Source organism: Pseudophryne corroboree, chromosome 4 (genome assembly GCF_028390025.1).
Source record: "Pseudophryne corroboree isolate aPseCor3 chromosome 4, aPseCor3.hap2, whole genome shotgun sequence".
NCBI classification, from domain to species: domain Eukaryota; kingdom Metazoa; phylum Chordata; class Amphibia; order Anura; family Myobatrachidae; genus Pseudophryne; species Pseudophryne corroboree.
In genome coordinates, this window is record NC_086447.1 from 39,836,462 (window position 1) to 39,908,550 (window position 72,089).

General features: G+C 45.3%; 1 protein-coding gene and 2 pseudogenes across 1 annotated transcript; 2 read left to right on the forward strand and 1 right to left on the reverse strand.

The window, feature by feature from the left end:
• Nucleotides 1-4,192: 4,192 nt before the first annotated feature.
• LOC134910802 (olfactory receptor 5AP2-like) lies at nucleotides 4,193-5,125 on the forward strand. The gene has a single exon (XM_063919185.1). The coding sequence runs from the start codon at nucleotides 4,193-4,195 to the stop codon at nucleotides 5,123-5,125; it is 933 nt and encodes a 310-aa protein (XP_063775255.1).
• Nucleotides 5,126-30,580: 25,455 nt separating this feature from the next.
• On the reverse strand, nucleotides 30,581-30,698 carry LOC134912579 (5S ribosomal RNA; annotated as a pseudogene).
• Nucleotides 30,699-40,703: 10,005 nt separating this feature from the next.
• Nucleotides 40,704-40,821, forward strand: LOC134912712 (5S ribosomal RNA; annotated as a pseudogene).
• The last annotated feature ends 31,268 nt before the right edge of the window (nucleotides 40,822-72,089 follow it).

Sequence of the window (72,089 nt, forward strand, 5' to 3'; positions counted from 1 at the left end):
CGGAAACGGGCGATATCTATCATGTATTCTGGACTTGGTCCCCGTCTTAAGCCACTTTGGAGAAAAGTGTTTCACATGATAAATATGATTTTGGAAATGAACATACCGGCTAACCCGGCTGTGGCTCTATTTCATATATATCTAGATCAGCTTTCTGCAGGTGATAGATATATACTGGGGCATGTTTTGATCATCACTAAAGCCGCTATTGCTCAGTTACAAAATTACCTCTTTGCTCACTATCCAGAATAAGGTTCAGAAATATTTTATGTCTGAGATAGCCGAGGTCAAGTATTCTTCCTCTGCAACTTCCATATTTATGAAGTGGTTTAAATTGTCCCTATATAGGGAAAAAGTGGGTCACTCCACTATTTATTGTACTCCCGTTGACCTCTCTGTACTCCACTCTCCAACTCTTGCTCTGTGATTATTTGTGAATTTCATTTATTCCATGTATTAGAAATGTCTTGTATACTCATGTTGTTTATTGGGGTCATTCCGACCCGATCACTAGCTGCAGTTGTTCGCAGCGCAGCGATCGGGTCTTAATTGCGCATGCGCCGGTGCTGCAGTGTGCCCGCACATGCCGGCCAAAGGCCGTCATTTCCTAGCGATCACCTCTGCCTGATTGACAGGCAGAGGCGGCCAATGGGCAGGAGGGGGCAGTTAGGACGCCATTTTGGGGGTGCAGTCCAGCCAACGCAGGCGTGGCCGGACCGTGAGGGGGGGCGGGCTGCAGCTGCTGCGTGACGCCACATGCAGCCGCTGCAACCATGGGCAGCGACGAGCAACTCTCGGCCAGCCGCAGGAGCTGCGCTGGCCGGGAGTTACTCACCACGTACAAAAGCATCGCCGATGTGCGATGCTTTTGTACTTGTGCAGGGGGAGCCGGACAGACATGTGGGGCGGACTAGCCCTGTGCTGGGCATCCCCCCGCATGTCTGGGAACATGATCGTAGCTGTGCTAAATTTATCACAGCTACGATCAACTCGTAATGACCCCCTGTATACAGTAGTAACCGGTTAACTGAGTTCTACAGTATTTTTAATGTGGATATAGTTTCTGGCGTCCTTAATATTTTTCTTTCCCCTTTCTCTTTATTCTGTACCCCTATTTACATGACAACTATGTTTTACTTCAATAAAAAAAAAATCATGTTTAAAAAATAAAAAAAAATCACATTAATATTTCCTTTAAAATTCTTACTCGAATGTTATTTTTACAGTTCTCTACCTTTTTGTTTTGTCATATTACAAATAATAAATGTCCATCAGATAAATTGTTTATTTCTTGGAAGAAGAAAGCGCTCTACGTTTGGCGTTCCTTAGGGAGGTTGTTTGCAGAATATACATATTTATTCAAAACGAAGTCTCTGATGTCACAGCCGGATTGTTCTACTATGTTGGGAATTAGAGTAACACTCATGCTTCTGCATGTGCAGAACTGGGCAGGGAATTATATACAATGCTACTGTATATAAAATAACATCACTGTAACAATTCACAATCTCTGCCCTGAGGTTTTCCTCATGTTTGTAATCTTTAATGTATATTGGCATCTGATTATTTCTCATCTGACATACAGTTCATGGCAGCTTTTATAGCAAGTGTCCATTGTTTTACCAGACTATCCAGGGTCAGTGCGCATTTCACTATTGTAGGGTAATGAGCAAAAGCCCTCTCTGTAATAAAGCTGACTGCATTATGATCGATTTTATTGGAAATCTGGTGCCTATTTATTACTTTCTACATACAGTAGTGTCCGGACAACACAAAGGTATTGCTTTCCGCAGAATTTATTTTTTCTGCTAAGACAGGTCACAGCTAAGTGCATGGGGGTATATTTACTAAGCCTTGGATGAAGATCAAGTACCCACTAATAAGCTTCTAACTGCCATGTGAAAGGCTGTGTTTGAAAAATGACAGGAGCTAGTTGGTTGGTTGGTGGGCACTTTATCTCTCTCCACTTTATCTATCTCCAAGACTTAGTAAATAGACCCCAAGAGTGGAGTTCTGACTTACTGTAGCACTAGATTTACTAAGTGTTTTTTGTTTTGTTTGTTTTTTTGCAAGTTGACAATTCTTGGTGATTTTGACCCCTAAATTTAAAACAGTAACAATATCAATATTGTTCCTTCTATAACAATATTAAAGGATAATAATAAAACTATTAAATGCAAAAACAGGTGGATTTATAATTGCTGTCTTCAATTTTGGGATGAGAATCAAGCAGCTTAAAAAAGCCGGCACTCAGTAATTCTTTCCTCTTTCCAATTCAAAGTTAAAGGATAGATTCAACAAACCTTGGAAAGAGATAATGTAGTAACCAATCAGCTCCTGACTGCCATGTTACAGGCTGTTTTTGAAAAATGACAGCAGCTGATTGGCTGGAGAACCATTTATCATTTGTAACTAGTGATAACAAGAATATCACTGGTTGTTAAATCTGCCCCATAGTATATTAATCACATCATCCATGTTTCTCAACATAATTCTCTTCTTCGCATACCTTTGCTATAGATACAGTGTAACAGGATGTGCATCTAGTCTGGTAAGAAAGACTTGTCGCTACACATGGAGCTGAGTACTCAGTGAGTTTGGTTAATCAACAATAATAGGTGTTTAGTTTAAAATGATTCTATCCATGCAGTCGTTATTACACGTAGTTCTGGTGTAGCTACACACAATACAGTAGCTTATTAAAATTATATATTTGAAATTCAGAATTTAATTAAATATGGATTTTTACAAATGTGTTATCAAAATATTTTCTTCAGTTTTATTGTAAGAGAAAATAAATTCTACTAAAGCAAAAGCCAGTGAAAATGTACCGTTCTGGATTACAAAATGATGCCTTTCACTAAAAACTACAGTACTGTACATTAAATATTTTAAACAATTTTTCTTGATAAAAATTAGAAAAATGTAAAATGTTTTCTTAATACAAAATGACTATTACATAAACTACAAGAATGAAATATTACATTATTATTAATGAAAATGAGAACTATTAAATGTTGCTAAAATCAGTTATTTATGTGGTTGTATCTGCAACTCACCTAGCACCGTTGTCACTCATAATGTGCCTCAATTATGCATAAATAAAACAACTGAAGGTGACAAAATTATATTGCTGGCGTACACTGATCAATTTCATGTGCAACAGTTGTCATCTAAGTGAGACTGTTCAAAATGCTACGATGTAGCGGACGCTGCATTTTCTCACCCCAATTTCCAATGTACGTCATCTGCGACTTTGTACCCGTGAACATGTGTAAAACTAATTCCTGTGCTGCTAAAGTCGTAGCCTGGCGTCTCTAGTCCACTGTGAGTGATGTGTCGCTATATCTGTGATACAAATAAGAAGCAACATTTAAAGAAAAAGTACGATACAGCTCTCTGCGAGGCTCAATCACGCTGGGCGTCTTACACCGCATGGCATATTGATGCATGAGGACACACCTACTGTATATGTCACAATTTTACAAGAGTATCTACAAATATTTACCATAATAAGATACACACCACCTGCAGGTATATTATATTGATCAGTGGGAAGAGAAACACATACCTGTTTCAGGAATCTATTTTAAAGGCCTAGAATACTTCATGTCATCTAGTTTTATGATAAGGGTCCTTACATGCACAGTTTCCATGTCCTTCATATTAATTAATACATTAATGCATTAATATGCTTATTTTGTTATTTTGAGAAATCAAGAAAATGCAATAAAATCTAATGTACTGTGCTTCACTGTTTAGTGCACAAACCATATTATTTTGTATTTCAGGAAAATAAAAACCACCTGGCCTATCATGGCGTTTCACACCTTCTTCATGGCTCATTCCAAGAGAATGCTCTCTATGATAAAATGTATATACTTATATACAGAATTGTTCCAAACTTGTCTATTATTGCTATTTTCTAAGCTGAGCATATTATATTCCAGGAGTGTAATTTCATGGCAAGTGTTCTTATTAAACATAGTTATGGACTTATATTAGATTGTATTTAATTATTAATACCTCAAATTAAGTGAGCTTTCAAGAAGTGGATTCAATTATATATTTCGCATCTACCTAAGATCTATGCTACACAATCTAGAACTCTCTCCTTATACCACTAATCCCTTTGTATATTCACCCCATATACTCCCGTAGGGTGGGATCATATAACCAGTGGATTGCAAACATGTCAAATTTGAACCAGAGCTCAGTCAAAGAGTTCATTCTTCTTGGACTCTCGGACAATCCAGATATGCAAGTTCCATTGTTCCAGTTGTTTTTGATGATTTATATGTCCACTCTGGCCGGGAATATTCTGCTCATCATGGCTGTGAGAGTGGATAATCATCTACACACCCCTATGTATTTCTTTCTCAGCAATCTGTCCTTCCTGGACATCTGCTACACATCAATCATTGTCCCCAAGATGTTGGTGAACATCGCTATATCTTCCAAAAGTATTACATCTGCTGGCTGTTATCTCCAGGTTTATTTTTACCTGTTCTTGGGTGAAACAGAGTGCATCCTTCTGGCTTCCATGGCCTATGACCGGTATGTTGCCATCTGTAACCCTCTGCGTTACAATGTGATTATGGACACAGCGTCCTGTATCAGGATGATCAGTGTGTGCTGGATGACTGGCTCTGTTGTCTCCTCAGTTGATATAGTCTATACATGTAAGTTAAGTTTCTGTGGACATATCACCATCGACCACTTCTTCTGTGAAGCTCCATCACTGCTGCAACTGTCCTGCAGTGATATCACAGTGAACAACATTTTAACTTTGGTCGGAGCTACCAGGTTCCTTCTTGCTCCCATAGCTCTGATTCTTTTCTCCTACATACAAATTTTCCTAGTGGTAGTGAGACTCCCCTCCGGGAGATACAAAGCCTTCTCCACTTGTGTTTCCCATCTCATTGTCGTTGTCATTTTCTATGGGACAGCTATGTTCATGTACCTGAGACCAAGGTATTCATCTATAGAATTTACTGATAAAATGGTGTCAGTTTTCTATACAATTGTTACCCCAATGTTAAACCCTTTAATCTACAGCTTGAGAAATAAAGATGTACAAAGAGCTCTTAGTTTACTGGGAAGGTCTATACCCAGCCTTAAATAAAATGTATATTTGAGATTGATTTATATATCAACCTTTATTCCATCAATTTATGTGAATAGATTATTTGGGGGCCGAAATACCTGTTATATGCTATTGTACAGTACTATAATTTATAATCTAACAGTATAATGGTAACAAAATAATGAAACGTACAATATACACAGAGGGTAGATTTCCTGCAGAAATGGCGGAAGCCCAAATTTTAACAATACTAAAACCAAAGAAAGACTCAACGGATGGTAAGAATGGTAGGCCTATTACCTTGCTAAGCATTGGCATTAATATATTTACTAAGTTTATAACCAACCACAATAACCCACTTCCTTCCTCAATTGATCCATCCGAACCAGGTTGGTTTCAGTCTTGGCCACACAGACCCTCATAAAAAAAACCACACAGGGTTCTTCACCTGGTGGACATAATATTGATTTAAAGGCTAATAAAAGTGATTGCAGTAAAAACCACTAACTAGCTGATGTATCTGGTTTCGACCGGGCAAAGATTAGCTGGGCAGAACATTTTATCCATTTACACACTCTTAGGAATAGATATCCCATAGTATCCCTGCTTAGAGGGTGACTGCACATAACTGTCATAGTTGACAGACCACCCGCAGGTCACATGTTCCAGGTCACCTGGCAGGTGCACAGGCAGAGTTAACCAACAGTGACATTTTCAAAGAGTTTAATGGTGATGCATTGTAATTGGCTGGCGAACGCTTTGCGTCATGACTCGAAAACAAAGTAAGCAATTACACCAGTATAATTCTGCTCCTCTATGGACCAAGAGTTTTAATTTGGTATATGATGTGCCCTGACAACCAGACAACGCAGACAACTGCGTCATAGAAATAAGTCACTATTAAAAATCGTCTTTGCTAGTTAATTAATAATGGGTGCCATAAAACCATTGTACTTGTGGTAATAAGATATAATCTGGTTAATATACATAGTTCTGCCACTAAAAACGCAGTCAAATAGATTTTAGTAGGAGAACTAATTATTATAGGTGGCTAATTAATTAAAAAAAATGCAATACCCCACTGTTACATACATAGTATTAACAGTCTAAAGAATAAGAGAACAGATACAAAAAGACATACTGTACAGAATCCATAATGAAATTTAATAACATTAATCGTCACATGAATCTAAACCATGTAATGTGATATTGGCTGATATTACAGGTCCTACAACGTGAATTAATACTTTATTATATACTAAGGATAAACTAAGTATAACTAAGGATAAACTAAGTATAACTTATATATTAAGGATAAAATAACATATGAATTATAGGACATCTAGGACCCCAGAGCAAGTTTCTATCCAAGTAGATACTGAGCATAATAAATATAATCTGATACAGAACAGATGCAATGTTTTATTGATTATTATTTTCAAGTAACGAGAATCACAGAATAATAAAAGATAACTAAGACTGTCCACTTATCCTTTTACTGAAATGACTGGCATCTCTTTGTAAGGCAGAAGTAATAGACATAACTAAGTTCGTGAAACAATATAACATTGTGGTCAGGTAAAGTGCCATTATCATTTCACAAAGCATTATTTTTGTCTTTTGGGATCTTGATCTCCATGTCTGCTCTATATGAATGCCTCTCAAAATTTCAGTGTTGGTTTCCTCTTATCTTCCTTTCACACCTCAAATGGCACCAGCCAGGGCTTCCGCATCTCCCCTTCAATGTTTGTTTGGCTACAAAACCCATGGCCCATAAAATATTCCTCAATGTTGCAGTCCATGGTACTCCCCATAAGTTATGTCTTTTCACAGAATGTATCCTGTTGGTTGGATTTGCTCCATACTACTCTGGACCAGTTCAGTATTTCGTTACAAGCTAAATGCCACCAAAGTTGAGGCTTTGCTCACAAATGTGCTGGAAGAATAATATATAAAAATCACCACATAAACTCCTAATGCTCTAAAATATAGAAGTGATATATACTAGTTCTACTTGCAGCAAGTGAAACAGAGGTAAAGTATATGCTAAAACCTCCAAACAATACAACAACAAAAAACAGGAAATCGCTGCGCTAAGTAAACTAAAAATCAAGTTTTAAAAGTCTGCTTCATGTCTGCTTCATGTCATGTCACCTTTGATAAACCAGCAGAAGCTGTGAAACGCGTCAGGCGTGAGCCTTCTCATCATCCCACCACAACCTACCACCTCAGCTTGGACCACCGTGGACCCCCCAAACTGCTCAATTTGAACCACATCCGCAACTAAGGACTGGACTTTTGTTCACCAAAACGCACAACTGGTGAGGACTTTCATTAATTCATGCTTCATTATTGGAATTGCTAATCCTCCAGCGTTGGGACATTTTTTTCCAGCCCAGGGACTATGCTATAGCCCCAGGATTTATTCGGTTCTAAGCATACAGGGTCCTATGGTCAATTTGGAACAAGCTCATGTGTTGTCTAAATGGTGATTAGAGGCTATTTATCACAGTGTATACTCATTTTTAATTGTCTAACTGACAGATTTTAAGTATAATAAATTTTATTTGATATTCAGACAATTCATCTCTCTAAGCGCAGCCTTATTGTTGTTGTATTTTAGTTCGCATTTCTATATAGGTGTAACTAACCTATCCAGGCAGCTGCTGTACACTTTAAATTGGAATCACACCCACAGCGCCCTTTCCAACCTAGGTTGGCTTGTCCCATTTTTTCATGTCAGGTGAAACACTAAGGCTCTGGTGTGATGGCGAAATGTAATTTTACGGATAATAATTACACATCTTAATCAATGCCTAATGTATGATAAACACTAAAAATAATGCTAAGAATAAAATGATTTATAACAGCATTCCTGCCTATAATTCAGTCAAAAAATTATATCACTTAACAAGATGAATCTCTAGATATAAATTAAATCTCTGGATATAGTTAATATGCTGATTATTTTTACATGTTTCTGTGAGAAAATAGATAAAATGTTAAGTATTTTCAAATACAGTATGCTTGAAACACAATCACTCAATCTACCAGCTGAAAAATAGAGGAAATAATTACATGTGATGTTATAATGTAAATTACAAGCTTGTCTTTAAGAAACCGCTAGACTGTCTAGGTAAAAGGACACATGGAGATGCTAATTACAGGGAAGATATAGAACATTTTTCCTATACATTCCATTCAATGAAGTTGATGATTAACCATGATGCTATGCGAATGATGGATATAGCTAAGAGACCTCAGGGATATAGAGACAATCAACAAACTGTGATTAACATAAATTCTAATTTATAAACTCCCTTCTTTGGGTTTGTTAAAAACTGTTTAGATCGGAAAAAAAGAGCAGAGCAATTAAATGTGAACCACTTCAATACAGTGTCCTGTACAGCACATGCTAAGATATATATATATATATATATATATATATATATATATATACTGCTCAAAAAAATAAAGGGAACACTAAAATAACACATCCTAGATCTGAATGAATTAAATATTCTTATTTAATACTTTGTTCTTTACATAGTTGAATGTGCTGACAACAAAATCACACAAAAATTATCAATGGAAATCAAATTTATTAACCCATGGAGGTCTGGATTTGGAGTCACACTCAAAATGAAAGTGGAAAAACACACTACAGGCTGATCCAAGTTTGATGTAATGTCCTTAAAACAAGTCAAAATGAGGCTCAGTAGTGTGTGTGGCCTCCACGTGCCTGTATGATCTCCTTACAATGCCTGGGTATGCTCCTGATAAGGTGGTGGATGGTCCCCTGAGGGATCTCCTCCCAGACCTGGACTAAAGCATCTGCCAACTCCTGGACAGTCTGTGGTGCAATGTGGCGTTGGTGGATGAAGCGAGACATGATGTCCGAGATGTGCTCAATTGGATTGAGGTCTGGGCATCAGGCGGGCAAGTCCATAGCATCAATGCCTTCATCTTGCAGGAACTGCTGACACACTCCAGCCACATGAGGTCTAGCATTGTCTTGCATTAGGAGGAACCCAGGGCCAACCGCACCAGCATATGGTCTCACAAAGGGTCTGAGAATCTCATCTCGGTACCTAATGGCAGTCAGGCTACCTCTGGCGAGCACATGGAGGGCTGTGCGGCCCCCCAAAGAAATGCCACCCCACACCATTACTGACCCACTGCCAAACCGGTCATGCTGGAGGATGTTGCAGGCAGCAGAACGTTCTCCTTCATGTCTCCAGACTCTGTCACGTCTGTCACATGTGCTCAGTGAGAACCTGCTTTCATCTGTGAAGAGCATAGGGTGCCAGTGGCGAATTTGCCAATCTTGGTGTTCTCTGGCAAATGCCAAACATCCTGCACGGTGTTGGACTGTAAGCACATCCCCCACCTGTGGACGTTGGGCCCTCATACCACCCTCATGGAGTCTGTTTCTGATCGTTTGAGTAGACACATGCACATTTGTGGCTTGCTGGGGGTCATTTTGCAGGGCTCTGGCAGTGCTCCTCCTGTTCCTCCTTGCACAAAGGCAGAGGTAGCGGTCCTGCTGCTGGGATGTTACCCTCCTATGGCCTCCTCCATGACTCCTGATGTACTGGCCTGTCTCCTGGTAGCGCCTCGATGCTCTAGACACTACGCTGACAGACACAGCAAACCTTCTTGCCACAGCCCGCATTGATGTGCCATCCTGGATGAGCTGCACTACTTGAGCCACTTGTGTGGGTTGTAGACTCCGTCTCATGCTACCACTAGAGTAAAAGCACCGCCAGCTTTCAAAAGTGACCAAAACATCAGCCAGAAAGCAGAGGAGCTGAGAAGTGGTCTGTGGTCACCACCTGCAGAATAACTCCTTTATTGGGGGTGTCTTGCTAATTGCCTATAATTTCTACCTGTTGTCTATTCCATTTGCACAACAGCATGTGAAATTGATTGTCAATCAGTGTTGCTTCCTAAGTGGACAGTTTGATTTCACAGAAGTGTGATTGACTTGGAGTTACATTGTGTTGTTTAAGTGTTCCCTTTATTTTTTTGAGCAGTGTATATATATATATATATATATATATTTGTGTGTGTGTGTGTGTGTGTGTGTGTGTGTGTGTGTGTGTGTGTGTGTGTGTGTGTGTGTGTAAATATATATAAATATATATAATCTTCTATTTCTATTTTCTATTTTCATACCAAAACTATTTTGAATAAATAATCAATGATAAAGATTTATTTGAAATTTTGAAGGCCCTGCTGAGATATTCCCATCATACTTCATGTTCATGTCTAAGGTAGAGGAGTTCTGGAGACTCATTTGATGATGTGGGCACGTAATTGATAAGGTCAGCAAGATTTGGTTTGCTTTATTAAATTTCATTGCATGCTATGTTTTGTTATTACTGTTTCCTGACTTTAAAGTATTTTTGATGCAGAAAATTGAATACCAGTTCTTGAGATAATAGCAATACAGATGTAGGCAGCCTCATTCAGCCCATAACATGGCTGCTCAGGCACATGCATTATGGGTATGACTAGGTGCTTCAGGGTGCAACTTCACACACCCCGCACCTAGCTAATGCACTATTTATGGCCATAGGCATGCATACGCATGCGTGCGGTCATTTGTGGGCACACTCAGAGCAACTATTTTGTTGTGATGCACAAAGATGAAGCTGGTTCCATCTGTATATACATGAAGTAAAGAATCATGATCTGTGGGGCATTGTAATAGCATAAATAGATGTAAGGAGATAATAAAAATATGAGATTGTGCACTTTTAAAATAAAACTGTATAAAGAGATTCATAGTATGTGGGACACGGATCAGATCTAGAAACATGTGAAGTATAGCATTCCAGATATTTAAATAGAGATAATATGACAAAGAAGTAGTATGTTTTTTTCATGACTGGAGGAATATGGTTAACAAATAAGGAAAAAAATTTCCAAGTAAAGGTTCCTTTATTTCTAAAGTGTTTGAAAATGTACAAATGGAGATTGATAAATTGCAAAAAACAAAGATAATTATGACATACTATACTGTATTGTTTGGCATTATGGAAGATGGAGGTGGATATGACAGGCTCCATCAGACAGTAATATACAGCCAGTTGGTTCTGAAATTACAGAAAAGGGTAGCTGGTCACCTCTTAATTGTTTTTCATCCCATCCACAAGCATACCAGATGGGGCAGACAGTTGGGAGCACTTCAAAGGTTACACTGGGGGAGGTGAGCCATACAAGGGCCCAGTGCATATATGGGAAAACTGACACTACGCAGTAGTATGATGTACCCTGTATGTAGGGTGCAATGGCAGGGTGTGCAATCAGTGGAATTAAACATTACAGGAAAAGCACACAATGGGGTTGGAGAAAAAATAAAAAAGGTGTAAAAAAACAATAGCAGGTAACCAGTGGCAGAAGGAAAATTACAGTAGGATAACATTATTTTGATAAAATCATAGTATGGATGGGTATGAGAATGTGAGGGGCACACTCAGGACCAATGGAGAACTCCCTGCTGAGCCTGGTCCTAGTGCTTTCCCCCCACAGTTCCCTGCTCATTTTGAGGGTTATGCCCAGGGACAGACTTGATGTTCTCAGCCGGAGAGGTGATAAGCCTGGTCTTGGAGTTCTCATGGTAGAGGTGAGGAGAGGCCACATAATGATCCTGACTTTTGGGGTTGTAGCGCACTCTTCTGTTATCTTGTTGGTTTGTTTGCCTTCTGTTTTACTTCAGTTTAACACAGGTATAACACAGCTATTGATTTTAGATGCCACTTTATAACTAGCCACTTCATATACTAGGCACTGCAGCGACCTAAAGGACTGGTGTCCTGACCTATACTGAATAAATAATTCTACAAACACATGTTCATCCTGATTATACCCCCTCCCCCACACAGCAACCCTCCACCTTCAGCAAAAGGTGTTAATCAAATATAACAAATGTAAGTTATGCAAACCCCACTCAATCACTATAAGTTTTTTGCATAGTACAGATAAAAATTCACTTAGAACAGCTTTCTATACTTTTAAACATGCAATGTAATCTGAAATAGTCTGCAATATTGTTTACTAAATAAAAGTTTAGTAAGGCAGTTGAAATAGTCTGCAATATTGTTTACAGAATAAAAGTTTAGTAAGGCAGTTGAAATACAGATGGGTCCACGGTTATCTTGGCTAGTTAACTGCGCCTAGACACAATATGGTTTATTAACATAAACCCTTCATCTATTGTTCTCAGCTGTAATACAATACAGAGAACAATACAGCAGGGGATTAAGTCATTACAGCAGCGGATTAAATACAACTACCTAGTCTCAGTTAATCCTATTAAAGGTCAGGATAAACATGGACCCATCTGTAGTCTGCAATATTGTTTACCAAATAAAAGTTTAGTAAGGCAGTTGAAACAGTCTGCAATATTGTTTACCGAATAAAAGTTTAGTAAGGCAGTTGAAATAGTCTGCAATATTGTTTACTGAAAAAAGTTTAATAAGGCAGTAGAAATAGTCTGCAATATTGTTTACCGAATAAAAGTTTAGTAAGGCAGTTGAAATAGTCGGCAATATTGTTTACCGAATAAAAGTTTAGTAAGGCAGTTGACATAGTCTGCAATATTGTTTACCGAATAAAAGTTTTGTAAGGCAGTTGACATAGTCTGCAATATTGTTTACCTGTTGATGAGAAGGAGAGAGGAGGAGTCAATTTTGCAATCGATATCAGTTGAAGTTGTAACTAATTACATTCATGTATAACACTGCTATTTATTTTAGCTGCCACTTTATAACTAGCCACTTCATATACTAGGCACTGCAGCATCCTAATGGACTGGCGTCCTGACCTATACTGAATTATCAGAAATGACAAATCCTGAGGAGAGTTGTAGATGGTTAAGACATTATGCAAATCTATTCTTAATTTACCCAACAGATTGACATCTGCAACCAATGCAAAAATGGTGACCATGGCTTTGGTGAACTGCTGTGCAACAGGATGATGGCTGCCGTGCTTGCTCCTTCTTTGAAATGATTGCTTTGCAGTCACTTAGTTTAGTAATCTTCCCCTTCTGTGATGACATTAGACCCTTAACTAAAAACTTTCCTCTTAAATCATGGAGATTACTAGGGAAAATTGTTTGCCTTTTTAAAGTGACTGCAGCTTGACTACATTTAATTTTGAATAATGAGGAGAAGACTGATGATGAAAGTGTTGGCATTTACGACTGCATCAGGCATCTATCCATGCTGCTGGTAGATAATGCTGGACTGCTTGTTACTAAACATGATTTGGTGCTTCTGTAGAATTGCTTGGATGAACTTGCTGCAAATGTTATAACAGGGATGAGGTGACTAGATGGTTACAAACCCTACCAAGACTTACTTTGGCATCACAAAGGCTACAGATGCCTTGGCACTCATGGCATCCACATGTAGAGGTAGCCTTTTTGCATATTGTCCAGACATGGCAATATACTTATAATGGACATTAGGTGGAGACCATTATTTTTCTTACACAAGAAACATTATCTCATCAACTTCCTCAAAGGCAACATTCACTATCATCATTATTCTCATTATTGTCAGATAATTAAAGATCCTACAGTAGCATAATCAATTGCCGTGTCTGATTGTAAACCATCAGTATTCCTATTCATAGACAATTGCAGTGGGGGTTTCCAGTTGCCTAGAAACCCACCTTTCCCTCAGCCTGTGCAGTGACCACTACATGCAGTATAAAGAGTGGAATGGAGCTATTGCACGTGTCCAGTGGCAGCAGATTTTTCCTACCAAGTCTGCTGTCTGTATGTGTCTGTGGGTCTGAGTACTCCCTCATTGCACCAGAGAGAGAATCTGGTAAGTGGCTTACTTTGATCATTGGGCATCATATGTCTGACATACTGTACCACATAAATTTGGGAATGGACGGAGATGGGATATTAGTTATTTAATGTTTTTTTGTTTTTTGTTTTTTTACACAGGTTCCATCCGTGGAAGCCATAGATTACATTTCCAAGGACTTTTTGGGTTATTTTCATCAACTGTGCTCCTATGAGTTGCACAATTCAATTGTAAAATTCTATTCACAAAAAAGTGGAGAAATCACACTGATCCACAGAAAAGTGCCAAAAAGACTATAGAACACTATAAAAGGCTATCAGTGGCCATAAACAAAGTATTTGAGGTTCTTAAAAAGTTGTCAAACTTGTGGTTTTTTAAAACTATTTTATGAACAGAGGAAAAGTGAAAGCAAACACATGTGATTTGTAATTGTTGTTAGGCAAGTTTGAAAAATATTGGGAAAACAAAAATTAATTTCCCATTAATACAACACCCCAAAATACATGCCCCACATAATTAAACCCATTTTTTTTACAGAAAATCCCCTAGAAATGGCATTATTGCCAAAATTATGTTATTTAAATGTTTCCAAGTGAAGATTATTCATTAGGAAGGGCGTACTAGAGTTTCTGATATTTATACCTTAAAATAAACTTTTGTACCTACTTTTCATTTACTCATTTACTGCAAACTAAAATCAGAGTTAACTTCCTTTGAGACACACTTTATCTTAATGCAGGTTTTCTAATTGAATAGCAAGTTTTTGACCAACCCACATTATTGGTACCAGTGGCTAATTGTATTGTACTCTATGATTGTTGTAAAGTACTTAAAGAAAAACTTCTACCTCTCACATTGCATGGTATCTTTCTTCAGAGATTCCATCAAACATGTGGACAACTTTATAAAAGATAGGGAAAAGAAGAACTTTTACAATTGCAGGAAACCAGTGAGATGAGATCGTGATCAAAGGAGGTGGCCATTAATTGTTAGTTGGAGCGAATCAATTTCTGTATTTAGATACCATGGAGGTATTATTTGGGTAACTGATTGAAGGCCTTCTACTGAAGCTCTACATCGTTGTGTGAAAAAGCGATATGAGTTTAAGACCATTGTTACAGCAAATTTATGCATTAATATATTTAATGTGATTGGTCCAGTTTAAACATTTCTGCAAATTAGCATAACTGACTTCATGGTGGAATGGAAAATGGTTGAGAGTGTCATTGACCAGCTTATGAAAACTGAGTTTAATTCCATTAAAGACAGTGCTACATATTTAACATTAACAATGAATGATCTGATAAGTAATAATAAAAAACCAGTCCATTCCTACCGTTCAAGAAGAGGCCCGTGCTGCCCGACTGAAAGGAGGTACACACGCCACACCAGTGACGTTATGCACCTCAAAGGAAGAGGGGAAGGCGTGTCCAGCAGCTTGCTCTCCACACTCCTCCAGTAACCGTCAGCTGCAGCCCATACTTGCCGGTACTTCCGCTACCCCAGAAAGCCCACTCAAGCCCCCAGAATTCCCAGGCACGCATCAAATTCTGACTGCGCATGCGCGAGCTGGCTCCTCTCCCTGTCCCCTTGCTGGCAATTGGGAGGGGGAGTGATGGGAGACCTGGACTGGTGTAAAAAGCCACTCTGGCAGGAGTTTGAAGGCAGCTGGGAGAAGATGAGGCAGGGAAGCAGTAGGAGTGGATGGTCCCAAGGTGAGTGTGGTCCTACCTGCAGCTTGTGTATGCGTGTTGACCCGTGTGAGTGTGTGTGTGTGTGTGTGTGTGTGTTTAGAAAGTTATGTATTGTAGCTTAAATATGATTTATAAATTTCTTAACACTGTAAGAAATAAATATATAATTGAATTGCTGGTCATTTACAATGGGATAGGTGCAAAATGCCAGTATTGTACTGTATACTTGGTTTGTGTACACAAAATTACAAATGTGTGTGTGTATGTGTGTAATGATCGAAGTGGGTCGGTATACAACGGTATGGCATACCGGCACTTCTTTGAGCACTGACCGCTGAAGTCCCCCGCCGCCACATTGAGTTCTCGCTCCTATGACCGTGGCGCTACTATTTCAAATCTGCCACAGACCAGCTTGGATGCCGGTCAGCGGCAGATTTGAAATAGTAGCGCCGTGGTTATAGGAGCCACAGTGCCGCCGACCACAGCCTCCTCCTCCTTGCACCGCCGCCATCCTCTGCCTCCTCCTCCGATACACCGTTGCCGTCACCCTCAGCTGCACCGCCACCGTCAGCCGCCCCGCTGCCGCCCTCAGTCTTTTCTGCGCACCTCTGCCTCCACAGCACCACAGAATCCTCATCCACCGCACCACAAACCACAGCATCCTCAGCACCACCGCTACTAAACAGGTAATCTCACCCTGCTGCCTTTCTCTCTCCCTAGTCCCTACTTTATGCCCTGCTGTCCCTCTCTCTCTCACACTCTATCACTTTTCCCTGTCTCTATGTCCCTGCTGTCACTTTCCCTGTCCTTATGTCCCTGTTGTTGCTTTTCCTGTCCCTGCTGTCACTCTCGCTGTCCCTATGTCCCTACTGTCACTTTCCCTGTCCCTATGTCCTTGCTGTCACTTTCTCTGTCCCTCTGCCACTTTCCCTGTCCCTATGTCCCTGCTGTCATTTTCCCTGTCCCTATGTCCCTGCTGTCACTTTCCCTGTCCCTCTGCCACTTTCCCTGTCCCTATGTCCCTGCTGTCAATTTCCCTGTCCCTATGTCCCTGCTGTCACTTTCCCTGTCCCTGCTGTCACTTTCCCTGTCCCTATGTCCCTGCTGTCACTTTCCCTGTCCCTCTGCCACTTTCCCTGTCCCTATGTCCCTGCTGTCACTTTCTCTGTCCCTCTGTCACTTTCCCTGTCCCTATGTCCCTGCTGTCACTTTCCCTGTCCCTCTGCCACTTTCCCTGTCCCTATGTCCCTGCTGTCACTTTCCCTGTCCCTCTGTCATTCTCCCTGTCCCTATGTCCCTGCTGTCACTTCCCCTGTCCTTATGTCCCTGCTGTCATTTTCCCTGTCCCTGCTGTCACTTTCCCTGTCCCTATGTCCCTGCTGTCACTTTCCCTGTCCCTCTGTCACTCTCCCTGTCCCTATATCCCTACTGTCACTTTCCCTGTCCCTCTGTCACTTTCCCTGTCCCTGCTGTCACTTTCCCTGTCACTATATCCCTGCTGTCACTTTCCCTGTCCCTCTGTCACTCTCCCTGTCCCTATGTCCCTGCTGTCACTTTCCCTGTCCCTCTGTCACTCTCCCTGTCCCTATGTCCCTGCTGTCACTTTCCCTGTCCCTCTGTCACTCTCCCTGTCCCTATGTCCCTGCTGTCACTTTCCCTGTCCCTCTGTCACTTTCCCTGTCCCTGCTGTCACTTTCCCTGTCCCCATATCCCTGCTGTCACTTTCCCTGTCCCTCTGTCACTCTCCCTGTCCCTATGTCCCTACTGTCACTTTCTCTGTCCCTCTGTCACTTTCCCTGTCCCTATGTCCCTGCTGTCACTTTCTCTGTCCCTGCTGTCACTTTCCCTGTCCCTCTGTCACTTTCCCTGTCCTTATGTCCCTGCTGTCAGTTTCCCTGTCCCTCTGCCACTTTCCCTGTCCCTATGTCCCTGCTGTCACTTTCCCTGTCCTTCTGTCATTCTCCCTGTCCCTATGTCCCTGCTGTCAATTTCCCTGTCCCTGCTGTCACTTTCCCTGTCCCTCTGTCACTCTCCCTGTCCCTATGTTCCTGCTGTCACTTTCCCTGTCCCTCTGTCACTTTACCTGTCCCTGCTGTCACTTTCCCTGTCCCTATATCCCTGCTGTCACTTTCCCTGTCCCTCTGTCACTCTCCCTGTCCCTATATCCCTGCTGTCACTTTCCCTGTCCCTCTGTCATTCTCCCTGTCCCTCTGTCACTTTCCCTGTCCCTGCTGTCACTTTCCCTGTCCCTGCTGTCACTAATTCCCTGTCCCTATGTCCCTGCTGTCACTTTCCCTGTCCCTCTGTCACTCTCACTGTCCCTATGTCCCTGTTGTCACTTTCCCTGTCCCTCTATCACTTTCCCTGTCCCTGCTGTCACTTTCCCTGTCCCTATATCCCTGCTGTCACTTTCCCTGTCCCTCTGTCACTCTCCCTGTCCCTATGTCCCTGCTGTCACTTTCTCTGTCCCTCTATCATTCTCCCTGTGCCTATGTCCCTGCTATCACTTTCCCTGTCCCTCTGTCACTTTCCCTGTCCCTATGTCCCTGCTGTCACTTTCTCTGTCCCTGCTGTCACTTTCCCTGTCCCTCTGCCACTTTCACTGTCCCTATGTACCTGCTGTCACTTTCCCTGTCCCTCTGTCACTCTCCCTGTCCCTATGTCCCTGCTATCACTTTCCCTGTCCCTCTGTCACTCTCCCTGTCCCTAGGTATCTGCTGTCACTTTCCCTGTCCCTCTGCCACTTTCCCTGTCCCTATGTCCCTGCTGTCACTTTCTCTGTCCCTCTGTCACTTTCCCTGTCCCTCTGCCACTTTCACTGTCCCTATGTACCTGCTGTCACTTTCCCTGTCCCTGCTGTCACTCTCCCTGTCCCTATGTCCCTGCTATCACTTTCCCTGTCCCTCTGTCACTCTCCCTGTCCCTAGGTATCTGCTGTCACTTTCCCTGTCCCTCTGCCACTTTCCCTGTCCCTATGTCCCTGCTGTCACTTTCCCTGTCCCTCTGTCATTCTCCCTGTCCCTATGTCCCTGCTGTCACTTCCCCTGTCCTTATGTCCCTGCTGTCACTTTCCCTGTCCCTGCTGTCACTTTCCCTGTCCCTATGTCCCTGCTGTCACTTTCCCTTGCCCTCTGTCACTCTCCCTGTCCCTATGTCCCTGCTGTCCCTTTCCCTGTCCCTCTGTCACTTTACCTGTCCCTGCTGTCACTTTCCCTTTCCCTATATCCCTGCTGTCACTTTCCCTGTCCCTCTGTCACTCTCACTGTCCCTATGTCCCTGTTGTCACTTTCCCTGTCCCTCTATCACTTTCCCTGTCCCTGCTGTCACTTTCCCTGTCCCTATATCCCTGCTGTACTTTCCCTGTCCCTCTGTCACTCTCCCTGTCCCTATGTCCCTGCTGTCACTTTCTCTGTCCCTCTGTCATTCTCCCTGTGCCTATGTCCCTGCTATCACTTTCCCTGTCCCTCTGTCACTTTCCCTGTCCCTATGTCCCTGCTGTCACTTTCTCTGTCCCTGCTGTCACTTTCCCTGTCCCTCTGCTACTTTCACTGTCCCTACGTACCTGCTGTCACTTTCCCTGTCCCTGCTGTCACTCTCCCTGTCCCTATGTCCCTGCTGTCACTATCTCTGTCCCTCTGTCATTCTCCCTGTGCCTATGTCCCTGCTATCACTTTCCCTGTCCCTCTGTCACTCTCCCTGTCCCTAGGTATCTGCTGTCACTTTCCCTGTCCCTCTGCCACTTTCCCTGTCCCTATGTCCCTGCTGTCACTTTCCCTGTCCCTCTGTCATTCTCCCTTTCCCTATGTCCCTGCTGTCACTTCCCCTGTCCCTGCTGTCACTTTCCCTGTCCCTATGTCCCTGCTGTCACTTTCCCTTGCCCTCTGTCACTCTCCCTGTCCCTATGTCCCTGCTGTCCCTTTCCCTGTCCCTCTGTCACTTTACCTGTCCCTGCTGTCACTTTCCCTTTCCCTATATCCCTGCTGTCACTTTCCCTGTCTCTCTGTCACTCTCCCTGTCCCTATGTCCCTGCTGTCACTTTCTCTGTCCCTCTGTCATTCTCCCTGTCCCTAAGTCTCTGCTGTCACTTTCCCTGTCCTTCTGTCACTCTCCCTGTCCCTAGGTCTCTGCTGTCACTTTCCCTGTCCCTCTGTCACTCTCCCTGTCCCTAGGTCTCTGCTGTCACTTCCCCTGTCCCTCTGTCATTCTCCCTGTCCCTCTGTCACTTTCCCTGTCCCTCTGCCACTTTCCCTGTCCCTATGTCCCTGCTGTCACGTTCCCTGTCCCTGCTGTCACTTTCCCTGTCCCTATGTCCCTGCTGTCAATTTTCCTGTCCCTCTGTCACTTTCCCTGTCCCTATGTCCCTGCTGTCACTAACCCTGTCCCTGCTGTCACTTTCCCTGTCCCTATGTCCCTGCTGTCACTTTCCCTGTCCCTCTGTCACTTTCCCTGTCCCTATGTCCCTGCTGTCACTTTCCCTGTCTCTATGTCCCTGCTGTCACTTTTCCTGTCCCTCTGTCATTCTCCCTGTACCTCTGTCACTTTCCCTGTCCCTGCTGTCACTTTCCCTGTCCCTATGTCCCTGCTGTCACTTTCCCTGTCCCTCTGTCACTCCCCCTGTCCCTATGTCCCTGCTGTCACTTTCCCTGTCCTTCTACCACTTTCCCTGTCCCTATGTCCCTGCTGTCACTTTCCCTGTACCTGCTTTCACTTTCCCTGTCTCTATGTCCCTGCTGTCACTTTTCCTGTCCCTGCTGTCACTCCCCCTGTCCCTATGTCCCTGCTGTCACTTTCCCTGTCCCTGCTGTCACTCTCCCTGTCCCTATGTCCCTGCTGTTACTCACCCTGTCCCTATGTCCCTGCTGTCACTTTCCCTGTCCCTCTGCCACTTTCCCTGTCCCTATGTCCCTGCTGTCACTTTCCCTGTCCCACTGTTACTCTCCCTGTCCCTATGTCCCTGCTGTCACTTTCCCTGTCCTTATGTCCCTGCTGTCACTTTCCCTGTCCCTCTGCCACTTTCCCTGTCCCTATGTCCCTGCTGTCACTTTCCCTGTCCCACTGTTACTCTCCCTCTCCCTATGTCCCTGCTGTCACTTTCCCTGTCCCTGCTGTCACTTTCCCTGTCCCTGCTGTCACTTTCCCTGTCCCTGCTGTCACTCTCCCTGTCCCTATGTCCCTGCTGTCACTTTCCCTGTCCCTCTGTCACTCTTCCTGTCACTATTTCCCTGTTGTCACTTTCCCTGTCCTTATGTCCCTGCTGTCTTTTCCCCAGTCCCTCTGTCACTTTCCCTGTCCCTGCTGTCACTTTCCCTGTCCCTGCTGTCACTCTCCCTGTCCCTATGTCTCTGTTGTCACTTTCCCAGTCCCTATGTCACTCTCCCTGTCCCTATGTCCCTGCTGTCACTTTCCCTGTCCCTATGTCCCTCTGTCACTTTCCCTGTCCCTATGTCCCTGCTGTCACTTTCCCTGTCCCTACGTCCCTGCTGTCACTTTCCCTGTCCCTCTGTCACTTTCCCTGTCTCTATGTCCCTGCTGTCACTCTCCCTGTCCCTCTGTCATTCTCCCTGTCCCTCTGTCACTTTCCCTGTCCCTGCTGTCACTTTCCCTGTCCTTATGTCCCTGCTGTCACTTTCCCTGTCCCTCTGTCACTTTCCCTGTCCCTGCTGTCACCTTCCCTGTCCCTCTGTCACTCTCCCTGTCCCTATGTCCCTACTGTCACTTTCACTGTCCCTATGTCACTCTCCCTGTCCCTATGTCCCTGCTGTCACTTTCCCTGTCCCTATGTCCCTGCTGTCACTTTCCCTGTCCCTCTATCACTTTCCCTGTCACTATGTCCCTGCTGTCACTTTACCTGTCCCTCTGTCATTCTCCCTGTCCCTCTGTCACTTTCCCTGTCCCTGCTGTCACTTTCCCTGTCCTTATGTCCCTGCTGTCACTTTCCTGTCCCTATGTCCCTGCTGTCACTTTCCCTGTCCCTATGTCTCTGCTGTCACTTTCCCTGTCCCTCTGTCACTTTCCCTGTCTCTATGTCCCTGCTGTCACTTTCCCTGTCCCTCTGTCATTCTCCCTGTCCCTCTGTCACTTTCCCTGTCCCTGCTGTCACTTTCCCTGTCCTTATGTCCCTGCTGTCACTTTCCCTGTCCCTCTGTCACTTTCCCTGTCCCTGCTGTCACCTTCCCTGTCCCTCTGTCACTCTCCCTGTCCCTATGTCCCTACTGTCACTGTCCCTATGTCACTCTCCCTGTCCCTATGTCCCTGCTGTCACTTTCCCTGTCCCTGCTGTCACTTTCCCTGTCCCTATGTCCCTGCTGTCACTTTCCCTGTCCCTCTGTCACTTTCCCTGTCCCTATGTCCCTGCTGTCACTTTCCCTGTCCCTCTGTCATTCTCCCTGTCCCTCTGTCACTTTCCCTGTCCCTGCTGTCACTTTCCCTGTCCTTATTTCCCTGCTGTCACTTTTCCTGTCCCTCTGTCACTTTCCCTGTCCCTGCTGTCACCTTCCCTGTCCCTCTGTCACTTTCCCTGTCCCTGCTGTCACTTTCCCTGTCCCTATGTCCCTGCTGTCACTTTCCCTGTCCCTGCTGTCACTCACCCTGTCCCTTTGTCCCTGCTGTCACTTTCCCTGTCCCTCTGTCACTCTCCCTGTCCCTATGTCCCTGCTGTCACTTTCCCTGTCCCACTGTTACACTCCCTGTCCCTATGGCCCAGCTGTCACTTTCCCTGTCCCTGCTGTCACTTTCCCTGTCCTTATGTCCCTGCTGTCACTTTCCCTGTCCCTCTGTCACTTTCCCTGTCCCTGTGTCCCTGCTGTCACTTTCCCTGTCCCTATGTCCCTGCTGTCACTTTCCCTGTCCCTCTGTCACTTTCCCTGTCCCTATGTCCCTGCTGTCAATTTCCCTGTCCCTATGTCCCTGCTGTCACTTTCCCTGTCCCTGCTGTCACTTTCCCTGTCCCTATGTCCCTGCTGTCACTTTCCCTGTCCCTCTGTCATTCTCCCTGTCCCTCTGTCACTTTCCCTGTCCTTATGTCCCTGCTGTCACTTTCCCTGTCCCTCTGTCATTTTCCCTGTCCCTCGGTCACTTTCCCTGTCCTTATGTCCCTGCTGTCACTTTCCCTGTCCTTATGTCCCTGTTGTCACTTTCCCTGTCCCTCTGTCATTCTCCCTGTCCCTCTGTCACTCTTCCTGTCCCTATGTCCCTGCTGTCACTTTCCCTGTCCCTCTGTCACTTTCCCTGTCCCTATGTCCCTGCTGTCAATTTCCCTGTCCCTATGTCCCTGCTGTCACTTTCCCTGTCCCTGCTGTCACTTTCCCTGTCCCTATGTCCCTGCTGTCACTTTCCCTGTCCCTCTGTCACTCTTCCTGTCCCTATGTCCCTGCTGTCACTTTCCCTGTCCCTCTGTCACTCTCCCTGTCCCTATGTCCCTGCTGTCACTTTCCCTGTCCCTCTGTCATTCTCCCTGTCCCTCTGTCACTTTCCCTGTCCCTGCTGTCACTTTCCCTATCCCTATGTCCCTGCTGTCTCTTTCCATGTCCCTCTGTCACTCTCCCTGTCCCTATGTCCCTGCTGTCACTTTCCCTGTCCCTCTGTCACTTTCCCTGTCCCTGCTGTCACTTTCCCTGTCCCTATGTCCCTGCTGTCACTTTCCCTGTCCCTCTCTCACTTTCCCTGTCCCTCTGTCATACTCCCTGTCCCTATGTTCTGCTGTCACTTTCCCTGTCCTTATGTCCCTGTTGTCACTTTCCCTGTCCCTCTGTCACTCTTCCTGTCCCTATGTCCCTGCTGTCACTTTCCCTGTCCCTCTGTCACTCTCCCTGTCCCTATGTCCCTGCTGTCACTTTCCCTGTCCCTCTGTCACTCTCCCTGTCCCTATGTCCCTGCTGTCACTTTCCCTGTCCCTCTGTCACTTTCCCTGTCCCTGCTGTCACTTTCCCTGTCCCTATGTCCCTGCTGTCACTTTCCCTGTCCCTGCTGTCACTCACCCTGTCCCTTTGTCCCTGCTGTCACTTTCCCTGTCCCTCTGTCACTCTCCCTGTCCCTATGTCCCTGCTGTCACTTTCCCTGTCCCACTGTTACACTCCCTGTCCCTATGGCCCAGCTGTCACTTTCCCTGTCCCTGCTGTCACTTTCCCTGTCCTTATGTCCCTGCTGTCACTTTCCCTGTCCCTCTGTCACTTTCCCTGTCCCTGTGTCCCTGCTGTCACTTTCCCTGTCCCTATGTCCCTGCTGTCACTTTCCCTGTCCCTCTGTCACTTTCCCTGTCCCTATGTCCCTGCTGTCAATTTCCCTGTCCCTATGTCCCTGCTGTCACTTTCCCTGTCCCTGCTGTCACTTTCCCTGTCCCTATGTCCCTGCTGTCACTTTCCCTGTCCCTCTGTCATTCTCCCTGTCCCTCTGTCACTTTCCCTGTCCTTATGTCCCTGCTGTCACTTTCCCTGTCCCTCTGTCATTTTCCCTGTCCCTCGGTCACTTTCCCTGTCCTTATGTCCCTGCTGTCACTTTCCCTGTCCTTATGTCCCTGTTGTCACTTTCCCTGTCCCTCTGTCATTCTCCCTGTCCCTCTGTCACTCTTCCTGTCCCTATGTCCCTGCTGTCACTTTCCCTGTCCCTCTGTCACTTTCCCTGTCCCTATGTCCCTGCTGTCAATTTCCCTGTCCCTATGTCCCTGCTGTCACTTTCCCTGTCCCTGCTGTCACTTTCCCTGTCCCTATGTCCCTGCTGTCACTTTCCCTGTCCCTCTGTCACTCTTCCTGTCCCTATGTCCCTGCTGTCACTTTCCCTGTCCCTCTGTCACTCTCCCTGTCCCTATGTCCCTGCTGTCACTTTCCCTGTCCCTCTGTCATTCTCCCTGTCCCTCTGTCACTTTCCCTGTCCCTGCTGTCACTTTCCCTATCCCTATGTCCCTGCTGTCACTTTCCATGTCCCTCTGTCACTCTCCCTGTCCCTATGTCCCTGCTGTCACTTTCCCTGTCCCTCTGTCACTTTCCCTGTCCCTGCTGTCACTTTCCCTGTCCCTATGTCCCTGCTGTCACTTTCCCTGTCCCTCTCTCACTTTCCCTGTCCCTCTGTCATACTCCCTGTCCCTATGTTCTGCTGTCACTTTCCCTGTCCTTATGTCCCTGTTGTCACTTTCCCTGTCCCTCTGTCACTCTTCCTGTCCCTATGTCCCTGCTGTCACTTTCCCTGTCCCTCTGTCACTCTCCCTGTCCCTATGTCCCTGCTGTCACTTTCCCTGTCCCTCTGTCACTCTCCCTGTCCCTATGTCCCTGCTGTCACTTTCCCTGTCCCTCTGTCATTCTCCCTGTCCCTCTGTCACTTTCCCTGTCCCTGCTGTCACTTTCCCTGTCCCTATGTCCCTGATGTCACTCTCCCTGTCCCTCTGTCATTCTCCCTGTCCCTCTGTCACTTTCCCTGTCCCTGCTGTCACTTTCCCTGTCCCTATGTCCCTGATGTCACTCTCCCTGTCCCTCTGTCATTCTCCCTGTCCCTCTGTCACTTTCCCTGTCCCTGCTGTCACTTTCCCTGTCCCTATGTCCCTGCTGTCACTTTCCCTGTCCCTCTCTCACTTTCCCTGTCCCTCTGTCATACTCCCTGTCCCTATGTTCTGCTGTCACTTTCCCTGTCCTTATGTCCCTGTTGTCACTTTCCCTGTCCCTCTGTCACTCTTCCTGTCCCTATGTCCCTGCTGTCACTTTCCCTGTCCCTCTGTCACTCTCCCTGTCCCTATGTCCCTGCTTTCACTTTCCCTGTCCCTCTGTCACTCTCCCTGTCCCTATGTCCCTGCTGTCACTTTCCCTGTCCCTCTGTCATTCTCCCTGTCCCTCTGTCACTTTCCCTGTCCCTGCTGTCACTTTCCCTGTCCCTATGTCCCTGATGTCACTCTCCCTGTCCCTCTGTCATTCTCCCTGTCCCTCTGTCACTTTCCCTGTCCCTGCTGTCACTTTCCCTGTCCCTATGTCCCTGATGTCACTCTCCCTGTCCCTCTGTCATTCTCCCTGTCCCTCTGTCACTTTCCCTGTCCCTGCTGTCACTTTCCCTGTCCCTATGTCCCTGCTGTCACTTTCCCTGTCCCTCTCTCACTTTCCCTGTCCCTCTGTCACTTTCCCTGTCCCTATGTCCCTGCTGTCATTTTCCCTGTCCCTATGTCACTCTCCCTGTCCCTTCGTTGAGAGGACCTTTTCTGTGTGGTGCGCGATGATGTCAACGCGCACCGCACATCATTACAGTAAAGGTCCTCTCCACGAAGGGAAATTAGACGCGTAGCGTCTAGTTTCCCTTCACAACGGGCAGCCGACGAAGGGAAACTAGACGCGTAGCATCTAGTTTCCCTTCACAGCGGACTGCGGGCAGCGGCAGAGGGGGGCACAGCAGCAGCGGATCTTGCCATGGTGCGGCGCCCTCCGAAAGATGCCGGCGCCCTCTGGAAGGCGGCGCCCCGGGCAAAAGTCCTGCTTGCCCGTGGAAAGATCTGCTACTGACATGTATATCCTATTTTTTTACACTGACTACAATAATGGAGTCTTTTTCTGACCAGATTGTGATGTTCATGCTGGTGGCAAGTATGGAGCAAGAAAAGGCTGATGAACATCAGGATCGTGGTCAGCAAATGTCTGCATTGGGTGAGTCAGTGCGTGCATCATTTCAATGTCCATGCCAGTATTGCACGAGGCGTGTACTGGAGGATCTCTCCGAGTTCGAGGTGATTCGAAATTATCGCTTATCGGCTCGTGAAATATATTCGCTGTACGATCTGTTGGAGGCCGACCTGGATCCTCGGGCACGGACCAATCACGCAGTCAGCGGTTTCCAGAAACTGCTGGCTACATTACACATTTTGGAGTCAGGCACATTCCAGCCTACTTTGTCTCAAACATGCGGTTTTTCACAGCCGACACTGTCGCGCTGTATAACCCAGGTCATTAGGGCATTCCGCAAATTGACTACCCAGTTCATCAGATTGCCAGATATGGACAGCGGTTGGCGTGAGATCAAATTAGGCTTTTTCAATTAACACAAATTTCCCAATGTTCTGGGTATGATTGACTGTACCCACGTGCACATCAGGCCGCCACGGAATTCAGAAGAATGTTTTCGGAACCGAAAATGCTTTCATTCCATGAATATACAGGCGGTCTGTGATGTCAATATTAAATTTATGAATCTTTTTGTGGGATTTCCTGGGTCATCTCACGACGCCTTCATCCTAAGCCAGCCACCGCTGTTTCAGGATTTTGAGACAGGAAATATGACGGGTGGCCGGCTGTTAGGTAAAAAAGTAATTTTTGATTATTTTTTTATTTTTTTATTTTTTAAATATTACCCACCATTTTTCTTTTTTCATAGGCGATGCGGGTTATCCCAACAAATCTTGGCTTTTGACCCCATTGGCTAATCCTGTCGGTGAAGCAAAAGAACGGGACCAAGAGACACACATTGCATCGCAGGGAGTAAATGAGCGTGCCTTCGGTGTACTTAAAAGCCGGTTTAGATGTTTAGACACTTCCGGTGGTGCTCTTTTGTACTCACTGGCGAAGGTTTGCGGCATGGTAAATGCATGTTGTATTTTACACAACATATGTGTCGCAAACCGTTTGCCGATGACTCTTCGTCGCAGGGCTTTCCGCCACGAAAACCATTCTTCTTCTTCACCGGTGGGTATGGACAAAGGAGATGAATCTCGAAGGATGCTTATTGACACTTTTTTTCCTCTGCCTGTGAGTATACTTGTAATATTTGTATTTTCATGTAAACTCAGATTGTCATATTTTTAATACATTTTTTATTTATGTATTACAGAGTTGGCCAGCTGACCTCCAGTTGACATCATGTTGACGTTGACATACAGTTCACGTCCTGTTGATGGCCCTTTTCATTAACTTTACGTCCCGTTGACGTCCTGTTATCCCCAAGTTGTTTCCTGTTGTTGAGTTGCCGCAGTTCTTGTGCAAGTTTACCCCCCTCTACTATGGACGTCCTACTTGTGATGTGGACCTGAAGCACCGCCATGTTACAGAGCCACCTTCAGGTGAGATGTATTGCCCAAAACTCCCTCTTGTCCGAGTAACCTGTGTGTATGCGCAGTGTTGCTGGGACCTCTTGATCTTTTCCAGGATGGAGGAAACGCTTACAAATTACCTTGTACTTAATCCTTTTTCACTTCCACAGGTCTTACGAAGTAGCCTTCCCAAAGTGAAAAGTACCCGGCGTGGATGTAAAGTGACACTACAGTACCCCAGCTGTACCACGGTCGGCCTACTTGTGATGTGGACCTGCCCCTCCGCCATGTTGCAGAGACACGCCTCAGGTGAGATGGTATCCGTTCACATGGTCGACCATGTTATGGTCGACAGTCATTAGGTCGACCACTATTGGTCGACATTGACATGGCCGACATGGACACATGGTCGACACATGAAAATGGTCGACACATGAAAGGTCGACACATGAAAAGGTAGACATGAGTTTTTTAACTTTTTTTTCTTTTGGGGAACTTTTCCATACTTTACGATCCACGTGGACTACGATTGGAACGGTAATCTGTGCCGAGCGAAGCGGTAGCGGAGCGAAGGCACCATGCCCGAAGCATGGCGAGGGAAGCGAGCCATGCGAGGGGACGCGGTGCACTAATTGGGGTTCCCAGTCACTTTACGCAAAAAACGACACCAAAAAAAGTTAAAAAAACTCATGTCGACCTTTTCATGTGTCGACCATTTTCATGTGTCGACCATGTGTCCATGTCGACCATGTCAATGTCAACCAATAGTGGTCGACCTAATGACTGTCGACCATAACATGGTCGACCATTCATACCGGAACCAGGTGAGATGTACTGCCCAAAACTCCCTCTTGTCCGAGTAACCCAGGCATTTCCAAACTGTGGCCCTCAAGCTTTTTCAAAACTACATTTCAAATCATTCCCTGACACAGCTTTGCTGTCAGACAATGCTTACACTGTGTCAGGGCAAGCAGGGATGTGTAGTTTCTCAACTGCTGGAGGATTGCATTTGGGACAAAGGCAGATGTAACCTGTTTGTTTGCAATGTTGCTGGTACCTGTTCTTTTCCACAAAGGATGACACTATTCCAAATACCTGGAACTTCATACTATTCTCTCCCACAGGTCTTACGAAGTAGCCCTCACAAGTACCCTCTCTGGATGTAAAGTGACACTACAGACGCACCTTCAACCATGGACAGCCTTCCCACAAGACCTTCAATACCACCGCATTTCAGAAATGTCCTATTTTATATTTTATTTACAAATAATTTATTGAAAAAACACAAAACTTCTAAATTTAACAATTTATTGAAGAAATTTACACATGAATTTTTATATTGTGATATAAATAAATAAATTGTAATAAAACAAAAAAGAAGTGTTTGTTCTTCTTCATACAGTCCTTTTTCTTGTGTGTCTTTTCTTTATCTGTTGAAAAAAATTAGAAATTCCATATTAAGTAAAGGGCACTGTAATGATGTCATGTTCACATTCCTTTCACAATAACATTTGTGGAACCACACAGTCCAGCAACACCCGTTGCTGGACTGTGTTGTTCCCCAAGGGCAGGCGGAACAAGGTTTGTGTAATTGTGTATACAGGTTGAGTATCCCATATCCAAATATTCCGAAATACGGAATATTCCAAAATATGGACTTTTTTGAGTGAGAGTGAGATAGTGAAACCTTTGTTTTTTGATGGTTCAATGTACACAAACTTTGTTTAATGCACAAAGTTATAAAAAATATTGGCTAAAATGACCTCCAGGCTGTGTGTCTAAGGTGTATATGAAACATACATGTATTCTGTGCTTAGACTTAGGTCCCATTACCATGATATCTCATTATGGTATGCAATTATTCCAAAATACGGAAAAATCCGGTATCCAAAATACCTCTGGTCCCAAGCATTTTGGATAAGGGAGACTCAACCTGTATATTGAAACATGGCTTAACTGACCTTTGTACGCACACCACGAACAATGATGTCCACGACTCTTTATCAATCATCCCTATGAAGAAATAAAAAATAAAAATACACTAGTGAATGGTCAAGTAACACAAAAGTGCATGCATAATTTACACAATTTCACCAACGTGTTTTTTATTTTCAAAAAAATAAAAGTGGTATCAGATTAGCTCTTTGGCCCATCATATACTGTATGCAAACACAAGGAGCTTTCATCAGTTACCACACTCATACATACCCGCGCATGTATGTCTAGACATACAGTAGCTCCTTGGTAGTACCCGGTCAGGGGTGGGGGAGGACAACACAAATTTAAACAATATAAAGAAAAAAACAAACTAATGGGAGGGAGAGAAATGGAAACAAAAAAAAAACTGTGGAAATAATGAAATAATACGACCGTGCTATCGTCAGAGGGATGAGATACTTGAGACATCAGCAGCAGACTGGCGGACCCAGAGGTGAGCCGGAAGCGGAAGCGAGCAGGAAGTGAGGAGGAGAAAAATGTATGGTTCTTGTATAGTACAGGAACCAAAAAAGAAAAAAAGAAAGACTATATGTCTCTTCTGGGGCACACTTTTATTGAAAATTATGTGGTCTTGTATAGTATTAAAATATAACTTTTATTAATAATCCTCTTAAAAAAATGCTATGAGGCAAAGGACAAAATAATTATATTAGTAATAATGGCAGAAATTATCATAAAGTTGGTCAATCCTAATGGAAATTAAATTTAGTGATACAAATTAAACATGATAGCTCTTTAGGTGAAATTATGTGTGTGTCTCTGATGTTAGAGAGAATATAAATACCTTCTTCCAAATTTATGATGAAATAAAATAAAATGTAACTATAATAATAATAATAAAGGAAATATAGCTGAAGGAAGGGGTATTATTCAATCTGATATGCCGGGCTCCACACTGATAGTTTATTAAGATATAGAAATCCCAAATTTTGAGTAGAAAATAATACTTTGATTCCAGGTCCTATGTCCTGGGTTTAGATATAAATACCTGCAGTACCAAGTATTCCCTGGTGGTCTCCCAAACAGGTACTGACCTGGCCCACAGTGCTTGGCTTCCAAGATCAGACGAGGTTGGGCATACTCAGTGTGGTTTGACCGCAGGTAGGTATATCCTGCTTGATGACACTTGTAACCAAGTATTATGCTCTGAGAAATCCCAAAGTTTTTTGGTGAAATTATTGGATGCTCTTGAGTCGAGATACTTGGCAGTACCTGATATTCACTGATGGTCTCCAAAAGTAGGTGCTTTACCGGCCCCGGCCCCCTGACCTCCAAAGAAAATGGAAGAGGTTGGGCCTCATCTGTATTGTTGACCTTGGGTAAATGGATAGCACATATGGCTGTGGGAGGTAAATGGGGAAACAGAAAGCAAATGGGGGCTGATGGGGTCTGATCTAAGGTATATGTGTAAACTCCCCAGATTTTGCAAAGAGTACTGGGTGGATAATAGTGGAATACTGGTATGAAAAGATTGGGGTGTGGAAAAAATGAGTAGGGGGAGAGAGGCAGAGAATCAGGTCTATGTTCAACACCACTTCTGCTTTTTTATCATCTGTCTGAACATCGAATGAGAAAATGAGAGGGTGGTGAGAAACGACACTGGGACCGAAGAAAGGTAGAGGAACTCTTCTACTGTCCTGTCTTGTAGCGAAATGGTGCTCTGTTTATATACTGCACTGCAGAGCCACCCAGATTGTTTAGACAGGGTGAGAGGGAGTACCAGAAAATGTCATGTGACTGGCAAATATTTGTAATAAGTCACGTGTTTGATCCAAAACCTGGAGTAAAAAATTAATGGTGCTTAATAAGATATTAAATTTATGCCTACTCAATACAGTCAATAAAGAAGAAGGGGGGGGGGGTTGTGTTGGAAATCTGGTTATTGCAGTATGTCACAAATGGGGGGGTCAAAAGTCACTTAGCCAAGAAAGAAATGTAATCATAGTTCTTGAAGAAATTATGATAACCAAAAACCCAAAAAATCCCAAAAGAACAGGACTGAACCTTTGAAGAACCATGCATTGATTATTGATGGGTATAAAAATAATTATAAATTTGAGAATGAGTCCTGGACATAGGTGTGGCTTGCTAGTAAAAATGATGATATATTCCCATTGTAGGCATGTATCCCTGGGTCATTGGAAGCCGCTCCTGGAAGTCCGTAGTAGAGGGTGAGCCCAGCCAGGCAATTAGTGAACAAGCTCTCCCGAGCGAAACGTACGTCACTTCCGGTGCTCCGAACTTCCGGTCGGCGGACCGCGGACACCGGCGTCTCATGGCTGGGCTCACCCTCTACTACGGACTACCAGGAGCGGCTTCCAATGACCCAGGGGGGTATTTCACCCCTCCATCTTTCAGCAGGTCACAGGACTTTTCCCTGACATCCCATCGGACACAATCTCCCTGGTAAATTCCACCCTTTTTGGTCAAAGTCTCTCATCAATCATTGTGTGAATATATACATATATATTTAGACACACATCTATATATATATATATATATATATAGCAATAAACAGGAAGCGGCACTCAGAGACGTAGTAACTCGTGCAAGATAAAGCAACCAGGCTTTAATGTATCATCCCATCATCAACGTTTCGGGGTTGTCCCCCTTCATCAGGATAACAACAAGTGAGCACAAAACAAACTTTATACCTTACCCCCACCAATGAAAAATTTCAGCATTCCCGCCAGCATCCACGGAGTCCTCCGCCACTCCCCGCTGCATTCACGGCTGTTGCCGGAAGAGGAAGTGACGCGGACCGCCGAGAAGGCTGCTGGGTACGTTACCATGGAGACGCGGCATTGCTCGCATACAGGGACGCCGCCAGCGTTGTCACGGAAACCCGTGACCTGTGAGATGTTTAAACTAAAATATATATGAATGCAAATAACTGCAAACCGCACAAGCAGCATCCCAACTGCCAGCAGTGTCGATCATCCGTCATATGACCACATGCAAACAGAAAAAACCATGAAAAAAATACATTACACAAAAATAAACAAACAATGAAGCTGATCAGCATCCCACAAACACTACAGCTACATTTTCATTTTGTTATTAATTCTTGGTGCATTCTAAAGAATAACATCCTCACATAATTTGTCATATATGGCTTGTGACATGTGACATGTGCATCAATAAATGCACACAGGTGTAAAGATAAACTACACATAAGCTATCTACACATGTACACATGAGTATGGATTTAAACTTAAATCAAATTTAATTAAAGCTAATTTATACCACTGTAGATATTTTGGAGCTGGCTGTATCACTTAATCCTGTATCAGACATGTGTGACACACCAGCCTGGTATGGATATACTCAGAGAAAGCAATTAAGGCCCATGGTCTCGTTCAGACCTCTGGGAGCCATGGTGTCAAGACGGTAGATCCACCGGGCTTCCAACTGTAATAACCTTTTATGTCTATCACCACGTCGCAGCGATAAGGGCACGTGATCAATAATTTTGTAACGTATGGTGGCAACACCATGTCCCAATCGGGCAAAATGGCGTGCCACCGGTTGTTCACTGTGCCCAGAAGAAAGTGCGGCTCTAATGGCCGCCCTGTGTTGTGCCATCCTCTCTTTAAATTGGCACACCGTTTTGCCTACATACTGAAGCCCACATGGGCAGAACAGCACATAGATCACGAATTTAGAGGAGCAACTGAGGGGCCATCTGATCTTGAATCTTTTACCAGACTGGGCATGCACAATGGTGTCTCCGGTCTGGAGGTATCCACAAGTTGTACATCCCAGACATCGATAACAACCATTTTTCCTGGTTAGGAAATTTGTTATTTTGTTTTGTCCAAACCCAGTAATGTCGGTCCGGACAATAATGTCCTTGATGTTCCTACTCCTAGAATGGCCTGCAAGCAGGCGGGTGCCATGCAGGCTATTTAAACCTGAGTCAGATGCCACCAGCGGCCAATAATCTCCAAATGCCTCACGGTTATGACGAAAAAATTTCTAGACAAGGCTACCCTATCCATGAGTTTGAAAAAGCCAAAGACAGGGCAGTAGGCCACACACGTCAAACCCTTTTGTCTGAGACCAGTACAAAGCGGAAGAGGGAGTCTTTACAGAACTCCATTCCGTGGATCACTGAATTTAACACACAGAGTGCAGCTAAAAAGAAATACGTTAAATCATGGTGGCCGCTGGTGGCATCTGACTCAGGTTTAAATAGCCTGCATGGCACCCGCCTGCTTGCAGGCCATTCTAGGAGTAGGAACATCAAGGACATTATTGTCCGGACCGACATTACTGGGTTTGGACAAAACAAAATAACAAATTTCCTAACCAGAAAAAATGGTTGTTATCGATGTCTGGGATGTACAACTTGTGGATACCTCCAGACCGGAGACACCATTGTACATGCCCAGTCTGGTAAAAGATTCAAGATCAGATGGCCCCTCAGTTGCTCCTCTAAATTCGTGATCTTAGTGCTGTTCTGCCCATGTGTGCTTCAGTATGTAGGCAAAACGGTGTGCCAATTTAAAGAGAGGATGGCACAACACAGGGCGGCCATTAGAGCCGCACTTTCTTCTGGGCACAGTGAACAACCGGTGGCACGCCATTTTGCCCGATTGGGACATGGTGTTGCCACCATACGTTACAAAATTATTGATCACGTGCCCTTATCGCTGCGACGTGGTGATAGACATAAAAGGTTATTACAGTTGGAAGCCCGGTGGATCTACCGTCTTGACACCATGGCTCCCAGAGGTCTGAACGAGACCATGGGCCTTAATTGCTTTCTCTGAGTATATCCATACCAGGCTGGTGTGTCACACATGTCTGATACAGGATTAAGTGATACAGCCAGCTCCAATATATCTACAGTGGTATAAATTAGCTTTAATTAAATTTGATTTAAGTTTAAATCCATACTCATGTGTACATGTGTAGATAGCTTATGTGTAGTTTATCTTTACACCTGTGTGTATTTATTGATGCACATGTCACATGTCACAAGCCATATATGACAAATTATGTGAGGATGTTATTCTTTAGAATGCACCAAGAATTAATAACAAAATGAAAATGTAGCTGTAGTGTTTGTGGGATGCTGATCAGCTTCATTGTTTGTTTATTTTTGTGTAATGTATTTTTTTCATGGTTTTTTCTGTTTGCATGTGGTCATATGACGGATGATCGACACTGCTGGCAGTTGGGATGCTGCTTGCGCGGTTTGCAGTTATTTGCATTCATATATATTTTAGTTTAAACATCTCACAGGTCACGGGTTTCCGTGACAACGCTGGCGGCGTCCCTGTATGCGAGCAATGCCGCGTCTCCATGGTAACGTACCCAGCAGCCTTCTCGGCGGTCCGCGTCACTTCCTCTTCCGGCAACAGCCGTGAATGCAGGGGGGAATGGCGGAGGACTCCGTGGATGCTGGCGGGAATGCTGAAATTTTTCATTGGTGGGGGTAAGGTATAAAGTTTGTTTTGTGCTCACTTGTTGTCATCCTGATGAAGGGGGACAACCCCGAAACGTTGATGATGTGATGATACATTAAAGCCTGGTTGCTTTATTTTGCACGAGTTACCACGTCTCTGAGTGCCGCTTCCTGTTTATTGCTGCATGTGCAGGGGCGCTGACCCCTTATTAAGTAGGTAGGACTGCTGTATCAGAGAAGCCGTGAAGTGGCCAGCAGCTTAAACATGTGTTTGCAAACATTTGTGACAAATTCTCTGAATTTTATTACCAGATAGATTCAGGGATGGTTACAGGTAATTTTCAGTGTGCGGAAGGGAATTTGGGGGTGGGGATTTGCACCCCCCTTCCTCCTCTTTGTTTGTCTGTCTATGACCCCTCCCCCTTCCAGCACCTGATATATAATTATCTCCAGGTATGATTGAGCAGCTTCCAAATTGTTTGTCTGCTTGTGAGCATGAGGCATTGAATGGGAGCAGCATTTGGAAGGCATGCTGTTCCTTGTAGTGCCAATGGGAGATCCTGGGGGTGGCTCCCTGGTAAGTTAGCTCTCTGTCTGGAAATGTTTTAGTATTGACCTTTATCATGAGGCGTACTGTGACAAATTACATGGCCCAATGTGGGCACTGCTATTAAGTAGTTAGGACTGCTGTATCAGAGAAGCCGTGAAGTGGCCAGCAGCTTAAACATGTGTTTGCAAACATTTGTGACAAATTCTCTGAATTTTATTACCAGATAGATTCAGGGATGGTTACAGGTAATTTTCAGTGTGCGGAAGGGAATTTGGGGGTGGGGATTTGCACCCCCCTTCCTCCTGTTTGTTTGTCTGTCTATGACCCCTCCCCCTTCCAGCACCTGATATATAATTATCTCCAGGTATGATTGAGCAGCTTCCAAATTGTTTGTCTGCTTGTGAGCATGAGGCATTGAATGGGAGCAGCATTTGGAAGGCATGCTGTTCCTTGTAGTGCCAATGGGAGATCCTGGGGGTGGCTCCCTGGTAAGTTAGCTCTCTGTCTGGAAATGTTTTAGTATTGACCTTTATCATGAGGCGTACTGTGACAAATTACATGGCCCAATGTGGGCACTGCTATTAAGTAGTTAGGACTGCTGTATCAGAGAAGCCGTGAAGTGGCCAGCAGCTTAAACATGTGTTTGCAAACATTTGTGACAAATTCTCTGAATTTTATTACCAGATAGATTCAGGGATGGTTACAGGTAATTTTCAGTGTGCGGAAGGGAATTTGGGGGTGGGGATTTGCACCCCCCTTCCTCCTCTTTGTTTGTCTGTCTATGACCCCTCCCCCTTCCAGCACCTGATATATAATTATCTCCAGGTATGATTGAGCAGCTTCCAAATTGTTTGTCTGCTTGTGAGCATGAGGCATTGAATGGGAGCAGCATTTGGAAGGCATGCTGTTCCTTGTAGTGCCAATGGGAGATCCTGGGGGTGGCTCCCTGGTAAGTTAGCTCTCTGTCTGGAAATGTTTTAGTATTGACCTTTATCATGAGGCGTACTGTGACAAATTACATGGCCCAATGTGGGCACTGCTATTAAGTAGTTAGGACTGCTGTATCAGAGAAGCCGTGAAGTGGCCAGCAGCTTAAACATGTGTTTGCAAACATTTGTGACAAATTCTCTGAATTTTATTACCAGATAGATTCAGGGATGGTTACAGGTAATTTTCAGTGTGCGGAAGGGAATTTGGGGGTGGGGATTTGCACCCCCCTTCCTCCTCTTTGTTTGTCTGTCTATGACCCCTCCCCCTTCCAGCACCTGATATATAATTATCTCCAGGTATGATTGAGCAGCTTCCAAATTGTTTGTCTGCTTGTGAGCATGAGGCATTGAATGGGAGCAGCATTTGGAAGGCATGCTGTTCCTTGTAGTGCCAATGGGAGATCCTGGGGGTGGCTCCCTGGTAAGTTAGCTCTCTGTCTGGAAATGTTTTAGTATTGACCTTTATCATGAGGCGTACTGTGACAAATTACATGGCCCAATGTGGGCACTGCTATTAAGTAGTTAGGACTGCTGTATCAGAGAAGCCGTGAAGTGGCCAGCAGCTTAAACATGTGTTTGCAAACATTTGTGACAAATTCTCTGAATTTTATTACCAGATAGATTCAGGGATGGTTACAGGTAATTTTCAGTGTGCGGAAGGGAATTTGGGGGTGGGGATTTGCACCCCCCTTCCTCCTCTTTGTTTGTCTGTCTATGACCCCTCCCCCTTCCAGCACCTGATATATAATTATCTCCAGGTATGATTGAGCAGCTTCCAAATTGTTTGTCTGCTTGTGAGCATGAGGCATTGAATGGGAGCAGCATTTGGAAGGCATGCTGTTCCTTGTAGTGCCAATGGGAGATCCTGGGGGTGGCTCCCTGGTAAGTTAGCTCTCTGTCTGGAAATGTTTTAGTATTGACCTTTATCATGAGGCGTACTGTGACAAATTACATGGCCCAATGTGGGCACTGCTATTAAGTAGTTAGGACTGCTGTATCAGAGAAGCCGTGAAGTGGCCAGCAGCTTAAACATGTGTTTGCAAACATTTGTGACAAATTCTCTGAATTTTATTACCAGATAGATTCAGGGATGGTTACAGGTAATTTTCAGTGTGCGGAAGGGAATTTGGGGGTGGGGATTTGCACCCCCCTTCCTCCTCTTTGTTTGTCTGTCTATGACCCCTCCCCCTTCCAGCACCTGATATATAATTATCTCCAGGTATGATTGAGCAGCTTCCAAATTGTTTGTCTGCTTGTGAGCATGAGGCATTGAATGGGAGCAGCATTTGGAAGGCATGCTGTTCCTTGTAGTGCCAATGGGAGATCCTGGGGGTGGCTCCCTGGTAAGTTAGCTCTCTGTCTGGAAATGTTTTAGTATTGACCTTTATCATGAGGCGTACTGTGACAAATTACATGGCCCAATGTGGGCACTGCTATTAAGTAGTTAGGACTGCTGTATCAGAGAAGCCGTGAAGTGGCCAGCAGCTTAAACATGTGTTTGCAAACATTTGTGACAAATTCTCTGAATTTTATTACCAGATAGATTCAGGGATGGTTACAGGTAATTTTCAGTGTGCGGAAGGGAATTTGGGGGTGGGGATTTGCACCCCCCTTCCTCCTCTTTGTTTGTCTGTCTATGACCCCTCCCCCTTCCAGCACCTGATATATAATTATCTCCAGGTATGATTGAGCAGCTTCCAAATTGTTTGTCTGCTTGTGAGCATGAGGCATTGAATGGGAGCAGCATTTGGAAGGCATGCTGTTCCTTGTAGTGCCAATGGGAGATCCTGGGGGTGGCTCCCTGGTAAGTTAGCTCTCTGTCTGGAAATGTTTTAGTATTGACCTTTATCATGAGGCGTACTGTGACAAATTACATGGCCCAATGTGGGCACTGCTATTAAGTAGTTAGGACTGCTGTATCAGAGAAGCCGTGAAGTGGCCAGCAGCTTAAACATGTGTTTGCAAACATTTGTGACAAATTCTCTGAATTTTATTACCAGATAGATTCAGGGATGGTTACAGGTAATTTTCAGTGTGCGGAAGGGAATTTGGGGGTGGGGATTTGCACCCCCCTTCCTCCTCTTTGTTTGTCTGTCTATGACCCTCCCCCTTCCAGCACCTGATATATAATTATCTCCAGGTATGATTGAGCAGCTTCCAAATTGTTTGTCTGCTTGTGAGCATGAGGCATTGAATGGGAGCAGCATTTGGAAGGCATGCTGTTCCTTGTAGTGCCAATGGGAGATCCTGGGGGTGGCTCCCTGGTAAGTTAGCTCTCTGTCTGGAAATGTTTTAGTATTGACCTTTATCATGAGGCGTACTGTGACAAATTACATGGCCCAATGTGGGCACTGCTATTAAGTAGTTAGGACTGCTGTATCAGAGAAGCCGTGAAGTGGCCAGCAGCTTAAACATGTGTTTGCAAACATTTGTGACAAATTCTCTGAATTTTATTACCAGATAGATTCAGGGATGGTTACAGGTAATTTTCAGTGTGCGGAAGGGAATTTGGGGGTGGGGATTTGCACCCCCCTTCCTCCTCTTTGTTTGTCTGTCTATGACCCCTCCCCCTTCCAGCACCTGATATATAATTATCTCCAGGTATGATTGAGCAGCTTCCAAATTGTTTGTCTGCTTGTGAGCATGAGGCATTGAATGGGAGCAGCATTTGGAAGGCATGCTGTTCCTTGTAGTGCCAATGGGAGATCCTGGGGGTGGCTCCCTGGTAAGTTAGCTCTCTGTCTGGAAATGTTTTAGTATTGACCTTTATCATGAGGCGTACTGTGACAAATTACATGGCCCAATGTGGGCACTGCTATTAAGTAGTTAGGACTGCTGTATCAGAGAAGCCGTGAAGTGGCCAGCAGCTTAAACATGTGTTTGCAAACATTTGTGACAAATTCTCTGAATTTTATTACCAGATAGATTCAGGGATGGTTACAGGTAATTTTCAGTGTGCGGAAGGGAATTTGGGGGTGGGGATTTGCACCCCCCTTCCTCCTCTTTGTTTGCCCTTAAAGAAGGCACCAGAGCATCTATGACCGTCTATGGCTGGAGTGCCGGATCCTTTGCATGGATATATATATATATATATATATATATATATATATATATACTTTTTCTACCAGGGATACATGCCTACAATGGGAATATATCATCATTTTTACTAGCAAGCCACACCTATGTCCAGGACTCATTCTCAAATTTATAATTATTTTTATACCCATCAATAATCAATGCATGGTTCTTCAAAGGTTCAGTCCTGTTCTTTTGGGATTTTTTTGGTTTTTGGTTATTATAATTTCTTCAAGAACTATGATTACATTTCTTTCTTGGCTAAGTGACTTTTGACCCCCCCATTTGTGACATACTGCAATAACCAGATTTCCAACACAACCCCCCCCCTTCTTCTTTATTGACTGTATTGAGTAGGCATAAATTTAATATCTTATTAAGCACCCACATTTTTTTGCTCCAGGTTTTGGATCAAACACGTGACTTATTACAAATATTTGCCAGTCACATGAAATTTTCTGGTACTCCCTCTCATCCTGTCTAAACAATCTGGGTGGCTCTGCAATGCAGTATGTAAACAGAGCACCATTTCGCTACAAGACAGGACAGTAGAAGAGTTCCTCTACCTTTCTTCGGTCCCAGTGTCGTTTCTCACCACCCTCTCATTTTCTCATTTTCTCATTCGATGTTCAGATGATAAAAAAGCAGAAGTGGTGTTGAACATAGACCTGATTCTCTGTCTCTCTCCCCCTACTCATTTTTTCCACACCCCAATCTTTTCATACCAGTATTCCACTATTATCCACCCAGTACTCTTCGCAAAATCTGGGGAGTTTACACATATACCTTAGATCAGACCCCATCAGCCCCCATTTGCTTTCTGTTTCCCCATTTACCTCCCACAGCCATATGTGCTATCCATTTACCCAAGGTCAACAATACAGATGAGGCCCAACCTCTTCCATTTTCTTTGGAGGTCAGCCCAGGGGGCCGGTAAAGCACCTACTTTTTGAGACCATCAGTGAATATCAGGTACTGCCAAGTATCTCGACTCAAAAGCATCCAATAATTTCACCAAAAAACTTTGGGATTTCTCAGAGCATAATACTTGGTTACAAGTGTCATCAAGCAGGATATACCTACCTGCGGTCAAACCACACTGAGTATGCCCAACCTCGTCTGATCTTGGAAGCCAAGCACTGTGGGCCAGGCCAGTACCTGTTTGGGAGACCACCAGGGAATACTTGGTACTGCAGGTATTTATATCCAAACCCAGGACATAGGACCTGGAATCAAAATATTATTTTCTACTCAAAACTTGGGATTTCTATATCTTAATAAACTATCAGTGTGGAGCCCGGCATATCAGATTAAATAATACCCCTTCCTTCAGCTATATTTCCTTTATTATTATTATTATAGTTACATTTTATTTTATTTCATCATAAATTTGGAAGAAGGTATTTATATTCTCTCTAACATCAGAGACACACACATAATTTCACCTAAAGAGCTATCATGTTTAATTTGTATCACTAAATTTAATTTCCATTAGGATTGACCAACTTTATGATAATTTCTGCCATTATTACTAATATAATTATTTTGTCCTTTGCCTCATAGCATTTTTTTAAGAGGATTATTAATAAAAGTTATATTTTAATACTATACAAGACCACATAATTTTCAATAAAAGTGTGCCCCAGAAGAGACATATAGTCTTTCTTTTTTTCTTTTTTGGTTCCTGTACTATACAAGAACCATACATTTTTCTTTGACTAGTTTACTGAACTATTTCTGGGAGCACCGCCAACCCAGTGCCAACACTAATTATTAGTTCACTTATGGCCATATGTTGGTTTATTTTAGAGCTATAGCTTTAACTCATATCATTTATAGTACCAAGCATTTATACTGAGAGATCCTGTGCAGACTCCACCAACCCGTTTCTAGGAAGTGAGGAGGAGACAGGGGAGCCCGGGAAGCGGCGCCAGGTGGAGCGGAGCAGAACGGGCAGCGGGGATCACCAGGCGACAGCCGGAGTGGGCAACGGGCAGCGTGGTCTGTGTTTGTGAGCGTCTGGGAGCAAAGTACAGCGGAGCAGGCAGCGGGGATCGCTGCTGCTGCCGCTGTTGTGTGAGTGTGTGGTTGCTGGTGTGAGTGAGAGGGCACTGACGGACTGCTGCTACTGTGGCTTGTGAATTGTGTGTGCGTGAGGAAGAGGGGAGTGCTGCTGCTGGGGGAGTGACTGGTGGTGAGCTGCTGGGGAAAAAAAATAAAAATAAAATAAATTTGAGTGCTGCTGCAGGGAGAAAGGAGTGAGAGAGTGCTGCCAGGGGAGTGAAAGTGTGTGAGGGCTACTGGTACTGGGAGTGAGTGTGTGCTCACAGCCTGCACAAGTGAGGTCTGCGGTCTGTGGACGAAGCAGGAGCCGGAAGCTGAGTGAAAAGGAGGTGCAGAGAGCTGGAACAACTGCTAGGTGGAGTATCGGTGCCGCAGGAGAGGTCCCACTAAGATAAGTATTGATTACTTACTTATTGTGTTTTGATTGTATTGGCTAGTTGGTTATTTGTTATTTTGTTCTTTATTGTGCTTTCGTAAGGTAATAGGGAGTTCGATTTTCAAACTGATGGGAGGGGCCGTGATTGAGAGTCTCACTCAGTGCGTGTCGTGCAAGATGTATGCACACCTGGAGCAGCCGACCCAGGGCGAATATATATGGGCGAGATGTGAGCGAACGGTTGCCCTGGAAGCCCAGATAACTTATCTAGAGCAGACCGTTACGCGACTGGGGGATATTCACAATCTTGAGCGAAGTCTAGATAGAACGGTGGAGGAATTGCAGCAGGGGTCACTGGTAGACGAGGATAATCAGGTAGGCAGTTGGGTCACTGTTTAAAGGAAGAAAAAGATGGGGAGGCACGACATCTCGGATCTATCAAACCCGAACAAATTTGCCCGATTGGTCGAAGATTCGGTGAATAATAGCGACGAAATGATGGAGCCGGACGAGACTGCTCCTTCTAGCAACCGGAGAAGTGGTCCCTCTGGCTCAGATGGGATGAAAGCTAGAGAGGCGCCCAGGCAGATGATGGTGGTAGGGGACTCTATCATCAGGAAGGCAGATAGGGCAATCTGGTGCCGGGATCGTGATCGCCGTATGGTATGTTGTCTCCCGGGTGCTCGGGTACGGCACATCGCGGACCGGGTAGATAGATTGTTGGGAGGGGCTGGGAAAGACCCAGTGGTCTTGGTGCACGTTGGCACCAACGACAAAGTTAGTGGTAGGTGGGATGTTCTTAAGAAACATTATAGGGACTTAAGCCAGAAACTAAAAAAAAGGACATCTAAGGTAATATTCTCTGAAATATTACCAGTGCCACACGGTAACCCACGGAGACAGAGGGAGATTAGTAGAGATATGCACCAGTTACTTTTCGGGTTTTGTGTTTTGGTTTTGGATTTGGTTCCGCGGTCGTGTTTTGGATTCGGACGCGTTTTGGCAAAACTTCCCTTAAGAATTTTTGTCGGATTCGGGTGTTTTTTTTTAAAAACCCACAAAAACAGCTTAAATCATAGAATTTGGGGGTAATTTTGAGCCTATAGCATTATTAACCTCAATAACCATAATTTCCACTCATTTCCAGTCTGAACACCTCACACCTCACAATATTATTTTTAGTCCTAAAATTTGCACCAAGGTCGCTGGATGACTAAGCTAAGCGACCCAAGTGGCCAGCACAAACACCTGGCCCATCTAGGAGTGGCACTGCAGTGTCAGACAGGATGCCACTTAAAAAATAGTCCCCAAACAGCACATGATGCAAATAATACATAAAAAAAGAGGTGCAAGATGGAATTGTCCTTGGGCCCTCCCATACACCCATATGTTGTTGTATAAACAGGACATGTACACTTTAACAAACCCATCATTTCAGCGACAGGGTCTGCCATATGACTGTGGCTGAAATGATTAGTTGGTTTGGGCCCCCACCAAAAAAGAAGCAATTCATCTCTCCTTGCACAAACTGGCTCTACAGAGGCAAGATGTCCACCTCCTCCTCATCGTCCGATTCCTCACCCATTTCACTGTGTGCATCCCCCTCCTCACAGAGTATTAATTAGTCCCCACTGGAATCCACCATCACAGGTCCCTGTGTCATTTCTGGAGGCAATTGCTGGTAAATGTCTCCATAGAGGAATGTATTATAATTCATATTGATGAACATCATCTTCTCCACATTTTGTGGAAGTAACCTCCTACGCCGATCGCTGACAAGGTGATCGGCTGCACTAAACACTCTTTCGGAGCACACACTGGAGGGGGGGCAACTTAGGTAAAATAAAGCCGGTTTGTGCAAGGGCCTCCAAATTGCCTTTTTTTTCCTGCCAGTATACGTACGGACTGTCTGACATGCCTACAGTGATGCTGTCACTCATATAATCCTCCACCATTCTTTCAATGGTGACAGAATCATATGCAGTGACATGTCAGTAATCGTTGGCAGGTCCTTCAGTCCGGACCAGATGTCAGCACTTGCTCCTGACTGCCCTGCATCACCGCCATCGGGTGGTTTGGGAAATTTTATCCTTTTCCTGGCAGCTCCAGTGGCGGGATAAAATGAAGGAGGAGCTGTTGGCGGGTCACTTTCCTCTTGACTTGACAATTGTCTCAACAGCAGGTCTTCGAACATCTGCAGACTTGTGTCTGCCAGAAAGAGAGATACAACGTAGGCTTTAAACCTAGGATCGAGCATGGTGGCCAAAATGTAGTGCTCTGATTTCAACAGATTGACCACCTGTGAATCCTGGTTAAGTGAATGAAGGGCTCCATCTACAAGTCCCACATACCTAGCGGAATCGCTCCATTTTAGCTCCTCCTTCAATCCCTCCAGCTGCTTCTGCAAAAGCCTGATGAGAGGAATTACATGACTTAGGCTGGCAGTGTCTGAACTGACTTCACGTGTGGCAAGTTCAAAGGGTTGGAGAACCTTGCACAACGTGGAAATCATTCTCCACTGCACTTGAGTCAGGTGCATTCCCCCTCCTTTGCCTATATCGTAGGCAGATGTATAGGCTTGTATTGCCTTTTGCTGCTCCTCCATCCTCTGAAGCATATAGAGGGTTGAATTCCACCTCGTTACCACCTCTTGCTTCAGATGATGGCAGGGCAGGTTCAGGAGTGTTTGCTGGTGCTCCAGTCTTCGGCATGTAGTGGCTGAATGCCGAAAGTGGCCCGCAATTCTTCGGACCACTGACAGCATCTCCTGCAAGCCCCTGTCGTTTTTTATAAAATTCTGCAACACCAAATTAATTGTATGTGCAAAACATGGGATGTGCTGGAATTTTCCCACATGTAATGCATGCACAATATTGGTGGTGTTGTCCGATATCACAAATCCCCAGGAGAGTCCAATTGGGGTAAGCCATTCTGCGATGATGTTCCTCAGTTTCCGTAAGAGGTTGTCAGCTGTGTGCCTCTTATGGAAAGTGGTGATACAAAGCGTAGCCTGCCTAAGAACAAGTTGTGGTTTGCGAGATGCTGCAGCTGGTACCGCTGTTGCTGTTGTTGCTGCGGGAGGCAATACTTGTACCCAGTGGGCTGTCACAGTCATATAGTCCTTAGTCTGCCCTGCTCCACTTGTCCACATGTCCGTGGTTAAGTGGACAGTGGGTACAACTGCATTTTTTAGGACACTGGTGCCTCTTTTTCTGATGTCTGTGTACATTCTTGGTATCGCCTGCCTCGAGAAGTGAAACCTAGATGGGATTTGGTACCGGGGACACACTACCTCAAGCAATTATCTTAGTCCCTGTGAACTAACGGCGGATACCGAACGCACGTCTAACACCAACATAGTTGTCAAGGCCTGAGTTATCTGCTTTGCAACAGGATGACTGCTGTGATATTTCATCTTCCTCGCAAAGGACTGTTGGACAGTCAATTGCTTACTGGAAGTAGTACAAGTGGTCTTCCGACTTCCCCTCTGGGATGACGATCGACTCCCAGCAGCAACAACAGCAGCGCCAGCAGCAGTAGGCGTTACACTCAAGGATCAATTGGAGGAATCCCAGTTAGGAGAGGACTCGTCAGACTTGCCAGTGATATGGCTTGCAGGACTATTGGCGTTCCTGTCTAAGGAGGAAATTGACACTGAGGGAGTTGGTGTGGTTTGCAGGAGCTTGGGTACAAGAGGAAGAAGGGATTTAGTTGTCACTGTCAGTGGACTGCTTCCGCTGTTACCCAAAGTTTTTGAACTTGTCAATGACTTCTGAAGTATGCACTCCAGGAGACGTATAAGGGAGGATGTTCCTAGGTGGTTAACGTCCTTACCCCTACTTATTACAGCTTGACAAAGGCATCACACGGCTTGACACCTGTTGTCTGCATTTCTGTTAAAATAATTCCACACCAAAGAGGTGATTTTTTTTTGTATTTTGACCAGGCATGTCATTGGCCATATTCATGCCACGGACAACAGGTGTCTCCCCGGGTGCCTGACTTAAACAAACCACCTCACCATCATAATCCTCTTGTCAATTTCCTCCTCAGCGCCAGCAACACCCATATCCTCATCCTGGTGTACTTCAACAGTGACATCTTCAATTTGAAGATCAGGAACTGGACTGTGGGTGCTCCTTCCAGCACTTGCAAAGGGCGTGCAAATGGTGGAAGGAGCCACCTCTTCCCGTCCAGTGTTGGGAAGGTCAGGCATCGCAACCGACACAATTGGACTCTCCTTGGAGATTTGTGATTTAGAAGAACGCACAGTTCTTTGCTGTGCTTTTGCCAGCTTAAGTCTTTTCATTTTTCTAACGGGAGGATGAGTGCTTCCATCCTCATGTGAATCTGAACCACTAAAAATGAACATAGGCCAGGGCCTCAGCCGTTCCTTGCCACTCCGTGTCGTAAATGGCATATTGGCAAATTTACGCTTTTCCTCAGACGCTTTTAATTTTGAGTTTTGGGTCATTTTACTGAACTTTTGTTTTTTGTATTTTACATGCTCTCTACTATTACATTGGGCATCGGCCTTGGCAGACGACGTTGATGGCATTTAATCATCTCTGCCATGACTAGTGGCAGCAGCTTCAGCACTAGGTGGAAGTGGATCCTGATCTTTCCCTATTTTACCCTCCACATTTTTGTTCTCCATTTTTTAATGTGTGGAATTATATGCCAGTAAAATATCTGGAATTAGAAAGCAGTAATGTCTGGAATTAGATACCACTATAAAGATACCAGATACCACTGTGACTGGAATGATGATGACCTATGCACAGTGACAGGACACTACCACGGCACCCCACAGCAGCAAGATGCAGCTCAAGACACTGGACTTTTAGTCACCACAATGCAGCACTGACACTGAACACAGATATTAAGCATTGTTCAGGATACTAGTAGTGACACGGTGCAGCAAGATACAGCTATGGCCTACTGTACTGTACTACTATATACTGGTGGTCACCACAATGCAGCACTGTACTACTATATACTGGTCACCACAATGCAGCACAGATATTGAGCACTGATCAGGATACTAGAACTGAGTCTGTCACGGAGCTGCAAGATATAGCTATGGCCTACTGTACTATACTACTATATACTGGTAGTCACCATAATGCAGCACTGTACTACTATATACTGGTCACCACAATGCAGCACAGATATTGAGCACTGATCAGGATACTAGAACTGAGTCTGACACGGTGCTGCAAGATACAGCTATGGTCTACTGTACTGTACTACTATATACTGGTGGTCACCACAATGCAGCACTGTACTACTATATACTGGTCACCACAATGCAGCACAGATATTGAGCACTGATCAGGATACTATAACTGAGTCTGATACGGAGCTGCAAGATACAGCAATGGCCTACTGTACTGTACTACTATATACTGGTGGTCACCACAATGCAGCACTGTACTACTATATACTGGTCACCACAATGCAGCACAGATATTGAGCACTGATCAGGATACTAGAACTGAGTCTGACACGGAGCTGCAAGATACAGCTATGGTCTACTGTACTGTACTACTATATACTGGTGGTCACCACAATGCAGCACCGTACTACTATATACTGGTCACCACAATGCAGCACAGATATTGAGCACTGATCAGGATACTATAACTGAGTCTGATACGGAGCTGCAAGATACAGCAATGGCCTACTGTACTGTACTACTATATACTGGTGGTCACCACAATGCAGCACTGTACTACTATATACTGGTCACCACAATGCAGCACAGATATTGAGCACTGATCAGGATACTAGAACTGAGTCTGACACGGAGCTGCAAGATACAGCAATGGCCTACTGTACTGAACTACTATATACTGGTGGTCACCACAATGCAGCACTGTACTACTCTATACTGGTCACCACAATGCAGCACAGATATTGAGCACTGATCAGGATACTATAACTGAGTCTGATACAGAGCTGCAAGATACAGCAATGGCCTACTGTATTGTACTACTATATAGTGGTGGTCACCACAATGCAGCACTGTACTACTATATACTGGTTACCACAATGCAGCACAGATATTGAGCACTGATCAGGATACTAGAAGTGACACAGAGCAGCAAGATACAGCAATGGCCTACTGTACTGTACTACTATATACTGGTGGTCACTACAATGCAGCACTGTACTACTATATACTGGTTACCACAATGCAGCACAGATATTGAGCACTGATCAGGATACTAGAACTGAGTCTGACATGGAGCTGCAAGATACAGCAATGGCCTACTGTACTGTACTACTATATACTGGTGGTCACCACAATGCAGCAATGTACTACTATATACTGGTCACCACAATGCAGCACAGATATTGAGCACTGATCAGGATACAAGAACTGAGTCTGAGACGGTGCTGCAAGATACAGCAATGGCCTACTGTACTGTACTACTATATACTAGTGGTTACCACAATGCAGCACACTGAGCACAGATATTGAGCTTTTCAGGCAGAGAATGTAGCCACATCCTCTCTGCTCAATCTACAATGCACAAGTGAAAATGGCAGCGACGCGCAGTTCTTTATATAGAATACGAATCTCGCGAGATTCCGACAGCAGGATGATGTTGTTCGGCCTCGTTCGGGTTAAACGAGCAAGGCGGGAAGAACCGAGGCTGCCTCTGACCCGTGTAAACCACGTGAAGTTCGAGGGGTTTGGATCTCGAAGAAACCGAACCCGCTCATCTCTAGAGATTAGGGAGGTAAATGTGCGGCTCAGAGACTGGTGTAGGAAAGAGGGGTTTGTGTTCTTGGAACACTGGGCGGACTTCTCAGTCAGGTACCATCTTTTTTCTCGTGACAGATTGCACCTGAATGAGGAGGGGGCTGCGGTGCTGGGGGGTAGGATGGTTAGTAGGTTGGAGGAGCTTTTAAACAAGGAGCCTGGGGGAGGGTTTAGCTAGAAACTATGGGTCATGCAGCGAGTATAGTAGGGATGGTGGTAGTGAGATAAAAGGGGGTGGAGAAGGGGGGAGGGAAAGTGCAGCTAGTAAGGGTATTTACATGGGTTCTAATATGGGTATTAAGAAAGGTATTGCCAAAGCATTAAATAATAACAATTATGTGTCATCGTTACAGCCTATAGAAAATGTTGTACGGGACTTAAGGGAAAATACTGTCAGGGTGGTGAATTTAGGCGGGAACATCTGGTTGACCAAAGAGAAAAGTAAGGTGGGCAATACTAAGTACGGTGGGGTTGGAGAGGGAGCGAGAATGATGGTCTGTATCAGTAACTCTAGGGATGCACTAGTAAACCAGGATGGGATAACTTTAAAAAAACAAACGAATAAAGGAACCGATAAAATAAAATGCATGCTTGCAAATGCAAGAAGTCTAGCAGGTAAAATGGGGGAATTGGAATTGTTAGCATCAAAGGCTGAGTATGACATTATAGGAATTACGGAAACATGGTGGGACGTATCTCACGACTGGAATGCAAACTTGGAGGGGTATTCTCTTTTCAGGAGGGACAGGACAAACAAAAGAGGAGGAGGTGTATGTCTTTATGTTAAACCATCACTTAAACCATACCTAAAGGAGGTTATCTATGAGGAGACTGGCGATAATGTGGAGTCACTATGGGTTGAAATCTCAAGTGGGTGTATTTATGCAAAAAAACTAGTCATAGGCACGTGCTACAAACAGCCAGATATTAGCATACATGAGGAAGAACAACTCTTACAGCAAATCAAAATGGCTGAGAAATTGGGGGACATCCTTGTGATTGGGGATTTTAATTACCCGGATATAAACTCGAGTAACAAGTCATGTGCTAAAGCGAGGGCCAACAAGTTCTTAAATATGTTTAAGGATCACTACTTGTCTCAATTAGTCGAGGACCCAACTAGGGGTAAAACTACCCTAGATCTAGTAAATACTAATAATGTGGGCATTATATCAAACACTAAAGTGGGGGAGACTTTGGGTAACAGTGATCACAATATGATCACATTCGACATCAGTTTCAGAAAACATAGCTATAGGGGTTCCACCAAAACCTTAGGAAGGCCAATTTCAGTATGCTTAGATGTGAACTTAACGACATAGAGTGGGAGGTTCTGTTTAATAACAAGAACACTTCGGAAATGTGGGATGTTTTAAAAGGGTTGCTGGATAGCAATATTCATTACTTTATTCCCATGGGCAGTAAACGCAGGAGTATTAAACTCAAACCGATGTGGCTTAACAAGAAGGTTAAGGCAAAAATGGATAAACAAAAGCGGGCTTTCAAAGCATTTAAATCTAATGGAAAGGAGGAGTCTTTCAAGTATTACAAGGAGTGTAATAAGAAAAGCAAAAAAGCAATAAGAGCAACTAAAATGGAAAATGAAAAGCAAATCGCTATAGAGAGTAAAACCAATCCTAAAAAGTTTTTTAAATACATAAATGGTAAAAGGTTAAAAAAGGAGAATATAGGTCCATTAAAAGATGAATTAGGAGAATTGATAAATGATGACGAAATAAAAGCAAAAATACTGAACAAATTCTTTTCATCACTATTCACCAGAGAAGAACTGATGGTGGGAGTAGAGCATAACAATTGTGACAGTAATGATTCATGGTTAGATACTTGTTTAAGCAAAGAAGTAGTCCGGGAGAGACTAAGCGAAATGAAGATTAATAAATCACCTGGTCCTGATGGACTTCACCTGAGGGTTCTTATGGAGCGTAGTTCACAATTAGCATGACCCCTATACTTGATTTTCAATAGTTCAATTAGATCAGGCATGGTACCGAGGGATTGGCGCATAGCTGAGGTAGTGCCATTATTTAAAAAGGGATCCAAAAATCTTCAGGGAAACTACAGACCAGTTAGTTTGACATCTATAATGGAGAAAATATTGGAAGGAATTCTAAGGGACAGCATACAGGAGTTTCTACAGTCAGCTAGGATTATTAGCAAGAACCAGCATGGGTTTGTGAGGGACAGGTCATGTCAGACTAACTTAATTAGCTTCTACGAGGAAGTGAGCAATAATCTTGATCAAGGAAAAGCAGTGGATGTGGTCTTCCTAGATTTTGCAAAAGCCTTCAATACAGTGCCTCACAGGAGACTGATGATCAAATTAAAGGAGCTTGGCCTAGGAAAAACTATTTGCACATGGATAAGCAACTGGTTGGATAGCAGGGTACAGAGAGTAGTGGTCAACGGGAAATCCTCAACCTGGTCCCCAGTAGTCAGCAGAATACCACAAGGGTTTGTACTCGGACCACTACTGTTCAATATATTTATCAATGACCAAGAAATAGGCCTGGAAAGCAGTGTCAATCTTTGCAGATGATACTAAACTGTGTAAAGAAATTAATTCAGAATTGGATGTGGAGTCCTTGCAGAATGATCTATCTAAACTTGGAGTCTGGGCGTCTAAATGGAAAATGAGGTTCAATACAGACAAAGGCAAGGTTATGCATTTTGGGACTAAAAACAAACTCGCAACCTACATATTAAATGGGGAACGCCTAGGGGAATCAGAGTTGGAAAAAGACTTGGGGGTATTCATTGATAATAGGCTTAATAACCATACACAATGTCAAAATGCAGTAAAGAAGGCAAGTAAGGTGCTAGTGTGCAAAAAAAAGGGGAATTGAGACAAGGGACTCAGATGTAATCCTGCTGCTGTATAAAGCATTGGTACGTCCGCACCTGGAATATTGTGTTCAGTTTTGGGCACCATTATATAAAAAAAGACATCAGTGAATTCGAAAGGGTTCAAAGGCGAGCTACTAAATTGATTAAAGGCCTAGAGGGACTGGATTATAAGGAAAGGCTTACTATGTTGAATATGTATACACTAGAAAAGAGGTGTCTAAGAGGAGATATTATTAATATCTTCAAATACGTAAAAGGACATCACAAAGAGTTATCAGAGGAATTATTTATTAAAAGAACACAGTTTAGGACACGTGGGCACTCGCTGCGGCTGGAGGAGAGAAAGTTCCGAACGCAATGGAGGAAAGGGTTCTTCACTATTAGGTCAATTAGGATGTGGAATTTCCTGCCAGGGAAGGTGGTAATGGTGGACTCTGTAATTGGATTTAAAAAAGGAATGGATAAATTTCTGAATGAAAATGATATCCAAGGTTATAATATTTAAAATATCAACGTGGTTAATTTGGGGGTAACATGAGTTACAGTAGTTAACTAGTCATAAAACATTATTCAGCGGCAGAGGCGTAGCTAGGGTTTTCGGAGCCCAGGGCAAGAAGGGGTGTGGCCACGCTCCAGAAGGGGTGTGGCCACTGAAAATGGCCTACAGTGCCAGTTACATTGCCCCACAGTGCCGGATACATGCCCCACAGTGCCAGATACATGCCCCACAGTGCCAGTTACATTGCCCCACAGTGCCAGATACATTGCCCCACAGTGCCAGATACATTGCCCCACAGTGCCAGTTACATTGCCCCACAGTGCCAGATACATTGCCCCACAGTGCCGGATACATGCCCCACAGTGCCAGTTACATTGCCCCACAGTGCCAGATACATTGCCCCACAGTGCCGGATACATGCCCCACAGTGCCAGATACATGCCCCACAGTGCCAGTTACATTGCCCCACAGTGCCAGATACATTGCCCCACAGTGCCAGATACATTGCCCCACAGTGCCAGTTACATTGCCCCACAGTGCCAGTTACATTGCCCCACAGTGCCAGAAACATGCCCCACAGTGCCGGATACAATGCCCCACAGTGCCGGACACAATGCCCCATAGACAGTGCCGGACACAATGCCCCACAGTGCCAGGTACATTGCCCCACAGTGCCAGATACATTGCCCCGCAGTGCCAGTTACATTGCCCTCAGTGCCAGATACATTGCCCCACAGTGCCAGTTACATTGCCCACAGTGCCAGATACATTGCCCCACAGTGCCAGATACATGCCCCACAGTGCCAGATACATTGCCCCACAGTGCCAGTTACATGCCCCATTTAGTGCCAGATACATGCTCCACTCAGTGCCAGTTACATGCCCCATTTGGTGCCAGATACATGCCCCACTGTGCCACCACCACCCCCTCGGTCACTCACCGCTTGTTGTGTCTATGTAAGGGGAGGAGAGCGCAGCACAGCGCCTCTCCTTCCCCTCACTGCTCCAGGTCTCCGGCGGCTGTCTGGCGCCGGTTTGCTAGCCAATCAGAGCTCACGGACCGGCAGCCAATCAGGAGCTAGGGCTTTCAGCGGCGGTGAGGGGAGGGAGAGACGGTGCACTCTGCTCCCCTTACATTTCGGGTTGACGGGGGCGAGTGGGGCATGATGCCCTGGCCGCCGGCGGCATCCCCCTCTCCTGGGCCTGCCAAGGTGCCCAGGGCACGTGCCCCACTCGCCCTACCCTAGATACGCCTCTGTTCAGCGGGTATGTAGGATCATTACAACTTAATACAGGTTAAATACTTTGGGCAATTTGCCTCTATTCAACCTCAGTTACTATGTTATGTGTGTGGGGGCTGTCCGGATCCTCTTCCTCCTGAAGTGGCGCCAGTGTCCTTGGCGGCAGTTGCGTGCATTGTCTTGGCCTTGGTGGCCGTGCTGTTGTAGATGTTGTGGCCGGTGTTGCTGGTGGAGGCATCTGGTAAGTGGGGTACATCTCTGTATATCCTTGATACTGCTGTTACTGTCCATACCAGGATTGTGGTGGAGCAAGGGCAGGAGGCGCCAGTGTGGCTTGCGGTGGCGGATGTGGTGGTTGACCAGCATGTTGATGAGCTGGCTCTGGGAGTTTTTTATAGATCAGCTGTAGCGTTGTTGCGATGATCTGTTGGCTGGCTGCGGAATGTTGCTTGCTCTCCGACATGTTGTGAACGCTGTGTGACTGGCATGCCGTGTTATCCACCAGCCGATTGATGTCCACAGTTTCCCTGTGATCTGCCTGTCTGGTCTTTCACGTTTCTGCCGTGTTGTTGGCAAGAGCCTTTTGCATTTCAACCATATTGGTTGCCATCTTCTCCATTGACCACTCAATGGTGTCCAGTCTGGTATCAACGACATCCCGAAAACTATCCTGGCATTCATTCATCTCTGCTGCCAGGGTGTTTACCCTCTGAATATTTGAGGGATCCTGCCCTTGCTGAATGTCTGCCACCGATTGCATTTGTGCAGCTGAAAATAAAAATAAAAATACATTAGAATACACATTCCTACATATGTTTGAAGGTTCCCAATTTTTTATATAATTACTCACACAGGGATGTAGAAACAGCGGGGATGCTGCAATTCCACCTCGTTGTCCGACTCTTCCTGTAGGAGATCCGGCCCGAAGTAGGGACCAATCCCTGACGCGAATCCGCTGCTGGTCCGTGGCACCTCTGTTTGCAAAAGAAAAACAAACACAAAAATAAAGTTAATAAACTATACAAAATGGAGACCCCCCCAAAAAAAACAATGGATTGATATATTAATCTTCTCCATCCTGTGGTGCCACTGCTCCAGGAGCTTCTCTGGGCCTCAATTCATGAGACTTTTCTTAGGTATGGCTGGATGCGTCTGCACGGTTGTCATCAAACCCTAGAAATGTCTCGTCAGTTAACCCTGTCGACTCAAACAGTTCAGGTGATAGGTCCACAAGGATAATGTCTTCTTGAGGCTCTTGGGTCACAGTCTCTGAGCTCCTGGAGGTTAGATCACGAGCTGAGGATGCCCTGCGCACAGGTGATGTAGTTTGGCGCCCAGGTGGTGGTCTGGGCGCTGATGATGTCTGGCAAGCAGGTGATGGTCTGCGAGCTGTCAATGTCTGGTGCGCAGGTGATGGTCTGCTCGCTGGTGATGTCCTGCGCGCAGGTGATGTCCTCTGGGCAGGCGTGTCTAGAGTAAAGAACAAACACATTAGCAAATAAAAACAAAGAAGTTTATTACAGCTTATCTGAATGTATTCTTACCATCACGCCTCCTTTTGGACTGCTGTGCTCCCGCCGTCTTCGGTCTTCTGGGCGGTTCTTCCTCCTCGGGAAAGCCAGCTCGATGGGTGGAGTCCACACCTCTACGAACTCCTTGGACCATGACAAGGTTCATGCGCCTTTTTATAACTTCCTCCCAGGGCAGCCACTTCAAATTGAGAGCCGGACCACCTCCAGTTGCTGTCTCATGTCGGCGCTGAATCCCCATCTTTTTCTTGGTCTGTCTATAGCAATCACTGTACCGCTTCATGCAGTTTCTGGTGCTCCGGCGGTTTCCATATACTGCAGTGACTTGTCTCGCGATGGCATCCCAGATGTTTCTCTTTGTCTTTGCTGGTGTTGTCTGTGCCAGGTGTAGTATGGTATGCCGGCGGCCGGGCTCCTGGCGACCAGCATACCGGCACCGAAAGCCCGACCGCCGGCATACTGACAGCGTGGCAAGCGCAAATGAGCCCCTTGCGGGCTCTCTTCGCTCGCCACGCTGCAGGCACGGTGGTGCGCTGCACGTTCCACGCTATCTATTCTCTATCCAGGGGTCACGAGGGAGAAAAAGTGTTGGTATGCTGGCTGTCAGGATTCTGGCGCCGGTATACTGTGCCCCGGGATCCCGAAAGCTGGCAACCTGAAGACCACCTGCCAGTGCCCTTGGTCCATACAGAACATCATAGGACCTGTCGACGCCATCCACTAGGGCACAGTTTTCCGCCTCGGTGTATCTGGGTCCACGCGGAATCTTCCATCCTGTGTCTTCACCAGAGGCTTCCTCCTCTGACTGATCCTCTAGCTGGCTTCTTGCCTTTTAGGGAAATAAAAGATGCAATTAATACGATCACAATGATCTGTAGGTGTCCCTGGGAGTGTGTCAGTGTCCCTGGCAGTGCGCAAAGATACCTGTAGGTGTGCCTGGCAGTGCACAAACTAGCTCAAGTTGGATGCTATTGTGGCTGCAGGTGCTGAAAGTCTTGGCCTTTTCTTTTTATCTCTAGTTTCCGGTTGGTCCCTTGATGACCACGGCTGATCGCTGGATGCCTGTTCAGTCATCTCCTCCTTCTAGGTTGGCATCCACTCCTCGTTGCTGTCCAGCAATTCTTCTGAGGAGTGGGGGGAAGGGGGGATCGGGTGCGCTGGTCCCTGGACATCCCTGGTGTAAAAAGAAAAATTATTTTTAAATATGTAGCCCAAAAATATGTACCCCACATTACATAATTACATAATTAATTATATTTAAAAAAAAATGCACCCCAACATGTCATGCTGCTGGGACCCCAGTGCTCAAGCATGACCAAACACACATTAGCACATAAAAAAAAACATGAAAAACCATGCCCAAACCAAAAAAAATAAGTAAAGGTGCCAGCAGCATGACATGCTGGGGTGCAGCAGTGCTGAAGCATGACCAAACATTAAAAAAAATACATGAAAAACCTACCAAAAAGCCATTAAAGACACCCCAATATGTCATGCTGCTGGGACACCAGTGCTCAAGCATGACCAAACACACATTAGCACATAAAAGACATGAAAAACAACACCGAAACAGAAAAAAAATAAGTAAAGGTGCCAGCAGCATGACATGTTGGTGTGCAGCAGTGCTGAAGCATGACCAAACATTAAAAAAACATGAAAAACCTAACAAAAAGCCATTAAAGACACCCCAACATGTCATGCTGCTGGGACACCAGTGTTCAAGCATGAACAAACACACATTAGCACATAAAAAAACATGAAAAACCACGCCCAAACAAGGCAAAAGACCAGTAAATTTGCCAGCAGCGTGACACGTTGGGGTGCAGCAGTGCTGAAGCATGATCAAACATAAAAAAAAACATGAAAAACCTACCAAAATGCCAGTAAATGCACCACAACATGTCATGCTGCTGCTACACCAGTGTTCAAGCATGACCAAACATACATTAGCACATAAAAAAAACATGAAAAACCTCACCCAAACAACCCAAAAAGCCAGTAAATGCATCCCTACACCCCAACATGTCATACTGGTAGTACACCAGTGTTGAAGCATGACCAAAAACACATTTTAGCACACAAAAAAAAGTGAAAAACTACCCCCAAACACAAAACTCCAAGAAAAACATGCAGCAATACAAGCAGGACCTGCAGCAATACAAGCAGGACCTATATACACTCCTGTACACATATACATACCCCAAACACACCAAAAAGCACCACATGTACACCACATGGCACCCCCCACCACCCAAACTTTACATGCTGCACTCATACCGCATCCAAAACAGTAGCCAAGCACTCAAAACAACACCCATACACTACACGAATACCTACATGCAACGACAGACCACATGTGGGTCTTACCTACAAATGTCGATATCAATCCAAAAATTACTCTCCTCCGGGGTGACAAGTGTCTTCTGTCCGTCCTGGATGAAAGTCTGCTGGGTGTACAAACGATACCACAACAAGCAAAACCAAATTGATCACTCTGCAGCGTCTCACTCCGCTCTGCAGGTTCACAAAATGGCTGCTGAGCACGCAGCAAACAAGCCCTATATAGGATTCCAAACGGCGCCCACTATTCGTCGATTGGTCCGTTTTTCGACAGAGGGCGCGTCTAATCCGTTTTTAATTGAATATGTCGAATTCAGGGTCCCGGGTGGAGGGTTTCGGCTGTGGAATAGTGTCGAATCCAAAAACTGACGAATTCACGCCGTAATTCGACTTCAATTGAATATACCCCACAGAGTGAATCTGATTTCACTGCCATCGAAACCTGCTCCAGTCAGTCTGTAAAAAAATAAAAGGACATTTGTTTTTATAAAGACTGACAGGCTGCATGCCGAACTGCACTGGCTGATAGGAGGACGTGGAGATCTGCCTGGGAAGGATGATGAATATTCTGTAGCGGAGATGATCTAACTTGTTATTCTGTGCTAGGGAGAGATGATCTGTCTGAGGGGACTATTCTACGCTAAGGGAGATGATCTGTCTGAAGGGAGGGGAGTTATTTAGTTCTAAAGGGAGAGACTGATCTATTTTTCTCGAAGTTCATACGAGCCCTTGGAACAAGGAGCAAAAAAAACAGGACTGCAGCGCCTAGTAATGTTTTAATAATGCAGCACTTAATAATGGTCCGCAAGTTAAGTACATGACCTTATTAAATGCAAATTAAGACTGCAGAGACCCTGAGCACCAGAAGTAGCCACTGTGTGCTCCACAGTGCGTTCCAGCAACCAGGAAGCACGCAGCAGAATCGGTCAGAGGAAATGCAGCCGGAACAGTACCATCACCACTGCACATCGCATCACAAATATGGGAGAGGGAAGCCTAAGACCGCAGACCTATTAATCATCCAGCTGGAATAGCCATCTATAGTATACAGGACTGTCCATTCTCTCCCAATCACATTCTCTTTCTCTGGCAGGCTTTACAATGCCTTAACACAGTGGTTCCAAAACTTTCTTTGTATCATGGTACCCTAGGGCACAGGTTCTCAAACTCGGACAACAGTGCATGTTTTCCAGGTCTCCTCACAGAAGTCACAAGTGAAATACGGAAGTAGCTCCAGCTGTTCATTTTTAGAAATGTGTTAGTGAGTATGAGTAATAATGAATATACAGTATCTGTTCACATGCCAGGTGACCTGGATAACGTGAGCCGTTTGGGGTCCTGAGGACCGAGTTTGAGAACCACTGTAATGGAGTATAGCATGAAGTAGCTATAATTGCTTTACAATGTATTTAGTGAGTATGCAGAGGATTACATGTCACCCCAATTTTAATTTCTTAACTGCTTCTGCTACAACACAATACCATCGACACTTTTTAATGTGTTAGGTTTAGAGATGTGCAGCGGGCATTTTTTGGGATTTGTGTTTTGGTTTTGGATTCGGTTCCGCGGTCGTGTTTTAGATTCGGACGCGTTTTGGCAAAACCACCCTTTTGAATTTTTGTCGGATTCGGATGTGTTTTGGATCCGGGTGGTTTTTTTTAAAAAAAATCCTCAAAAACAGCTTAAATCATAGAATTTTGGGGTAATTTTGATCCTATAGTATTATTAACCTCAACCATAATTTCCACTCATTTCCAGTCTATTCTGAACACCTCACACCTCACAATATTATTTTTAGTCCTAATATTTGCACCGAGGTCGCTGGATGACTAGGCTAAGAGACCCAAGTGGCCGACACAAACACCTGGCCCATCTAGGAGTGGCACTGCAGTGTCAGGCAGGATGGCACTTCAAAAAATAGTCCTCAAATAGCACATGATGCAAAGATAAATGAAAAAAAAGAGGTGCAAGATGGAATTGTTCTTGGGCCCTCCTAAACACCCTTATGTTGTATAAACAGGACATGCACCCTTTAACAAACCTATCATTTCAGCGACAGGGTCTGCCACACGACTGTGGCTGAAATGACTGGTTTGGGCCCACACCAAAAAAGAAGCAATCAATTTCTCCTTGCACAAACTAGCTCTACAGAGGCAAGATGTCCACCTCATCCTCATCCCACCGATTCCTCACCCCTTTCACTGTGTACATCCCCCTCCTCACAGATTATTAATTCGTCCCCACTGGAATCCACCATCTCAGGTCCCCGTGCACTTTCTGGAGGCAATTCCTGGTAAATGTCTCCACGGAGGAATTTTTTATAATTCATTTTGATGAACATCATCTTCTCCACATGTTCTGGAAGTAACCACGCCGATCGCTGACAAGGTGACCGGCTGCACTAAACACTCTTTCGGAGTACACACTGGAGTGGGGGCAACTTAGGTAAAATAAAGCCAGTTTGTGCAAGGGCCTCCAAATTGCCTCTTTTTCCTGCTAGTATACGTACGGACTGTCTGACATGCCTACTTGGATGCTGTCACTCATATAATCCTCCACCATTCTTTCAATGGTGACAGAATCATAAGCAGTGACAACAGACGACATGTCAGTAATCGTTGGTAGGTCCTTCAGTCCGGACCAGATGTCAGCACTTGCTCCTGACTGCCCTGCATCACCGCCAGTGGGTAGATTTGGAAATTTTATCCTTTCCCTGGCAGCTCCAGTGACGCTAGAAAATGAAGGAGGAGCTGTTGGCATGTCACGTTCCGCTTGACTTGACAATTGTCTCACCAGCAGGTCTTTGAACATCTGCAGACTTGTGTCTGCCGGAAAGAGAGATACAACATAGGCTTTAAACCTAGGATCGAGCACGGTGGCCAAAATGTAGTGCTCTAATTTCAACAGATTGACCACCTGTGGATCCTGGTTAAGCGAATGAAGGGCTCCATCCACAAGTCCCACATACCTAGCGGAATCGCTCCATTTTAGCTCTTCCTTCAACCTCTCCAGCTGCTTCTGCAAAAGCCTGATTTGGGAAATGACCTGACTTAGGCTGGCAGTGTCTGAACTGACATCACGTGTGGCAAGTTCAAAGGAATGGAGAACCTTGCACAACATGGAAATCATTCTCCAATGCACTTGAGTCAGGTGCATTCCCCCTCCTTTGCCTATATCATAGGCAGCTGTATAGGCTTGAATGGCCTTTTGCTGCTCCTCCATCCTCTGAAGCATATAGAGGGTTGAATTCCACCTCGTTACCACCTCTTGCTTCAGCTGATGGCAGGGCATGTTCATGAGTGTTTGCTGGCACTCCAGTATTCGGGACGCGGTGGCTAAATGCCGAAAGTGTTCCGCAATTCTTTGGGCCACCAACAGCATCTCCTACACGCCCCTGTCGTTTTAAAAAAAATTATGCACCACCAAATTAATTGTATGTGCAAAACATGGGAAGTGCTGGAATTTGCCCACATGTAATGCACGCACAATATTGGTGGCGTTGTCAGATAACACAAATCCCCAGGAGAGTCCAATTGGGGTAAGCCAATATGCGATGATGTTCCTCAGTTTCCGTAAGAGGTTGTCAGCTGTGTGCCTCTTATGGAAAGCGGTGATACACAGCGTAGCCTGCCTAGGAACGAGTTGCCTTTTGCAAGATGCTGCTACTGGTGCCGCCGCTGTTGTTGCTGCAGGAGGCAATACATCTACCCAGTGGGCTGTCACAGTCATATAGTCCTTAGTCTGCCCTGATCCACTTGTCCACATGTCCGTGGTTAAGTGGACAGTGGGTACAACTGCATTTTTTAGGACACTGGTGACTCTTTTTCTGATGTCTGTGTACATTATCGGTATCGCTTGCCTAGAGAAGTGGAACCTAGATGGGATTTGGTACCGGGGACACACTACCTCAAGCAATTCTCTAAGTCCCTGTGAACTAACGGTGGATACCGGATGCACGTCTAACACCAACATAGTTGTCAAGGCCTGAGTTATCCGCTTTGCAACAGGATGACTGCTGTGATATTTCATCTTCCTCGCAAAGGACTGTTGGGCAGTCAATTGCTTACTGGAAGTAGTACAAGTGGTCTTCCGACTTCCCCTCTGTGATGACGATCGACTCCCAGCAGCAACAACAGCAGCAGCGCCAGCAGCAGTAGGCGTTCCACTCAAGGATCCATCGGAGGTATCCCAGTTAGGAGAGGACTCATCAGACTTGCCAGTGACATGGCCTGCAGGACTATTGGCGTTCCTGTCTAAGGAGGAAATTGACATTGAGGGAGTTGGTGGTGTGGTTTGCAGGAGCTTGGGTACAAGAGGAAGAAGGGATTTAGTTGTCAGTGGACTGCTTCCACTGTCACCCAAAGTTTTTGAACTTGTCAATGACTTCTGATGAATGCGCTCCAGGTGACGTATAAGGCTGGATGTTCCGAGGTGGTTAACGTCCTTACCCCTACTTATTACAGCTTGACAAAGGCAACACACGGCTTGACACCTGTTGTCCACATGTCTGTTGAAGTGATTTTTTTGGGTATTTTGACCAGGCATGTCAATGGCCTTACTTATCCCACGGACAACAGGTGTCTCCCCGGGTGCCTGACTTAAACAAACCACCTCACCATCAGAATCCTCCTCGTCAATTTTCTCCTCAGCGCCAGCAACACCCATATCCTCATCCTGGTGTACGTCAACAGTGACATCTTCAATTTGAATATCAGGAAGTGGACTGTGGGTGCTCCTTCCAGCACTTGCAGGGGGCGTGCAAATGGTGGAAGGAGCCACCTCTTCCCGTCCAGTGTTGGGAAGGTCAGGCATCGGACCCGTCGACACATTTGGACTCTCCTTGGGGATTTGTGATTTAGAACGCACAATTCTTTGCTGTGCTTTTGCCAGCTTAACTCTTTTCATTTTTCTAGCGGGAGGATGAGTGCTTCCATCATCATGTGAAGCTGAACCGCTAGTCATGAGGAACATAGAAGAGGGCCTTAGCCGTTCCTTGCAACTCCGTGTCGTAAATAGCATATTGGCAAGTTTACGCTTCTCAGACGATTTTAATTTAGATTTTTGGGTCATTTTACTGATCTTTTGCTTTTTGGATTTTAAATGCTCTCTACTATGACATTGGTCATCGGCCTTGGCAGACGACGTTGTTGGCATTTCATCGTCTCTGCCATGACTAGTGGCAGCAGCTTCAGCACAAGGTGGATCTTGATCTTTCCCTATTTTACGCTCCAAATTTTTGTTCTCCATTATTTTTTAATGTGTGGATTTATGGCCCTCATTCCGAGTTGTTCGCTCGGTAAAAATCTTCGCATCGCAGCGATATTCCGCTTAATGCGCATGCGCAATGTCCGCACTGCGACTGCGCCAAGTAAATTTGCTATGCACTTAGGAATTTTACTCATGGCTTTTTCATCGTTCTGGCGATCGTAATGTGATTGACAGGAAATGGGTGTTACTGGGCGGAAACAGGCCGTTTTATGGGCGTGTGGGAAAAAACGCTACCGTTTCCGGAAAAAACGCAGGAGTGGCCGGAGAAACGGAGGAGTGTCTGGGCGAACGCTGGGTGTGTTTGTGACGTCAAACCAGGAACGACAAGCAGTGAAATGATCGCAGATGCCGAGTAAGTCTGAAGCTACTCAGAAACTGCTACGAGGTGTGTAATCGCAATATTGCGTTTACATCGTTCGCAATTTTAAGATGCTAAGATTCACTCCCAGTAGGCGGCGGCTTAGCATGAGCAAATCTGCTAAAATTCACTTGCGAGCGAACAACTCGGAATGAGGGCCCAGATTCCACTGTGACTGGAATGATGATGACCTATGCACAGTGACATGACACTACCACAGCAGCAAGATGCAGCAAGACAATGGACTAGTATATTAGTAATGTACTGTAGTATTACCGAGCACCACAATGCAGCACTAGACAATGAGCAGTGATACTGAGCACTGATGATGATAATACTGAGAACTGACACTTAGCAGCAATATGCAGCACAAGACACTGGACTATTAGTAATGTACTGTAGTATACTGAGCACCACAATGCAGCACAAGACAATGAACAGTGGTACTGAGCACTGATGATGATAATACTGAGAACTGACACTGAGCAGCAAGATGCAGCACAAGACACTGGACTATTAGTAATGTACTGTAGTAGACTGAGCACCACAATGCAGCACAAGACAGTGAGCAGTGATACTGAGCACTGATGAGGATACTAGAACTGACACTGAGCAGCAAGATGCAGCACAAGACGCTGGACTATTAGTAATGTACTGTAGTATACTGAGCACCACAAAATGCAGCACATGACAATGAGCAGTGATACTGAGCACTGATGAGGATACTAGAACTGACACTGAGCAGCAAGCTGCAGCCCTGGACTATTAGTAATGTACTGTAGTATACTGAGCACCACACAATGCAGCACAAGACAATGAGCAGTGATACTGAGCACTGATGAGGATACTAGAACTGACACTGAGCAGCAAACTGCAGCCCTGGACTATTAGTAATGTACTGTAGTATACTGAGCACCACACAATGCAGCAAAAGACAATGAGCAGTGATACTGAGCACTGATGAGGATACTAGAACTGACACTGAGCAGCAAGATGCAGCACTGGACTATTAGTAATGTACTGTAATATACTGAGCACCACACAATGCAGCACAAGACAATGAGCACTGATACTGAGCACTGATGATACTAGAGCTCACACTGAGCAGCAAGATGCAGCACTGGACTATTAGTAATGTACTGTAGTATACTGAGCACCACACAATGCAGCACAAGACAATGAGCAGTGATACTGAGCACTGATGAGGATACTAGAACTGACACTGAGCGGCAAGATGCAGCACTGGACTATTAGTAATGTACTGTAGTATACTGAGCACCACACAATGCAGCACAAGACAATGAGCAGTGATACTGAGCACTGATGAGGATACTAGAACTGACACTGAGCAGCAAGATGCAGCACTGGACTATTAGTAATGTACTGTAGTATACTGGTCACCACAATGCAGCACAAGACAATGAGCAGTGATACTGAGCACTGATGAGGATACTAGAACTGACACTGGGCAGCGAGAACAGCACTGGACTATTCTACTGTAGTATACTGAGCACCACACAATGCAGCACAAGACAATGAGCAGTGATACTGAGCACTGATGAGAATACTAGAACTGACACTGAGCAGCAAGATGCAGCACAAGACGCTGAACTAATAGTAATGTACTGTATATACTGAGCACCACACAATGCAGCACAAGACAATGAGCAGTGATACTGAGCACTGATGAGAATACTAGAACTAACACTGAGCAGCAAGATGCAGCCCTGGACTATTAGTAATGTACTGTAGTATACTGAGCACCACATAATGCAGCACAAGACAATGAGCAGTGATACTGAGCACTAATGAGTATACTAGAACTGACACTGAGCAGCAAGATGCAGCCCTGGACTATTAGTAATGTACTGTAGTATACTGAGCACCACAATGCAGCACAAGACAATGAGCAGTGATACTGAGCACTGATGAGGACACTAGAACTGACACTGAGCAGCAAGATGCAGCCCTGGACTATTAGTAATGTACTGTAGTATACTGAGCACCACACAATGCAGTACAAGACAATGAGCAGTGATACTGAGCACTGATGAGGATACTAGAACTGACACCGAGCAGCAAGATGCAGCCCTGGACTATTAGTAATGTACTGTAGTATACTGAGCACCACAATGCAGCACAAGACAATGAGCAGTGATACTGAGCACTGATGAGGATACTAGAACTGACACTGAGCAGCAAGATGCAGCCCTGGACTATTAGTAATGTACTGTAGTATACTGAGCACCACACAATGCAGCACAAGACAATGAGCAGTGATACTGAGCACTGATGAGGATACTAGAACTGACACTGAGCAGCAAGATGCAGCACAAGACGCTGGACTATTAGTAATGTACTGTATATACTGAGCACCACACAATGCAGCACAAGACAATGAGCAGTGATACTGAGAACTGATGAGGATACTAGAACTGACACTGGGCAGCGAGAACAGCACTGGACTATTAGTAATGTACTGTAGTATACTGGTCACCACACAATGCAGCACAAGACAATGAGCAGTGATACTGAGCACTAATGAGGATACTAGAACTGACACTGAGCAGCAAGCTGCAGCCCTGGACTATTAGTAATGTACTGTAGTATACTGAGCACCACACAATGCAGCACAAGACAATGAGCAGTGATACTGAGCACTGATGAGGATACTAGAACTGACACTGAGCAGCAAGATGCAGCCCTGGACTATTAGTAATGTACTATATATACTGAGCACCACAATGCAGCACATGACAATGAGCAGTGATACTGAGCACTGAGGATGATACTAGAACTGACACTGAGCAGCAAGATGCAGCCCTGGACTATTAGTAAAGTACTGTAGTATACTGGTCACCACACAATGCAGCACAAGACAATGAGCAGTGATACTGAGCACTAATGAGGATACTAGAACTGACACTGAGCAGCAAGCTGCAGCCCTGGACTATTAGTAATGTACTGTATATACTGAGCACCACACAATACAGCACGAGACAATGAGCAGTGATACTGAGCACTAATGAGGATACTAGAACTGACACTGAGCAGCAAGATGCAGCACTGGACTATTAGTAATGTACTATATATACTGAGCACCACAATGCAGCACAAGACAATGAGTAGTGATACTGAGCACTGATGAGGATACTAGAACTGACACTGAGCAGCAAGATGCAGCCCTGGACTATTAGTAATGTACTGTAGTATACTGGTCACCACACAATGCAGCACAAGACAATGAGCAGTGATACTGAGCACTGATGAGGATACTAGAACTGACACTGAGCAGCAAGATGCAGCCCTGGACTATTAGTAATGTACTGTAGTATACTGAGCACCACACAATACAGCACGAGACAATGAGCAGTGATACTGAGCACTAATGAGGATACTAGAACTGACACTGAGCAGCAAGATGCAGCACTGGACTATTAGTAATGTACTCTGGTATACTGAGCACCACACAATGCAGCACAAGACAATGAGCACTGATACTGAGCACTGATGAGGATACTAGAACTGACACTGACCAGCAAAATGCAGCACTGGACTATTAGTAATGTACTGTAGTATACTGAGCACCACAATGCAGCACAAGACAATGAGCAGTGATACTGAGCACTGATGAGGATACTAGAACTGACACTGAGCAGCAAGATGCAGCACTGGACTATTAGTAATGTACTGTAGTATACTGAGCACCACAATGCAGCACAAGACAATGAGCAGTGATACTGAGCACTGATGAGGATACTAGAACTGACACTGAGCAGCAAGATGCAGCACTGGACTATTAGTAATGTACTGTAGTATACTGAGCACCACACAATGCAGCACAAGACAATGAGCAGTGATACTGAGCACTGATGAGGATACTAGAACTGACACTGAGCAGCAAGATGCAGCCCTGGACTATTAGTAATGTACTGTAGTATACTGAGCACCACACAATGCAGCACAAGACAATGAGCAGTGATACTGAGCACTGATGAGGATACTAGAACTGACACTGAGCAGCAAGATGCAGCACTGGACTATTAGTAATGTACTGTAGTATACTGAGCACCACAATGCAGCACATGACAATGAGCAGTGATACTGAGCACTGATGAGGATACTAGAACTGACACTGAGCAGCAAGATGCAGCACTGGACTATTAGTAATGTACTGTAGTATACTGAGCACCACACAATGCAGCACAAGACAATGAGCAGTGATACTGAGCACTGATGAGGATACTAGAACTGACACTGAGCAGCAAGATGCAGCCCTGGACTATTAGTAATGTACTGTAGTTTACTGAGCACCACATAATGCAGCACAAGACAATGAGCAGTGATACTGAGCACTGATGAATATACTAGAACTGACACTGAGCAGCAAGATGCAGCCCTGGACTATTAGTAATGTACTGTAGTATACTGAGCACCACACAATGCAGCACAAGACAATGAGCAGTGATACTGAGCACTGATGAGGATACTAGAACTGACACTGAGCAGCAAGATGCAGCCCTGGACTATTAGTAATGTACTGTAGTATACTGGTCACCACAATGCAGCACAAGACAATGAGCAGTGATACTGAGCACTGATGAGGATACTAGAACTGACACTGAGCAGCAAGATGCAGCACTTGACTATTAGTAATGTACTGTAGTATACTGAGCACCACACAATGCAGCACAAGACAATGAGCAGTGATACTGAGCACTGATGAGGATACTAGAACTGACACTGAGCAGCAAGATGCAGCCCTGGACTATTAGTAATGTACTGTAGTATACTGGTCACCACAATGCAGCACAAGACAATAAGCAGTGATACTGAGCACTGATGAGGATACTAGAACTGACACTGAGCAGCAAGATGCAGCCCTGGACTATTAGTAATGTGCTGCAGTATACTGGTCACCACAATGCAGCACAAGACAATGAGCAGTGATACTGAGCACTGATGAGGATACTAGAACTGACACTGAGCAGGAGAGACACACTACTAGTATTACTGAGCAGCAATAAGTAAGCACTGGTACTGAGCACTGATATTGAAATTTCCACTGAGAGAACGTAGCCACGTCCTCTCCGTTCTCTCTACAATGCACGAGTGAAAATGGCGGCGACGCGCGGCTCTTTATATGGAATCCGAATCTCATGAGAATCCGACAGCGGGATGATGACATTTTCCCTCGTTCAGGTTTTCCGAGTCAGGCGGGAACAACCGAGGCTGCCTCGGACCCGTGTAAATCACGTGGAGTTCGTGGGGGTTCGGTTCTCGGAGAACCGAACCAGCTCATCTCTAATTAGGTTTAGCTACTATGACATGCTCTGCCTTTTGTTGGTGTAACTCCGCCTACATTACATTTTGAAGAAGTAATCCTGCCTACTTTGGTATTGGTCCCGCCTACAGTTGATTTGGTGCCGCCCACGAGGCCACTTCTAGAAATTTTTCCAGGGCCACTTTTATTTCCCAATCCTTCCCTGCAAGCCAGGCTGCGACTTTTACCGCACAGGAATTCTTTTAAATATGTTCAAAGTTGTAGATGAAGCACAATGGTGAAATGAGAAGAGAGTAGGGAGGCCAATCCCGGGCCGTTTTTTCAATCCCGGGATTCGGGATTGAAAAACGGTCAATCCCGGGATTCCCGGGATCCCGGGATTGCAGTAGGGATCAGAGAAAGTTGTAGGGAGCAGCGCTGGAGGGAGGGTGTAGGTAGCGGTGCGGGAGGTAGGGAGGGTGTAGGTAGCGGTGCAGGAGGTAGGGAGGGTGTAGGTAGCGGTGCGGGAGGGAGGGAGGGTGTAGGTAGCGGTGCGGGAGGTAGGGAGTGTGTAGGTAGCGGTGCGAGAGGTAGGGAGGGTGTAGGTTGCGGTGCGGGAGGTAGGGAGGGTGTAGGTAGCAGTGCGGGAGGTAGGGAGGGTGTAGGTTGCGGTGCGGGAGGTAGGGAGTGTGTAGGTAGCAGTGCGGGAGGTAGGGAGGGTGTAGGTAGCGGTGCGGGAGGTAGGGAGGGTGTAGGTAGCGGTGCGGGAGGTAGGGAGGGTGTAGGTAGCGGTGCGGGACTCAGAAGGGGGGGGTGTAGGTCGCGGCAGGGAGGGTTGGTAGCGGTGCGGGAGGGAGGAAGGCTGTAGGGAGCACCACTGAATGCACGGAGGGAGGGAGAGAGGGTGGGTGTAAGTAATAGTACTTACTATTAGACGGGCGGCAACCATTAACACACTGGGGTATATTTACTAAGCTCCCGATTTTGACCGAGATGCCGTTTTTTCTTCAAAGTGTCATCTCGGTTAATCTCGGTCATTTACTAAACACTAATCACGGCAGTGATGAGGGCATTCGTAATTTTTTGCAAGTTCAGGTAAAAAATTACGAATGAATACACCATCGGTCAAAACGCGGCTGTTTAAGTATGAATCTCGGTCATTTACTAAGAAGTGCAAAGCCAAAAAAGAACAAACACTGCCGTGAAAAATTACAACTCGTAAAAAAGTGCTAAAAAAAACCAGACCTTTTTTTTTTATTCGTGATTGGATAGGCATGCACGGATCCATGAGATCCGTGCATGTATATCAGTGGGAAGGGGTGGGAAAGTGCTTATTTTTTTAAAAAAAATTGCGTGGGGTCCCCCCTCCTAAGCATAACCAGCCTCGGGCTCTTTGAGCCGATCCTGGTTGCAGAAATATGGTGAAAAAAATGACTGGGGTTCCCCCATATTTAAGCAACCAGCATCGGGCTCTGCGCCTGGTCCCAAAAATACGGGGGACAAAAAGAGTAGGGGTCCCCCGTATTTTTAAAACCAGCACCGGGCTCCACTAGCTGGACAGATAATGCCACAGCCGGGGGTCACTTTTATACAGCGCCCTGCGGCCGTGGCATCAAAAATCCAACTAGTCACCCCTGGCCGGGGTACCCTGGGGGAGTGGGAACCCCTTCAATCAAGGGGTCCCCCCCCCCCAGCCACCCAAGGGCCAGGGGTGAAGCCCGAGGCTGTCCCCCCCCATCCAATGGGCTGCGGATGGGAGGGCTGATAGCCTTTGTTGTAAAATAAAAGATATTGTTTTTAGTAGCAGTACTACAAGTCCCAGCAAGCCTCCCCCGCATGCTGGTACTTGGAGAACCACAAGTACCAGCATGCGGCGGAAAAACGGGCCCGCTGGTACCTGTAGTACTACCACTAAAAAAATACCCAAAAAAACACAAGACACACACACCGTGAAAGTATAATTTTATTACATACATACACACATACATACATACTTACCTTATGTTCCCACGCAGGTCGGTCCTCTTCTCCAGTAGAATCCAAGGGGTACCTGTTGAAGAAATTCTACTCACCAGATCCATGGGTCCAGGCTCCTCGGCAAATCCAGGGATAATCCACGTACTTGAATAAAACAAAAAAACGGTTGCCCGACCACGAACTGAAAGGTGACCCATGTTTGCACATGGGTCACCTTTCCACGAATGCCAGAAACCCACTTTGCCTTCTGGCTAAGTGGGTTTCTTCAGCCAATCAGGGAGTGCCACGTTGTAGCACTCTCCTGATCAGCTGTGTGCTCCTGTCCTCACTGACAGGCGGCACACGGCAGTGTTACAATGTAGCGCCTATGCGCTACATTGTAACCAATGATGGGAACTTTCTGCCCTGCGGTTGACCTAAAGTGACGTCACCGCTGAGCAGAAAGTTCCCATCATTGGTTACAATGGCCCTCATTCCGAGTTGTTCGCTCGGAGATTTTCATCGCATCGCAGTGAGAATTCTCTTAGTGCGCATGCGCAATGTTCGCACTGCGACTGCGCCAAGTAACTTTACTATGATGAAAGTAAGTTTACTCACGGCATTTTCATCGCTCCGACGTTCGCATTGTGATTGACAGGAAATGGGTGTTACTGGGCGGATGCACGGCGTTTTAGGGGCGTGTGGCTGGAAACGCTACCGTTTCCGGAAAAAACGCAGGAGTGGCCGGAGAAACGGTGGGAGTGCCTGGGCGAACGCTGGGTGTGTTTATGACGTCAGCCAGGAACGAAAAGCACTGAACTGATCGCACAGGCAGAGTAAGTCTGAAGCTACTCAGAAACTGCTAACTCGTTTGTAATCGCAATATTGCGCGTACGTCGGTCGCAATTTTAAGAAGCTAAGATTCACTCCCAGTAGGCGGCGGCTTAGCGTGTGTAACTCTGCTACATTCGCCTTGCGAGCGAACAACTCGGAATGAGGGCCATTGTAGCGCATAGGCGCTACATTGTAACACTGCCGCGTGCTGCCTGTCAGTGAGGACAGGAGCACACAGCTGATCAGGAGAGTGCTACAACGTGGCACTCCCTGATTGGCTGAAGAAACCCACTTAGCCAGAAGGCAAAGTGGGTTTCTGGCATTCGTGGAAAGGTGACCCATGTGCAAACATGGGTCACCTTTCAGTTCGTGGTCGGGCAACCGTTTTTTTGTTTTATTCAAGTACGTGGATTATCCCTGGATTTGCCGAGGAGCCTGGACCCCTGGATCTCGTGAGTATAATTTATTCAACAGGTACCCCTTGGATTCTACTGGAGAAGAGGACCGACCTGCGTGGGAACATAAGGTAAGTATGTATGTATGTGTGTATGTATGTAATAAAATTATACTTTCACGGTGTGTGTGTCTTGTGTTTTTTTGGGTATTTTTTTAGTGGTAGTACTACAGGTACCAGCGGGCCCGTTTTTCCGCCGCATGCTGGTACTTGTGGTTCTCCAAGTACCAGCATGCGGGGGAGGCTTGCTGGGACTTGTAGTACTGCTACTAAAAACAATATCTTTTATTTTACAACAAAGGCTATCAGCCCTCCCATCCGCAGCCCATTGGATGGGGGGGGACAGCCTCGGGCTTCACCCCTGGCCCTTGGGTGGCTGGGGGGGGGGACCCCTTGATTGAAGGGGTCCCCACTCCCCCAGGGTACCCCGGCCAGGGGTGACTAGTTGGATTTTTGATGCCACGGCCGCAGGGCACTATATAAAAGTGACCCCCGGCTGTGGCATTATCTGTCCAGCTAGTGGAGCCCGGTGCTGGTTTTAAAAATACGGGGGACCCCTACTCTTTTTGTCCCCCGTATTTTTGGGACCAGGACCAGGCGCAGAGCCCGATGCTGGTTGCTTAAATATGGGGGAACCCCTGTCATTTT

Coding starts and splice junctions, on each gene's coding strand:
- LOC134910802 (XM_063919185.1), top strand. CDS start 4,193: ATGTCAAATTTGAACCAGAGCTCAGTCAAAGAGTTCATTCTTCTTGGA.